This window comes from Lissotriton helveticus, chromosome 5_1 (assembly GCF_964261635.1).
Source record: "Lissotriton helveticus chromosome 5_1, aLisHel1.1, whole genome shotgun sequence".
NCBI lineage: Eukaryota > Metazoa > Chordata > Amphibia > Caudata > Salamandridae > Lissotriton > Lissotriton helveticus.
The window spans coordinates 1,345,372,199-1,345,444,287 of record NC_136065.1 but is presented as its reverse complement, the minus strand read 5'-3'; positions in this window follow the sequence as shown (position 1 = coordinate 1,345,444,287).

The window sequence follows — 72,089 nt, the reverse complement described above, 5'->3', positions numbered from 1 at the left end:
ATTAAGTTTTCCATTCACTTTTAATAGCTACAGGGAATGCAAAAGTATCCGCAGTACATAAATAGCATATAAAGTTGCATCATTTAGGCAGGAAAATATAGGAGGATCTTGCTGAACCTGATTCTAACAAGGCAAATGAAGATGAGGAAAATGTTTTTCAAGCTACGCTGAGGAAATTGGAAAGTCACTTCAAAGAGAAGATTAATGTGGTTCTTGAGAGACATACATTGTTTAACAGAGCCCAAGGCAAAGTGAAATAATACCAAGCTATATTTCAGTATTGATCCAACAGTAACTTTTTGTTTTACTCCAATCACTGCACTAGGCCCATAAAGGATCTCTTTCTAAATTTTTCTAATCTCAGGTATTATACTGTACCAACAGAGTCATTGGTTCTCTAATGGACCTTTCTTTGTTGTGGTGAGGGGTGAGAAATCAGGATGTCCAAAACCGTTGGCCACCCAACGAGCACCATTAATTGGTAGCCAACTCACAAGTTATAATAAACAATTTGTATTTGCAAAGTGCGAACTTATCACCCCTCAAGGTTTTCAAGGTGCTTTGGGCTGTCGGGGAGATTAAGTGAGCTATTGCCCAAATTCACATGATGCTGAGCTGAGCTGCCACTGGGGATCGAACCACGGGTCCGCTCTGGCCGCTGCACCACACCTCTCCCCAAGTTAGAGATGAGGTTCAAATACACTACTCTTAGACCATGCTATAAAAATAAAGTATTGCAATGGAAAATCCCAACCTCCTAAAGCAGTTTAGTCTAACCAGGATTATACAGGATTATACAAACTAAAAGGTCTGCAGTTGCATAACAGAATAAAAGCAACAGAACTTGATGTTACCAAAAAAAATCTACGATTCCCCCTGTCACACATTTAGAGCCAATGTCCAATAAACACAATTTATAAAGAAAGACCATTAAGACACAATAACAGACTCAGGCAACTTTAGATAATTTGGTGGGCATTGTATTAAAGATCCCAGATCAACACATATAAGTAACATTCTAAGTAGCTCATATAAGAATCTTACAGCACGTAGTATAAAACCACACATTTTGTCAAAGTATTCTAAAGAGGATGGTTAATATTACATATTCCTACTACCAAAGAAGGTAGAAGGATGTTTCCAAAGAATTCACTTGGAAAGGGACAAAGGCATCAAGTTTAAATCCATCAGGAAAAGTCCATGGGCATGGGCAAAAAGGGGAATGGAGCAAAATCAATAAATTCAAATGTGCTTTTTCATCAGACAGCCCAAAATATTTCAGCAGGCAAGGTCAATGCAAAGAGAGAAAGGCATAGTCAGGGAAAGATACAGAGTCTGTAAAGAAGGATTGCACATCGATCAGCTAGGAACCTCGGCATCAGCAGAAGTCCTAGAAAGGAAGAGTGCTCTTCTTCTTGTCCCTCTTTCGGGGAGCTACTTTTTATAGAAGAGATGACTCGTATATGACATCAGTTGGAATACCACAATGGTTTGATCATCATGTGATTATTCTTTCTTTCGTAAGGCACAATTTTGGTACTCCAGTATGCTGGACATGAGAAACTACTGTCCATTTCATCCTCATAGGTTAGTTTATAGAGAGCTATATACTTTGTTGCTCTTCGTGGATTTAGCCCAAAAGTCAGGTTTTCACCAATTCACTACACAATGAACACTAGAAAAATGCCCTATTGATAAGAGAATGTTGCATAAATAGAATAGTTAATGCAACATTTAAAGAAACATAGCAAACGTGATTTGTACCAAGCTGTGAAATAATGCACCTTAGGAAAGAAGGCAAATAAATACATTTAAAGTTAGCATTTATTATTTAGTAAAATAAACTAATAGCTAAGTTCAAACATAGTGAAATAAATCAAGTATTTCATATAATGAAATAATGGTAATACTGTCAGTGATTATTGCATAGAAACGACAATCTGACTATGGCCTCCTACTACGATTTTCAAAGTGCATATCTCTAAATTATTCATAAAAATTCATTTAGCTAAAATCATTTTTATATTTTCATGATCCTAATAATGTCAAGTATAAATACTGTAGATATAATATATGTAATATCTTGCAAACAGCTTTTGCACCACAGTCTTTTTCATGATGCATTACAATGAATACAATAGAGATGATGGGTCTCATCTAAGAATTACACTATTGTGTCAGTGAAAGCATTTTCAGCATTAATTTTCATAACTGTTTTGTTAGCATGTTAATCTTAATGCATTTAAATTCTTCTATTTCTACAAAACCAAGCATGCTTTTATGGTTCTGGTACTTAAACTTTTCTCAGGTTCAGTGTCATTTTTCTCAACGTGTGCAGAGTGCATATTGGAGTTTCAGGAGCATATCCTCAAGGAGCTATTGCCGAGTTATCGGCACTTTATCGCATCCAAAGTTGCGATAAAACCATAGCCCCATTCACCAGCTCGTGCTAACAGCCCATATCACCAGTTTACCTGCGATAGCAGCTGCAAAAAACATCGCTACAGATGACCCCGGCAACTATCACTAAAGAGATGCAGAGTAGGCGTTCATGTGCCAAAAGCCGCAACACCACTCCGCAACATTCTCAATGACCAGCCAGATCGGCGATAAGAACACAAAACAGGCGATAAGGCACGTTAGCAGGAGGAAAGTAACACCTGCTCTGACCTGGTGTAAAGTTGGACGACAGCCTGCACCAGAATTGAGAGCCCAGCCCAGAACCACACCTGAAGATCAACAGATTCCATGTAGCCACTGATCATGCAGCTCAGAGCCCCAACAGGGCCACAACCACCACTGCCACCACCCCAAGGCCCCCCCCGGGCCCACCCTACCCGGCAACCCCCCCAGGCAAAGACATGCCACATCAACTTCACAAAATCATGTACCAAAGAATCCACCTGATGTCGCACAATCACAACAGGGAAAATGCATGTGTCGTCACAAAAATGAGCATCACACATTCACCTTCGAATTACCAAATGAAAATGTATTCAAATAAACCCAGAAGAACAGAAATGAAGACACATGGCGGCTCTCCTTGGGACAATTTGTAGGTCACAGCCTGCAAGACAAAAAAACAGATGAGAAGGTGTGTCATGCGCTCATTAAAGGACAGAGAGAGAGAGAAGGAGAGAGAGAAATACAGAGAGAGAGAAAGAGATGGAGAGAAAGAGAGGGAGAGTGAGAAAGACGGAGAGAGGGAGGGAGAGGAACACAGAAAGAGAGGTAGGGAGAGGAAGACGGAAAGAGAGGGAGGGAGAGGAAGATGGAAAGAGAGGGAGGGAGAGAAAGACAGAAAGAGAGGGAGATAGAGAAAGACAGAGGAGAGGAAGAGAGAGAGACAGAGAAAAAAAGAGAGAGACAGGGAGAGAGAGTGCCAACACTGCGCACCCAGGCCTCACTGCTCACCTGCTGCCACCGGTGTGTCTTCAACCACGTGCCGGTATGTAGTGCAGTCCACCAGGTTACTCATCTGAAACAGATCCCTCATCTAAAACAGAGTCCATATACATGAATGGCAAAGTACATACAATTGCACATGCCATCATCACCTGCCCACCCCTGCGCACCCAGGCAGCTGCACCCCAGCCCCTCCTGCTGCCCAGTGGTGCATGCCCGCCCCTGCACACCCATGCCGCACTGCTCACCTTCTGCCACTGGAGTGTCGCAAAGAGGGCCCACCACGTACCGTTGCAAGCCCCAAGCCCGGGGCCTGGAAACATGGCACCCTCCACATCATGCAGCCCCACTCCGCGGGCCACCAGGTCTCAGATTTGATTCTGGGTCTTGATTTCGCTATGGCAGAGGACATACCAGTGCACAGGGCATCATTGCAGGCTGCACACTCACTCATCCCTTGAGGTGCCACTAACTCTGTGACCCACAAGGCAACGCCACGTGGCGGTAGGCACGCACTGCTCGCTGGCTCAGGACTACACTGCAGTATAGCAGGGCTCACATTGAGTGTCACCAGTCGGGACCGCCACGACGGGGCATCATCGCAGGCTGCACACCTGTTCAGAGCTTAAGGTGCCCTTACCTCAGTGTACCAAAAGTCACCGTTCCGTGGTGGTGTGGCGGTGTGCCTGTGCCGGATGCAGTGTATCAGGTGCCACCAAGTCTGTGCCTCGCAAGTCATGGACCCTTTATGATTGGGTCTCATGGTGCGGACGCCATCATGTCGCCTCCGGCCCTGGAGAATGTGATGTTGCAGGGCCCTAGGCCCTTATGCCTACATTAACACCATACGATGCAGCCAGACAGAGAGTGGAAATGGTGTCGAGCATGTGCGCCCGGCCCTTTTTATTGGCAGAGTCACATGTCCTGTGACGCATGTGCTGGATGGGTGTGGTGTGGGTGTAACCCAGCTGTGAGGGAGTGGCTGTGGCATGCCGACAACTAGACCTGTGATCCGCAGATCACTACAGGGAAGACCTACACATGTAACGTTGTCGTTCCCCCGTGAGCGTGAGCGGAGTGGGCTGGCCTGGCATATGCCAGTCCAGCGTATGGGTGTGTACAATGACCGTGGGTGTCTGGGCATGGTTCCGTACTGGACTGGACAAGGAAGTAACTAATGCATGTTTCCCTGTTGTTGTGTCGGCGCCACCCGGACCGCATTCGGCAATGTGTCACCCTATGACCCAAGTCCAACGACATGAGCAACATGGACGCAAGGGGGAATCACTGAACCTACATTCATTTTACTAATTTATTAACCCCACTGCCGGCACCAACAACATCACCCCCTCCCAAGACCTCTGCGACTCTCTATCCTCATTCTTCCACAACAAAATCGCTGAAATACACAACAGCTTTGTAAACCAGTCCGAAGACCAGTCCACTCCACACACCTCCGAACCAAAACCGCACTCTAACAACCTTTGCACCTGGAACCCAATCAACACCGAAGACACCATCCGCCTGATGAACTCCATCCACTCAGGATCGCCAACCGACCCATGTCCCCACCACATTTTCAACAAAGCAGACTCCATCATCGCTCCCCATCTCCGCGATGTCATCAACTGTTCCTTCAACTCCGCTACCTTACCGGAAAACTGGAAACATGCCAAACTCAGCGCCCTTTTGAAGAAACCCACAGCAGACCCCACCGAACTTAAGAACTACTGCCCCATCTCGCTCCTCCCATTCCCTGCCAAAGTCATTGAGAAAGCCGTCAACATTCAGCTCGCCGCCTTCCTCGAATCCAACAAATCCCTCGACCCTTCACAGTCCGGCTTCCGAGCCAAACACAGCACCGTAACCGCCCTCATCTCAGCAACAGACGACATCCGAACTCTACTGGACAACGGAGAAACAGTTGCTCTCATCTTACTTGACCTCTCCGCAGCCTTTGACACAGTCCGTCATAGCACCCTCATACAACGCCTCAGCAACGTCGGAATACAAGGAAAAGCATTGGACTGGATCATCTCGTTCCTCACCGGAAGATCCCAGAGAGTCCGCCTCCCCCCTTTCAAATCAGAGGCCACCGAAGTCATCTGCTGCGTACCACAAGGATCATCACTCAGTCCCACCCTCTTCAACGTATACATGAGTCCCCTGCCATCCATCGCACGACAACACAACCTCAACATCATCTCCTACGCAGACGACTCCCAGCTGATACTCTCCCTCACCAAAGACTCAAACACCGCCAAAACCAACTTACACGAAGGAATGAAAGAAGTAGCCGAGTGGATGAAGAACAGCTGATTAAAACTAAACTCGGACAAAACGGAAGTCCTCATCTTAGGATCATCCCCCTCTGCCTGGGACGACTCATGGTGGCCACCGGCCCTGGGTACCGCACCCATACCTACGGACCACGCACGTAACCTAGGCTTCATCCTGGACTCCTCCCTCTCGATGAATAGACAAGTCAACGCCGTCTCATCATCATGCTTCAACATCCTACGCATGCTCAAAAAAATCTTCAGTTGGATCCCCACCGAAACAAGAAAGACAGTCACCCACGCACTGGTCACAAGCCGACTAGACTACGGAAATACCCTTTACGCCGGAACCACAGTCAAACTACAGAAAAAACTCCAACGCATCCAAAACGCCTCTGCCAGACTCATATTGGACATTCCTCGGCAAACCCACCTCTCCGACCACCTGAAAGACCTCCATTGGTTCCCTGTCAACAAGAGAATAACATTCCGTCTCCTCACCCACGCACACAAAGCCCTCTACGACCTAGGACCCGAATGCCTCAACACGCGACTATCCTTCTACACCCCCCGCCAACTACGATCGTCCAATCAAGCCCTCGCCACAATTCCGCGCATCCACAGATCCACCATCGGGGGAAGATCCTTCTCCTACTTAGCGGCCAAAACCTGGAACTCTCTCCCCACCCACCTCCGCCTTACACAGAATCACCTCTCCTTCAGAAAGCAACTAAAAACTTGGATATTCGATAAGTAAAGCACTTCCCTCCCTCAAGCGCCTTGAGACCCTCTGGGTGAGTAGCGCGCTATACAAATTTTTGAACTTGATCTTCATCCATGCTTGAAAGATCATAGACATGACACATCTGTGTGATTATGAATGTTTAATGCACATTCAGTGGAGTGTTGCAGCTGGAGAAGTACAGGGCCATGCTAACCCCACTCTACAATGTTGGCCAGTGGAGGGACAGCCAGAGTGCTTCAGAGAATGACAAGTCCAAAGGAATAAGAAGAGTTCAGTCCGCAGTCTGATTGCTGTGTCATTGGCGAACAAACAGAATATGGCAGTCCATGTTCAGGTCCAAGGTGAGCGTCGCAGAGTGTATCGGGGGACAGGGGAAGGTGATGATGCAGAGGGCAGAACCAAGCAGAACAGGACCTATGGCGGAGAGGCATGCTACGGCGTCCTTCTCACCACGATGGCAGATTCATCTGCATCTTCGTCCTCTGCTGTTCCATGTGCTCACGTGTGGGTGGTGGTGTTCTGTCTCCTGCACTCTGTGGCACTGACGCTTCAGGGGGCGGAGGTGGAATGTCTGCCGCACTGTGTGGCACTGACACTTCAGAGGGCGGAGATGTAGATGTAGTGGTAGCAGCAGCATGCATCAGTGCCAGGCCTTGTGGCAGCAATGCCATGAGGATGGTCCTGAGGTCAATGAGGAACCCAGCTACCTCTCGCTGGTGTGCACCTGTGGCCTCCGCTCTTACCGCCTGCATCCGTTCCATGGTCTCATTGACCTCCACATGTGTTCCAACACCCGTGTGACATTGCTAGTGCCACTCTGACTGGACAGTTGTTCTAGTCTCTAGGTCAGGGCTCCAGCGATGTCAGCCATGGTCCTTTGGAGAGCATGGAGTGGACTGTGGGTGTCCGTTAGGGACTGTGAGTGGTATCTGATGGGACTGAGACACCCACGTATGGTATCTAGTTTGGCTGCCATGCGGTCGAACCCCACCCGCACCGGTACAGCCAGATTCTCCTGGCACCCCAACACACGGCATTGGAAGGCCATGTGTTCTTCACGGGGGCCTGGGAGACAGCAGTGGTGGTGAGTGCTGCCTGCTGTGTGGTATGTGCAGGGGGTGGGGTCTCCTTGTAGCAGCTGGGCTGCTCTGCTCCTGGAGGTGGGCTGCGGAGGCTCCCACGAGCTGTTGGAGGGCATCGAAGTCGAAGCTGTGGTGGTCCTCTTCGTCATCAGAGAAGAGAGGTTCGGCCTGCTCTGCAGGAGGTGTTGATTCTCCGTCTGCAATGTAAAGGGGAGATGCAGTTTAACAATGTGTTCACATGTATGTTGTCGCATTGTACATGCTTTCATTCAGACTGCGTGACTGTGTACATTGTGGCTATTTGGGAGGAGCTGCCTATTTGTTGGGGGACAGTGGACATTTCGACAACATCACAGATTTGTGTTTGCACTTGTACACTGTCAACTCACATTTCCCTGCAATGCCAAATATGATTTGCCAGTTTCTACACACAAGCGGCACCAGTTGTGTCCTGTGTTCTATTGTGGACGTGTTGCTGTTTGTACCACATCGTTGTCATTGTTGATGTGCTCTGCATGTTATGTGTGTGTTCAGCATTTTCGGGGGGGTTGCCCCTTCAGCTCTGATTTTGCTGCCCCTTCTCCCTTACATGTGGTGTGACTTTGACTTCTGTGCTTCTACAGTGCTGAGATGTTGCATACTTGGGTACATTGGTCTCTTGGTGGGGGTTGGAGGTCTGGGGCATGGTTTGTCTGCTGGTATGCTCTACTTCATTGTGCATGTGTGCCATTGTGCCTATCTCCCCGGTACCCCCAGTACCTGGTCGTTACTCACCCTGGTGCTGTTGAGTCCAGTCATGTTGAGCAGTGTCCGGACCCCCAACTCATGCCACCGTCTCCCCACTGATGATTGTGGACACCATTTCCTCAATCTCGTCCAGGTCCTCTGGCGCAGGACTCCCACCTCCAGTCTGCATTACTGCCTTCTGATTATTGGCGAGTTTCAGCTTGGTTTTGCGCTTGACATCGTTCCAGAACCTCTTGACCTCTTCCACTGTCCTCTTCAGCACTCCGACTGCATTCACCTTGTCCACGATGGACTGTCATAGGCCATTTTTAGTTGCCAATGACAAAGTGGAGGTGACGAACAGTTGTTGATGGTGTTCTACCACCTCCATTATTAGGATCCTGTTTTCCTGCCGATTGAACTGATTCTTCCTACTCTTCTTCTCCTTGCCCTTCCCTGACCCCGAGGTCCCTGGCTGGTCCTCTGGGGGGCTTGTGGGGTTCTGGTTGTCCTCCGTGCTTGCTCCGGCAACATCTATTGTGCTTCTCTGTTGTTTGGCATTTGTTTGTCTGGTTTTTTCCTTCTTTTATGGTGATTTGTCCCGCATGACGTGTGTGACTTGCAGGCTTGTCGGTGGTTTTCGCTGAATTTCGTATCGCGATTGGCCTCATCGCAACTTTGTTTGCGTTTTGCATTTTTGTGGCGTTGCATTGACTTTATCGCAGATATTTGATGCATTGTCGTGGGCCTATCGCATGGTGCCTCCGTGTTGTGAATACTTAGTTAACACCACGTTATTTTACCGCAATAGACTGTGTAGTGAAGATTTGCATTAAGCTGATTTTGCGGTACTTATCACACGTTCTTGAGAATATCCCCTTCAGTGTTTTAATCGTTTGTTCTATTGTCTAAAGACTTCAATATAAAGAGAGTTAGCTGCTGCTTGTGAATTTGGGCCACTTACTGACTCACTCATCAGAGCGCAATTAGTCAGATGTACTAATGACCCCAAGAGTCAGGGCAAACTATTAGCCCACAATCCTAATTTGGCAGAGGCTATCGACAGTGCCAAAAGTGGAGAGGACACTGGCAAATAGGTCAAGGATATGAAGATCTCTAATGAACCACGCAATGGGAATTGCGAAGTGGACAATCTTACTAATATTAATGAAGTATGCAAAATAAAAGAAGTATCTGTGTGAAATTGAAAGTACAATTGGAACAATTTGAGTGTTATAGATGTGGGAGCAACAATCATGTGGCCAACAGCCCCAAATGCTCTGCACATGGAGTGATCTGTAGAAAATGCAGTAGACTGACACATTGTGAAAAGGTATGTAAAGAACCAGAAAGAAATGTTCACATTATCAGGTCAGAATAAGAAGCAATAGAAGAAAGCATAAAATTATCTTCCAGGTAAATTCCCCAGAAAATGATAACAAAGTGTCATATCTACATGTGACCTCACTCTTGTTGGGGTCACGGTTAATGTTTATGCTGCTTCCTGCTGCGCTTTCACATTAATTGATTGCAAAACCTTTCATAACAACTTAAACTTTGAAGGAAGGGCATACAAACCACCAGACATTAACCCAAGTGGATACAAAAGGGGGCCCATCATTTAGAAAGAATGTTGAAAATGCATATATCTTTTAAGGACAGAAGTACTGGCGGAAAGATTTATGTGACCAAGCAAGGATAGAATTTGCTGGTTTGGGAACATCAAAAAGATCTAGGCATCACACTTGTTGAATGAAGAACATCAATCATGGAGGACACCACACACCAGTTAATAGAGAGGAAATAAGTGAAAAGATTACACATCATATAAGGCATGGTATGACAAGAAGTGGGGTGTGAAGCATCAAAACTGGAAAGTAGGACAATTGGTGTTGGTGAAGAATCCTGCTACGAGCCAGAACAAGCTTAAATCTTTTTCTAAACCTGTAAATATTAGGTAAGCAAAAAACTATTAGGTAACTTTAGAGCAGTGATACTCAAAGTACGGCCCAAGGGCCACATGCGACCCTCCTGGCCTTTACATGCGGACCCCTTATCAACAGCAGAACCTGGCACTGAACTCAGCACTAACATTAAAAAGACAATAAATTTACAGGCAAGCCTTTATTTAAAGGTTAATTGAAGTTTTAAAAAACGTAAGTAACTAGGTTGTCCTACATTACCTATTTATTTTAGGAACACCTTAATTTTCAAAGCTACCGTGCAGCAAAAGTGTAAAAATATTATAACATCTCTTCAAAATTCAAAAAGTATATTTCATTCCGCACAATTTGGTCAAGTGGAGAAGCTGGGATTAATCTCAGGCTTTCTGATTTTACATTGTGCAATACAGCCACTAAACGTATATACTTTGTTTCCCCTGTACCCACCCTTCACCCCCCCCCCCCCAAATCGCCATTCTGCTGGCATCAATGCAGCCCTCATCATATCACAGATCAAACTTTTTGGCCCTTGAGAAAAGGTATGCGAGTACCCATGCTTTAGAGGATGGGCATAATTGGAGCATGGACAGGTTGGTTCTTTATTCAGGTAATCTGATTCCTAACAATACTCCACTATGAAAAGACACTTCATTGGAAATTTGTTATGAAAGGGACAAGCACTAGAAGCTATTGTCCTCCAATTTAGTATGTCAACTACCAAATGTACTAATTTGCAACAGAATCCTTTTTTATTGCAACAAGTGTTTATTTTTCACTAAAACAATGAATAAGTACATATTGATTATTCCATCTTGCATACTTTGAGTGTACTGTATTACAATTGTGTTGAAGGGAGATGTATTAAGTGTTGTGTCCGCTTTCTCTGCTCGTTCCTTACCCTTTTCTCCCCCTTTTTTGCTTACCCGTAGGTACATTTCATTGGAGTGAAATTAGAATGTCATGTTCTGTTTGTGCCCTGTCAGGCTAGCCTGGAGACGCACTGAGATTTTCATCTTCAATAAACTTTTGATTTACCTTCTTTAACAGTGTTCACATAGTTTACATTATCTGCTTATTTCTCTGCAGATCCTTTACATACTTATTTTTTGACTTTCGAGACTTAAACCTATGTAATGTGCTGGTTATAGCAGATAAGATAACCTGTAAAGCTTGTGAGGGTCTGAGAAGAAGTCTGCATTCCAGTCATCCATGCAGTGCCGGATTAAACCAGGTGGACGCCCCTAGGCAGTCGAAATTACCAACCCAATGCACCAGATTTTTTACAAACTGTCAGCTGCCAGAAGAGGAGCTTTGCAGGGACAAACTGTTATGTGAATCTGTTGTCTCTGGTTTATGTACTTTAAGTTGTATTTTGATCTGTAGTCGCGGGGCTCCTAAAAGGATTGGGGCCCATTGGCTGGTGCCTAATCTGCCTATTTGGTAATCCGGAACTGCATCCCTGAGGCAAGTCATTGTAAGATTAGCATTCACAATGCTTTAAAGAGCAAAGACATGAAGCTATTTATGACTGAGAGAAGGACACATGTAGGGATAAATGAAGTTAAAGACACCCTGGATGCCAAATGATAATTTACAGAAAGATAGTACCCAATCCTCGTGACATGAGGAAGATCTCTTCATGCACTTGATGCACGCCTTTTTTTGGTATTGAGTGGACCAACCATGTGAGTTGATGATGTTTGCCTGAAAAGTAGGCATGTCCTATGGGTTTTCATGACTGCAGAAAGCAATAGAAGGAGGTACTAGAAAAAGATAGGGGTCTGAGATGGTCATAGTTATACCGAGAGACACGGGTACAACAGAAGAAAGGAGATGTAGAAGAAAGTAATATGCGAGCCTGAAAAAATGAGTAGGAGGGTTGGATGAAAGGGTTGGAGAGAGAGGAAAAAGGAGTAGAAAGAGAGGGAAAAGCTTAATGGGATATTGGAATGCATGGGGCATGTAAGGGACAGAGAAAAAGGAGGTGAGGGAAGATGGAGGGAGAGAAAACCTGGGTGATATGTACAGAAACAGAAACACTAGTGCCTCATTTACAAATGTTGCCAGAAGACAGCCCCACAAGCCTTCCTGCTGCACTGACCTACGGCAAAAGAAAAGGGCAGGAATGCCCTGTATCAATCAGATACAGCGCATTCCTGTCCTCTTTACCTGCAGTGACGCTCAATTGGCTGCCACGCGCCAACACAGGCACCCTTGCATGATGTTGCAATGGTGTCTGCGTTGTAGGGATGATTGTTTTTGTGCAGGGAGGGACAACTTCCTGCACAAAAAACAATCTATGGAGGCGGTTTCCTCCTTCTATGTGTGCTGCAGACTGCAGCACACATAGGAAGAGGAACAAGCATTTGCAATGCAATAGGTCTCGCAATTACGCGAGTTTGAGCTATTGACATTGCAAATAACCTTTTATTTTAGTTTTCGTTTAAAAAGAAATGCATTGTCATTTAAAATCACATTATTAATATGTCTGGGTTCCAATCAGTCTCCACTGATAACTGCAGTTTATTGATTATACTAGTTCCAGGATCCAGGTGGCCTCTCGGTTTTGTGCAAATGAAATTAAATGTGATCCCCAAATCTACTGGATCTGAATGGATAACTGAGGTGTATGAGTTAGAGTGGGGAGAGTAGAGCATGTGCTGAAGACCTAGGGAATCATGGTCTGCTACACTGACTTGGAACCAGAAGGGGAACAGCTGTTCACAACATTTGTGTTTTTCACACTTTTTGTTCATTTAACAAGAAATTCCTTCCCCTCGCCACAAATTCATGCAAGAATACATTTCACACTAATATATGGAGCTAAATGGCAGTTATGCATGTTGCACAATTATTTATGAGTAATTTCATGGTAATTTCCCAAATGTTTGCATAAGTATGACAACACAATGCAAATTTCACGAATTTTGCACCCCCATACCTGTTTGACTCCTGGTGAACTTTCGTTGATTGTTGTTGACATACAATGGCACTGCATACATATGTGTGCAATTGCCTTTACCTGCTACAATGTGCAGGGCTTCCCCCATTGACTTCTAGCTGCCCCCTTCCATTGCCCTCAAGGGCAATGGAAGGGGGCAATTGCCCTTGAGGGCAATGAGTTTGCATGTATCTCATTATCCCAAGGCTGAACTAAGTTGCAAGAACCTTGGGGCAAATTATCAAGGGCGGCGTTAAAATTATCGCCGGTTTAGCGTCAGAAAACTGCTGCTAAAGCGACGATAATGGGCTTGATAATATGCCGTGGAGAATTCCAATAGAAGCCCATGTTCACACCAGAACATGGACTTCTATTGGATTTCTCAAGGGCATATTATCAAGCCCATTATTGCCGCTTTAGCAGCAGTTATCTGCCGCTAAACCGGCGATCATTTTTAATGCCGTTCTTGATAATATGCCCCCTTGTTTCTATTATTTCTTGAAGCCGCTCACATCAACTTATGTATGAGATATATATAAAAACACCAACGTGAAAAGCAGTGCACAAGGCTGATGTTTAATAGTGGCAAGGTGCGGAGGGAAGGGGAAGGATGTCTAAGAAGAAAAGAGTGGGGGAGGAAATGGTACAGTAACATGAAAAACGGAGGATAGGGGGTGGGGTAATCCTCAATATTTCATCACACGGCCCCATTTTCACTGTTTTCATAATTGGCTGTATTTGTTGGTGTGTTTATTTTTTTCTTAAAAACTACTGATATTTACAGCAAACATATAGACATGGGTAGAAATGTGGGTTCCCCTCAAGGGGGATCTGTCAGCTTGGGAATGACTCTTGGACTGGTGTTGTTCGTCGAGCTGGGTCTTCAGCTCCTCTGGGGGTGGAGGAGGGAGGGCACTTCTCAGGTTTGGGTGTGGATGGAGCTCCAGACCCCTGTTGTGCAGCGAGAAAATGCTTTTTGTCTCATTTTCCTCATCCTGTATTTTCAGGTTTTGAATTTTGATGATGCCCGTGGGGTCAGTCTTCTGTGATCCACCTGAGATCGTGAATTTGCTGGTCAGGCAAGTGGGTAAGATGTCCTCTCAGCAGCCCTGGCTCAATCCCCCTCTAGCGCCCTGAACACAGTGAATGTCATCTGTGAAACCTCTGCTGGCCCTTTTCCTGCTCCTCTTCATTTCTCCACTAATACCTGCTTTCTCTCCCAGGCCTTGGTGCCTTAAGGTGTCAAATGTTTGCAAAGCTGATGCTAACTGGAGAACCAGGACCCTCGTTACTGTTCCTGTTTATTTTACCAATGGTCGAAAACCACTTTAAGCCACCGAGCTGCTAGCAACGCCCTCTGTCGCAGGAATGTTTAATGACATCAGGGTATTTTGAGTACCTTGCACGCAGCATGTGGGTCTCTTCCAGAAAAACTGGTAAGTTTAGGAGATGTGCATACACGGGGACCCTGCCAGGGGTGATTTCTGTAGCCCTGCTGGATTTTGTGCCAGACGCCCTCTAGCGTTGAGCTCCTGTCAGTCATCTGCACCTCCGGTATTGGAGCCCTAGCTTGTGGGAGATGACAACCGCTGCAGTCGTCTCTGGCACGTGCAACTATCGATCCATTTGTGAGCCTAATCGGCAGTATCGGTTTGTTTTGGCTGTTCAGGCTGATTAATCAAGAGACAACGCTTTTCCCTCACAACACTATCTCAGTGCTATGCCAATAAGGTTGGAGTTTGGCCTTCAACAACAAGTTTTAGCCAGTTATGGCGCTTACATCATCTGCTGACACAAGAAAAGAAGTGCCACTACAAACACGCTAAACTATCAGCTGTGGCACGATATACAGCATAGGGTGTTCTCTCAGGCAAGAAGCTACCTTCAGTTAGCCTTGGAAACTACCAAACTTTCTGGACTTTTGGGATACACAACTCGGCTATCTCAACTTTAAAAAACGAGTCTGGAAAAACATAAAACAAATTTCCTTAGTGGAGGACAAGGCGAGCTTCTCAAACAGATCTCATGCCTGGATGACCCTTAACTCCTACAAATTACTCGCCCCACAACCATACTTTAACCAGGGCTATCCAGAGCCATACAAATGAACTTCCTAAGGTACAGACTAAGGCACCTATCACCATGGCAGAGGACAAAAGGACAAGTTACTTGCAGGCTGTGTAACACCAATAATGGCGACATCCTACATTTAATTTGTCTATGCAAAGAACTGAATCAAGTGCGGCAACAGCTCCTAAAACAACCTCTGAAACAGATAGGCACCCGCACTAGGAGGCAAGCGGTGCTGGCCTGCTTAAATCCTGTAAACATGCAACTAAACTGCAGATTGGTACAATTCCTGATGTTGGCCAAACAAAAAATGCCCAGAATACCAAACAATGGTCCACAAAGCCTGTCGCCGCAAGCTGTCCAGCAGACGGGAAAAGGTCTTAGCGGAACCACTTTAGGGATGCTCGCCAGTATCAGAGGGATAAATCTTGCAAAAGTCGAGATAACTTGAATGATGTGACAAATGGGCAAGCATTACTGGAGTAAAGCAATCTAACTGTGATTTTAAACTGCAATGAATTTTCTACCTTTGGCTTTTAACTGGTTTTATCAAAGATGTTCTGTAGCAACTGTAAGAACTAAAAAGCAGTTAAGGCGGAGAAAAGTATACTGAATGTCTATTTTTTTTTTTACTCTTTTAAGTGTAATATTGCAATGGTTTTAGTTAGCTATGCAAAAATAAAATAAACTTAAACTACATGAGACAGAATAGCTCTGAACATTCACTGACAGCCAAAGGAATTTGCGAATCCGGTCTGCCAAATCACATTTAAACCACAACTACCACTCACGACCAGTTGTTAAACGTGAGTTGGTCATTTTAGAGCTTTTGAGGGACGTGTCTTGCTATTGGCTAATATTCCAAGCAACATAGTAACAGCATTGAGTGGCGCCACATGCTTGCTGGAGGCCACGGCCTCCCAGTCCCACTGAGCCTTAACCTGGAAGTACACTGGCTGCATCTCTCCTGTCGGACACCACGTGAGATTATCTTTGTTCGCCATTAACATTGACTAAGGGGGAAAAACAGTTATCGGTCTTGTGTCTAGAACTGATGTTGCGTGCTTATCTGGCTCACAAGGTCGTGGCACTGTCACATATGCAGCTTCGTGGCACTCTCCATGTGCCTTGAGATGGGACAGCGCTACTGCACAGAGAGCGGTGGCAATAGCCTGAGCAATCACCCACACTGACACTAATACACTGATTTCATAAAGAGTGAGGACAGGGCCGCAGAGTTACCAGCCTTGAGCTTCTAATCTGTAGTGGGAGGCAGGTCATTTGTCGGCTTGGATACACGACACATCAGACGTTCTCTGTATCACATAGGACTCATGAATATACCAATACTACGCATTACCTCTAGTTTCTAGCCCATCAGGTGGAATATCTATAGGACAGCACGACGGCAGCTGACGCACTGTGCACTCTAGGGCCACAATGATACCCCCGAATACGAGAGACACTTGAAAAGTTGCACAGGGGTGCACTTGATTATCTCATAAGCAATAGGTGAGCCTCGCACGGCTTCTGGTGTATCTCACTCCTTTATGTAGTCGCTAAATGCATATTTCGATGATGAATTCAATGACATATAAACAGAATCAAAAGTATTTCCAGTGCTGTACGCAGTGCACTATGTTGTGGAGACTTGTTAGAAAGTGGGATTGATTATAAAGGAACATATTGTGTAAGCAGTTATGTAATTCTGCTCACCAATGCAATAGGATTTTAGCTAAACTATACCAGATGATAAGTGTCTGTGTGCTGATGTGTATGTGCATGAGTCACGCTGTTCTCCCTCCTTCTCAAACAAGCCCGGGAGTTTTGTGCGCGCGCGCGCACACTAAAAGGAAGCTTAATGAGCTATGACAAGATAGAGGAGCAAGCCCGGGAATTGTGTGTGTGCGCGCGCGCTAAAAGGAAGCTTAATGAGCCATGACAAGAGAGAGGAGGAAAGCCAGATGGCGCCTCTGCGCATACCTGCGCGCATTACCGCAAGCTTTAGGCCACAAGCAAAAGCGTGTGGTCGGATTTTTAAAGGCCACTTACTTAATGTGTCGCCAGGCCATCGCATGCGCTGCCTCAGGCGAGACCTAAAAAACAAGGAGAAATAATGTTATTTCTCCTCTTTGCACCTCCCCTACACCACTTTTACGGGAGGCGACGGCTTTTAATGCATTACCAGGTTTACAGATTGGTGTAAATCTGGTATCGCAGGGTGACTTTACATGGCCTTGTAGATATGGCTAAGCCCTATGTGCCACTAGAATGTCACAAAAAGTGACGTTCCAGTGGCACACAGTGCTTCTAAATGAGCTCCCCAAGTGAGATAGAGAGTCCATCATTCATTCGGTAGGCATGACCATAAGCTCGTATGCTAACTCAGCTATACCCCTTGATTCTGTGGTTCTCATTTAGAGTTTCATTACTCCCAAATATTCATAGAGTTTGCTAGAGGGCCACAAAGACTCCAAAGGGAGTACTGAGACTGTCACATCCTCATGGAGACAGTTATGGGATAAAGGATACAGTAACAGTGACGGCGGATAGCCATTGTTATCTTGTATATGGGTACTGCACAGAGGTGGAGAAGTTTAGAATGACAATCCACCTATTGCTCCTCTATTCTCCTGTGTTTGTCATAATAGCACACATTTCACCTATCATGGGCGGTGGTACATTTCTAGCCAAAGAGCAGAAGAGCTCCATCAACATGAGGCAGAATAGCTCTGAACGTTCACTGACAGCTCAATGAACTGAGAACTGCTGTGTGCTGCTCCTCACACAGACCAGGTCTGAGTTGCAACATTTTACATACAACAGAGCACCTGATTGGTCACAAATGATAAGAACACTGACTGCACCATACCTGCTTGGGGAGAGAGAAGCCAGATGAATTAATGCAGCTTGTTCTTCAAAGGGAGGTTGTCAGGAATACCACAACAGGATACTCAACGAAACTCAACCTCACTTGTGAAATACTTGCCATGCAACCAGACTGACAAGAGGGGGCATATTTACGGGAAACTGTTGGAGTACTGCGCCAAATTTGGCAGCACAGCAATCTGATATTTTCAAAATGCAGGGATGGCGCACCCCTGTGTTTTCACTAGCACTAAAGTTAGCGGCCTAGCGCCAACACAGGGACCGTTACACCATAGTGCAAGGTTACCTGCATTGCAGGGAATGATTGTTTAGTGCAGCAAGGTGTCCTTTCCTGCACATAAACAATCACTAATGGTGATTTGCTACTTCTATGTGTGCTGCAATGTGGAGCACACAGAAGTAGCAAATAGTCATTATTAAATGATTGTTTATGGGCAGGAAGGGTTACCTTCCTGCACATAAACAATCAGTAATGGATTTTTGCTCTTTCTATGTTTGCTGTTGAATGCAGCACACATAGAAAAAGCAAAACGAGGAGGAATAAAAGTATCCTCATTTTGCAATTCTAACGCTTACTCATGCATGGGGTTCATTTTTGGTGCTATCACAGATTTACACCTCCTTGTACATCTATGGCATCATCAAAAGGAATGGGTGTTGTGGTAGAATGATCACAGCAACACCCATTACACGCCCCTTTCACTGTAAGTGATGCGTGTAAAGGAGCCTTATTTACAAGACAGCGTTAAGCCCCAAAAAGTGGCTTAGCACCGTTGTGTAAATAAGGAAAAGGGCATATTTCCTCTAGAGCATCGCTAAAAGTGATGTTCTGAAGGTGATATCGACTTGTAAATATGCCCGAGGTGTCACTGGCGGGGAAATGGAGTGTAAGGATGAGACCCATGAAGATTTGAGTGTGGCCTCACTTTCGCAGAAAGGATTATGGCAAGATTTTCTGAATGGTTGCCAAGCAACCTGAATGACAGCCACTAATCCAGAATATGTGGTAGAACTGTAATGAAACTGCACAGAGAATCAGGCTATAAAGCCAAAAGAAGGAGCCAAAGTGGGGAAAATCAGGTACTAATGAATTACTAAGAATCCAAGTAAAACTAAAGAAACCCTAAGGAAAATCGTCCCTCCAGAAGGAAAAAAAAAGAAGGTGAAGGACACGAATGGGTGTGAACTTTATGTGAATAGAAGAAACCAGAATAACTAATGTTGCTAAGCAAATCTGCACTGTTTGTGCTCTCAATCAATCAATCAATCAATCAAGGGTTTATAAAGCGCACTACGCACCCGTGAGGGTCTCAAGGTACTGGAGGGTGGAGGGGCGCTCCAGATCAGTCGAAGAGCCAGGTCTTGAGGCTCTTCCAGAAGGTGTGCATGGAGGGGGAGCATCTAATGCTGACTGGGAGCTCGTTCCAGGTCTTTGCTCAGGTTCTGCGGAGGCGTGGGGTCTCCGCCAGGGTGAAGTTGGCGGAGCGGAGGTTCCTTTTGAGTACGTGGAAGGAGACTCTTTCGTTGAGGTATTTGGGTCCGATGTTGTGGAGGCATGTGTAGGCGTGGGTGAGTAGCTTGAAGGTTACTCTCTTCTCGATGGGTAGCCAGTGGAGGTCTTGTAGGTGCTGGGTCATGTGCTCATGTTGTGGGGTTCCTAGGACGAGTCTGACTGTGGTGTTCTGGATGGTCTGGAGCTTGTGCAGCAGGGTCTTGTTGATTCTGGCATAGAGGGCGTTGCCGCAGTCCAATCTGCTGGTCATGAGTGCATGGGTGGCGGTCTTTCTGCATTCAGGGGGATCCACTTGAAGGTCTTACGGAGTATGCGGAGGGAGTTGAAACAGGTGGTGGCGAAGGCATTGATCTGGTGAGTCAGGGTGATGGAGGAGTCTAGAATGATGCCTAGGTTCCGGGCGTGGTCCGTCGGGGTGGGTGGGTTTCCAAGGGCAGGGGGCCATCAGGAGCTGTCCCACGCAGTGGGGGAGGGTCCAAGTACAAGGACTTCTGTCTTCCCCGAGTTCAGTTTTAGGCAGCTGTCCCTCATCCAAGCTGCAAAGTCTTTCACTCTTTCTTGGAAGCTGAGCCTGGTATCTTCGGGGTTCTTCATGAGAGAGATGATGAGCTGGCTGTCTTCGGCATAAGATACTATGGTGAGCCCATGCTGGGGGATGGGGATGGCGAGAGGGGCCATGTAGATGTTGAAGAGCGTGGGGCTGAGTGAGGATCCTTGGGGTGCTTCGCAATTGATCTCAGTAGGTTCGGAGAGGAAGGTAGGGAGTCTGGTCCGTTGGGTCCTGCCGGTGAGAAAAGAGCCGATCCAATCAAGGGTGATCCCGGTATACCGGCGTTGTGTAGTCTGGCTGCAAGGGTGCGATGGGAGACGGTGTCGAATTGCTCTCCTTATATTAACCAGGAAATCCCATCATTGGCAAGTATCATTCACCGCCTGACGTTGAATGATACTTGTGTACACCCTAACTTTCTATCATCAGTGGCAATGCCAGGGACCTAGACCTCTGCTGCTGCCGCCTGCATCTGCTGGTAATACATAACAGGGTTTGGAAAACAGTATTGTTTCTAGCCACACCCCTGCTGCTTCCATCTGCGTTTTGATACTTTCACTTTTTATACAACTCGCTTAGAATGTGGTATTTCCGTAGCTCTGCAAATTACTTAGCCCCTGCTCTCACTTCATTGGGCCGTTTCGTGAAGTGACTGAAGACCATTGAACCCCTGGCTATGATGGGGTTTGTTTCTGCTGTTCGACAATTACTAAGGCCTGCCCGGGTCTCATATAAATCGGTAAGACAGTAGGCTTGAAGATGGTAATGCTGCAGGAAAAGCAGTAGGAAACGGCCTAAAGTAGTTGGCAAGTATATTATTGAGAAACCCAGCGCGCTCTTAAAAATAAATTCTGCTCCTGTCACTTCATTAGGGAGTTGAAGGATACCCCTCTTTTGTATAAGATGGTTTAGTCGTCTAACATTGGATCTACCTAAATCCCAGGGTCACATGTCCAAATTATAGGAAGGGGACAAAACAGATTTTTATCCTTTGAGGCTATTAAAATGAATACAATTGTTTTTGGTATAACCAATACTTACGTTAATCACTGGCTCAAAGGGAAAATGTGATGCACGAATATTCTTTATTCATTAGTCTAGCCTGAACACTTATATCCATAACTCGCTACAGGAGCAGTGATGCAATTACGGGAGAAGATTTTTATTCCAGCAACATCTCAAATGCATGGTGCTCTTCCCAGACAGCATTGTGCACGTCGGGTGAAGCTTCAATCAGAGTCTAAATTCCAGAACGTGACGAGAAAAGAAGGGTATTTAGGGGTAGGCACAATTGTCTCTAAAAATGGGGTACATTGGAATCTGTCATTATTTAGCCACTTGGAGGCAGATTAAAATGAAGCAGATTCCATTTCCAAATTCGGAAAATATCTCGTGTTTGGGAAGCCCACAAGCCCAGGAACTGAAAACTAGAAAAGCAGCCAATAGGAATGGTGTAAACAAAGGGTCATAATCTGTTTGATTAAGGAGTGGGCAATCTGAATTAGAAAAAGAGGAGGTTGTTTTTGAAATTGTGATTGGCTGCCTTTTATTCAATCAGAATAGATCTGTGTTTAGACCATTCTGATTGGCTGCTGGACAGCTGGTCAAAATGTCTCTCTAATCCCATTCATGGACTGTTCATGATATGGAGGACAAGCTGGGAATAACACTGTGGTTCATAGCCTGCTGAAGAATATTGCCATGCCACTGAATGTGTCTCAGAGTAGCTTTCCAGCATGCTATCAGGGTCTTTGTGATTGGCAGTAAAGTATGGGAGAGCAATGCTTCATATAGCATGGAATACAAGTCTAAAAGATCAAGGAGATCCAACTCAAGCCTCTCCACTGTGCCATTTCTGTTGCAGAAGAGCCAGGTATTAAGTGGAATTAATTGAGGCTTCCAATAATACATTCAGATGGCTGATATCCTCAAACCACCATCAAATGGGACCTGCATACACTTGAAAAATAAGACCCTTGAAACACTGCCTGTCCAATGAATATGGAGTGCAAGCACTGGAAGACATTAGGTGGAAAAGGATACAGTATTTGTTGCAATTCAACTAATTTGACAGGCATAGCTACTGTTCAGCATGGCTAAACATTAGTGGTGTAAAGGAGAATGGAGGTGAATATCATGAAGTAGAGTAGAGTGGAATGTTATGGAGTGGCGTAGAGAGTAGTAGAGTGGTGTAGGGTAGAGTTGAGTGGAGTGGTGTAGATTACAGTTGATTGGAGTGGGATGGAGTGAAGTGGACTGCCATGGAGTAGCATAGATTGGAGTGGTGTAGAGTGTTGTGGAGGGAGTAGAGTGTCACAGAGTCGAAGGGCATAGAATGGAGTACAGTAGAGTGACACACAGTGGAATAGATTGTTTAATCAACCAATCAATGAGAGATTTGTAAAGCCCAGCTACTCCCCTGTGAGGGTCTCGAGGGGCTGAGGGGGGTCCTGATGATCTGTCTGGGCGTGGTGGCTCAGTCAAGGAGCCAGGTCTTGAGATCCTTCCTGAATTGGGTCAGCGATGAGGAATGCCTGAAGTGGAGCAGCAGGGTGTTCGAAGTCTTGGCAGCGAGGTAAGAGAAGGATATTCCACCAGTTCTGGTCTTCTAAATCTGTGGGACGGTGGCCAGGGCAGAGTGAAATTGTCTGGTGGGTACGTGGAATGAGAGGCGGTGGTTCAGATATACTGGTCCTGCGTCGTGGGGAGCTTTGTAGGCATGTGTGAGGAGCTTGAAGGTGATTCTCTTGTTGACTGGGAGCCAGTGGAGTTGTTGGAGGTGTTGAGTGATGTGGCTGCAGCAGGGGATGTCAAGGACCAGTCTGTCTGCGGCATTTTGGACGTTCTGTAGTTTCCTGAGCTGTTTCTGGGTGATGCCGGCATAGAGTGTGTTGCCATATGTAAGTCTGCTGGTGATGAGTATGTGGGTGATCGTCTTTCTGGATTCTGTGGGGATCCATCTGAATGTCTTTCGGAGCAGGCAGAGCATGTGGAAACAGAATGAGGATACAGCATTGATCTGGCGGTTCATTGTGAGAGAGGAGTCCACTATGATGTCAAGGTTCTGTGTGTGGTCCGTAGGGGTGGGAGGGGTCCCTAGTGCGGCAGTCCACCAGGAGTCATCCCAAGCTGAAGGGATGGGTCCCAGGATAAGTACTTCAGTCTTGTTGAGTAGAGCTTGAGGCAGGTGTCTTGCATCCAGGTAGCAACTGCCTTTCTTTCATTGTGAAAGTATGTTGGTGTAGGAGATGATTAGTTGGGTGTCGTGGGCGTAGGAGCCAATGTTGAGTCTGTGGCTTCTGACGATGGCCACGAGTAGAGACATATAGACGCTGAAGAGGGTGGAGCTCAGGGAGGAGCTCTGGTGCACTCCGCAGCTGATTTTTGTAGGTTCAGAGGGGAATGGGGATAGTCTGACTTGCTGTGTTCGACTGGTCAGGAAGGAGTGGATCCAGTTAAGTGCCTTGTCGCGGATGCCGGAGTCGTGGCTATTTCTTTGTGCCCTCCCTTTCGCATCTTCAACCCTTTCTTCTATGAGCTTCAAGGTTCGAGGAGGTGTGACAACAACATATGTGTGGTTTTTGCCTAATCTTTTAAAGGTGATATGTGAGTTTCTGGTTCTGGCAAATGCTTTACTGTGTTGCTAAGGCCCTGTCTCAGCAGAGATATGTCCACCCAGATTTTTTCCATCTTCTCCACCAAGACGGATCTCGGTGGCTTTGATAGCCATTAGAATTGTGTCTGTGATGGACGTAATCTTGTCCTCATGCAGCAATTGTGGCACTTCTAAAGTGACCATTTCAATCCCTCTGAAGCATTTAGTATATCTCTCCATCTTGGCCCAAGACTGGTGGCCTCTTTATTTCACCAAAAGTACCCCATGCAGTGCTTCTCAAGCTGTGTCTCTGGTAGGCTAGACTTTAGTTTCCAAAATAGTGCCACATGGAGTCCCACTCCATGCTTCAGTGTCCAGGAATTTGCCAGGATATCGGGCTCCTTCTTTTTCAAAACATACACACCATGCATGAAGCCTACCATCATAGGTCACCAGAAGGTTTGGGCTGTAGTCAGAGTAGTCACTGGCAGGGTGCCCCCATACCCCTCTAGAGCCTGTCTGCACTCGTTCTCGCAAATAGAGCCGCTAAGGTCCACTGCATATGACATTAAAATAATCTGAGTGTGCTGCTCCATGGAAGCCCAACATCTGTAGCCCAAACGGGCTCATATTTCCGCTGCCATCCGCGAGCAGGAATCCCACTCATAACCATTATCATGTTAATACTGGATCAGTATTTACCCTGAATCTGGTGCCACTCCTTGGTATTCTTTAGCTGTGTTTGTTGTCACGCACGGCAAGAGAAGTCTCTTCCTCTGCAACATTCCCGCAGCAGATCCACAGTCACATGGGTCTCTGACCTTGCTTATGGTTAGGTGCAGGCTAGTGTCACCATTGTCTCTATTCCTGCAGCCGTTCTTGGTCCACGGCAGCCTGGCATAGCTGCTAGGGCCACTATCTCAAGGCACCAGGAGCACTCATGTTTCACTGCTCACTTCATTGTCTTCCTTTTGCCTGCTGATCTCATCAGGGGCATTTGCTTCCCCCTGAAACGCCATCTTGTGCACAGCCCAGCTTGCCTCTACTTTCTTCTTGCTCATGGGATCACTGTCCCCGCTGACGGTATGACACCCACCTCAGCTTGCTGAGCAACGATATGCTGAAATGGCAGCACAACAGTTTCATATAATGCTGTTGGATGGGAGAATATAGGAGAGGCTAGCAATTACGCAACCGCCATCTTGGTTGTCATGACACTCATTTAATTATCATTTTTTAAAGAAATGTATGATTATTTTTTCCATAATTTACCACTATTTAATTCAGAATTACTTCCTGTTTCGCTGGCAAATTATATTGAGATAACATAGTGCTCTCTGATTTTCAGGATTCTAATTGTTACTCTCAGTTGTACCTACTCAATTTCCTCAAAAACGAAAGTTTTACTGGTACATGCATCAACAATGCCATTTGTGATTCCTTATTAGCGAAAGATAAGGATTCGCTAATAAGGAATAGCAAAAGGCTATGCATGTAGAAATCGCTAAATAAATTGCTATTTCTAAACATTCCTTATTTGCGATTCGCAGTTAAGGAATACCTCACCATTCATTCCTATGGGCCTAGAGGCCCATGGGAAGACATTCTCAATTTGCGATTCTCAATTAGAGAATCGCAAATTGAGAATGCAATTTCAAGGGTGCCAGGGTGTCAAAAGGACACCCTGTTGCACCCCTGAAATCTACATATGAGTACATCTTGCACACACACATGCCCCAAGGGCATGTGTCTGTGTAAAATGGAACTTTGAAAAATGCACTTTAGTGCATTTTTCTAAGTTTTTGCAAATTACCATGAAGTTCAACTTCATGGTAATTTGCTCCCCCTATTAGCGAAATTGCTAGTTTTTTTACTTTAATCCATTGCATTTAAGGAATCTCAATTTGCGATTCCTTAAATGCAATAGCAATTTAAGTAATCGCAATTTAGAGATTACTTAAATTGCGATTTTTGTTTTTGGGATGATGCATCCCAAATGCAAAAATACCGGTCGCAAAGGGGCAGATTCTGAGAATCTGCCCGTTTGCGACCGTTTTTTGCTTTGATGCATGTGGGCCTTAGTGAATGTCTCTGAACAGTCTGTGTAAACATACTTTCGCTTCAGAGTGATTTCCATTGTATGTCATTGCATACAATAACTATTTCTTAAAAACCTATAAGTTGTTGTTAGAAATGTATTTAGATCACATTTTAAACTGTAAAAGCCCCAGTTAAACAGTAACAGGTGACCCAACAGCCAGGATTTTGGGAGGAGACTGGCCACTGCCCACGTGCCAGAAGACAAACTGCTCCTACTAGACATTCATTTTATGTTTACTGAAACAAACTTCCAAGCTTTGTTTCTTCAGAACAAAAAAGGCCCTGACACACAGGGACTTTAAGAATGATCACTTCCATATCTAATTCTCACACTTCTTTGGAAAGTTTCTCTCTGGTCAAAATATTTAGATTACAGCTGCATTACCCTTCCATACATAGGGGCATATTATATTCATGAGCCCCTTGTGCTGCCGGCCCTTCACTTTTTGTGATGCTCCAGTGGCGCAAACTACAAAGTCATATTTGTGAGGTCAGGCAAAGCTACTTTGCATGGCTTTGAATGGCCTCAGATATGGAGTAAGGCAAGGCAGTGCAAATCTCTGCGTTGTCTCACTGTGCACTAGGGAGCCGTCTCGCTTCCCATTTTTACAAAACCATGTAAACCTGGAGATGTGCTAAAACCATACGCCTCAACAGGGAAGGCGCAACTAGGAGAAATAACTTTATTTCTCCTTGTTTTTCCTCTTTTGATGTGTGCTGAATTTTGTAGCACACATAAGGTTTGGAAATTGGGCTATTAGTAGTGCCAAATATGAAATATAAATTAAATTAAATGAAAATCAGTATTTCTAGAGCACTGACTGTCATTCCGAAGGGAGCATCCTGGTGCTGATACTGAGGTGAGATGAATGGTCCTAAATGAGAGAGAAGCAGAGTTCGTCTGTTGCTCCGAAGATCCAAGTTTTTAGAGCCTTTCTGTACTGGGTCTCGGTTTTTTGCATTCTTAGTTGCAAAGGCAGCAGGTTCCAGGATTTAGAACCTAATACTGCTATTGTTTTACCTCCTTTAGTTTTGCATCTAAAATTGGGAGGTTTGAGCAGGTTAGCTGATGAGGACCTGAGAGTTCTGTATGTGATATAGGGGGTGAATCTAGATGAGAGATATTTTGGTCCTGTCTTATGGGACGCTCTGAAGGTGATTAGAAGGATTTTGAAAAGGATTCTTTTCTGTAATGGGAGCCAATGAAGTGTTTTGAGGGGTGCAGATCCCGAAGACCTTCGGGGAAGTCTTAAAACAAGCTGTGCTGATGCGTGTTGGACCACTTGGAGTCTTTTTACAATTTTTTCGCTGGCTCTTGCCAAGTGGCTGTTGCAGTAGTCCAGTCGCGAAAGAATTAAGGCAACTGCTACTGATTTCCTTGCTGCGAGAGGGAGTAAGTCGAAACATTTTCTCAAGGATCTTATACTCCTAAAGCAGGTCCCTGCTATCTTCACGTTAAACAAAAACAGTGGTTCTGTCGGGTGTATAACAATCTCTTTGTAGTACTTTAAATATAAAACCGTTTTGGAGTATTTCAGATAATCAACATTGAATGTACAATACGTAAGAACACACATCAAAACTCTCAATTTGAAAGATTTTTCTTATGAATATTTTGAATATTCAGATATAGAGTGAAATGTTTTGGTGACTGGTAGTGACAAGTGATAACCGTGCTATATACAAATAAGAGTGAAGGACATTTTAACATTCATAATAAGAAAAATCTTTCAAATTGAGAGTTTTGATCTGTGTTCTTGCGTATCGTACATTCATTGTTGATTATGTGAAATACTCAAAACTTTTTAGATGTAAAGTACTACAAAGAGATTGTTATACACCTGACAAAACCACTGTTTTTTGTTTAACGTTAGATCCCAGGTTCTGAGGGTTACTGCAATACCCCATTAGAATTAATGGCCTGCTATCTTCACAGCGTGTGTTTGGAAGCTGAGGGCGGAGTCAAATTGCACTCCCGGGTTTCTTGCTACTTTCACAGTCTCTGGTGGGGGTGAGGGACCCTCTGGCCACCAGTCGCTTGGTAGACATGAGACTTCTTTCCCTAAAGGTAGGATCTCAGTCTTGTTGGTGTTGCACCTAAGGTGGTTGTCTTTCATCCACTAAAGGACCTTGGTTAAACATCTTTTAAAATTGAGTTCTGCATCTTTAGAGTTCTGATCCAGAGATAGTATCATTTGGGTATCATCTGCGTAGGAGGTTACTTCGATCACGGATGATGTGATCAGTGAGATAAGTGGAGTCATATAAACATTGAACGACAATGGGCTCAATGTGGACCCCTGAGGCACCCCAGTTGTGATGTTCCGTTGGACAGATAAGAAAGTTCCCAGTGACACAACTTGTCTGCGCTTGGAAAGGAAGGATTTTATCCATTCTAAAGCGGTATTCGAGATCCCACTGGATTTGAGTCTTGATAGGAGGATGCTGTGTGATATGGTATCAAACGCCGCCAATAGGTCGAGTGAGATCAACACAGTTTTCCTACCTCTGTCTGCTATCATTTTTAAAATGTCGGTTATTTCCAAAAGTGCAGACTCAGTGGAGTGTTTGGGCCAGAAACCAGATTGTTGGGGGTAGAGGATGTTGGCCGTCTCTATAAAGTTGGATAATTCTTTATGAACACATTTTTCTGTGATTTTGCCTAAAGTGGGCAGTAGTGATATGGGGCGAAGGTTAGAGAGTATCGCTGAATCAATATTTGGCTTCTTTTTTAGTGGTTTCACAATCGCTATTTTTCTGTCATTAGGTACGGTCCCTCCGCTTAAGGATGAGTTAACAATCTGGTTTATGACTAGGTTAATTGTGTTTACAATTCAGTGGAGAATTGTAGGGGGACAGGCATCGAGGGGAGAGCCTGATTTGCATGCTAGGATTGCTTCTCGAGTTTGATCCAGTGACACTGGTTTAAATGAACACATGGAGTATTTAGTGGTTTCCGGTTCGAGTTCAGGGACGGCGTATCGAGACTGGGTCTGTAGTGAAGTCCTTTTTAATATTCATAATTGTTTCTTCAAAATAGAGTGATATTTTATCACATAACTTCTGGGACGGGGGTATTTCTTTTTGAAGTGCGTTAGGATTGGTATAGGACTGTTCAACCGAAAAAATTGTTTTTGGGTCTAGATTGGCTTCTAGTATTCTATTTGTATAGTATTCTTTTTTAGCTAGTTTGATCTGAATATGGTAAAGTTTTCTGCTTACTTTATACGCTTGTTTTTCTACTACGTTATAACATCTTCTCCATTTGCGCTCTTGTTGTTTACATTGGAGGTGTGCTTGGTTCAGTGTTGGTGTAAACCAGGGGGTTTGCTGGGTTGTTTTTTTTCTATCATTTTTTTCCAAATTTTTGCCTGTGTGATAAGGTCATCACTGACAGTAGTCATCCAATTATGGAAGAGATGTGAGTCTGCTGCAGTGTTCCCTATCAGGTTAGGCACCAGGGTCTGTGCAGTATTAGCCAGCTTAGGATTGTTTGCTAATTGTTTCCCGTTACAACTGGGCCGCAGGCTAATTGGTTGTATGTCCCAATGATTTCTCAAAGGGATATTCAACGTAAGGGGCACAAAGTTGTGATCTGACCAAATTAGAGGGATGGGTGGGTGGGTGGGTCGGGAGGAGGGTGAAATTAGAGCAGACCCCATCCAGTGTGTGGCCAGTTCAATGTGTAGAGGTGTCTGCCATCTGGGTTAGCCTGTGTTGGACGTAACCAGAGACATCAACTCAGCGATCTGTGCCCACAATGTTTGAATCTGGAAGCCTGTGCATAAAATATGGAAAATGTAGCTTTCTGGCCATATCTGCCTAAACAATGCAGGGACATTGCCTTTCTGGCCCTAAAGAGGATCGTCCTGGAATAATTGGATCTACATAAGATCCTCAATTGTACCAGACGAAATCTGGTCCTGATAGCAATTTCCCTTTGTCTTTGTATGGCCTTGGTCCATTCCTCATCATCAATGTCATCCAAGTTTTCCGAACATTTTTCACGTATGTGTACCAGTATATTTGGGGAAATATTAAGTAACTTCCTATAGAACAGTGAGATACCTTTGTTTTGCCTGGGATCTGTCAATAGCCGGTCTTCCTGAGGAGACAATTCTGGCAAGGCTTCCCCTTCTTGTAATTGATGCCTTACCACGTGTCCCAGCTGCAAATATTGGTAGCTCTCCATTTTGGTCATGCTAAATTCCTGACAGAGGTCTATAAAAGGTATTAGAGCCTGTACCCTCCATGCATCCCCAAGGTATTCTATCTCAATCAACTCCCACCTTGAGAAGCACTTTATGCCCCCACTTATTTTAGTAGGTCGCTATGCCATAGTGTGGGCCGGTTTGTTAACTTACCATGCCATCCGAAGTATTGTGTCGCTTCCCTCCAGGTGCTGACTACAGACTGTGTGTGAGGTCGCAAAGTTTTCTCTCCCCTGGCCCTTTACGTGCTTTTCTACATTATAGGCAGGCTCCCTTTGATCTAAAAAGACCCATTTGTTGACTACTAATAATTGCGTTGCCCAGTAGTAGAGCCGGGCATCTGGGGCCCCCAGCCCACCTTCATACACTCCCATTTGCAGTTTATGAAGTGTAGTCCTAGGGGTTGAGCCCTGCCAGAGTAGCATAACGATTTCCTGATCTATTTTCTGAAATATCGTCATCGGGATACAGAATGAAGTATTCTGCCAAATGTACAATAATAGCGGATGGGTCATCATTTTGTAAAGGAACCCATCAGCATGAGAGGTAGGTGTCACCAGTGTGCCACGTCACCCCGCAGTCTCTCCAACTGGGGTAGCACATTAAGGTGTGTACATTATTGCTATTGATGTTGATGCCCAAGTACTTCAACCCATTGTGCACAACTGGGGCCTCACAATCTGATGGGCGTGGGGCATTCCCCCTGCCATACGGAGGATCACTGATTTGGACCAGGTTATATGATACTCTGAATATTTGCTGAACTTCTTAAATATTTGGCTGACGGATCGATACGGTTGTGTCACATAGAGGAGAATATCATCTGCATAGAGCAATATGCGCTCTTCCCAGCCACAGACCGTCGACAACCCTCTTATCAGTGGGTTTTTGTGCACCCATGCCACCAACGGTTCAAGGGCCAGTGCAAAAATCCTTGGTGACAGGGGGCAACCCAGATTGCTACCCTTGTGAAGAGGAAACACCCGGGAGTCGACACCTCTAAATATGGTGTGCAGAGTAAAGGCAGGGTGGCAGACACAAGGCGCTCCGCCACCCTGTCTGTCTTTACTCCAGCTTCCAAACACTAAATCAGGCCCTCTGTTTACAGTGGCACAGTGGGCAATAAACAATGGTTTGGAATGCTAACTTGAGAGATTGCCAGTGGTTAGACTATTTGCAAGCATTTGTCCAATCACTTTTTTGGTGCTTGATTGACAGTAGTGTGCCTGGAAACCTGAGACTGGCACAATTTTCCATGCCTTCTATTGCCAATGTATGTGAGTTTTAAAATGTAGTAAATTTGCATCCATCCAAGAAGTACTTCTATGAGTGCTACTTTTCTTTGGTAAATTGGTCACTATATATATTTGAATGCTGATCTATACGTTGAAAAATGTAAGACTGTTAGTGACATCAGGATGATTAGAAAAAACGAAAGAGACATAAAAGGTCTAACTCAGGGCCCCCAGGCCCACCTACTAAGCCAATAAAAGATTTATTTAGCAGATGTCACACCAACAAATAAAGACACATATACAATGACGTAGTGTTCTACAGTGGATTATGTAATAAAGGTCATGTGTGTTTAAGGATATTTATGAGATCATATGAAACAAGCATTTACAATGCAATGGTTTCGCCTTTGGAAAAGTTAGAGCTATTGGCATTGTAAATGACAAAATTTGTATTTATGTGTTGGTTTTGAAAACAGATAAATAAATGGCATTGTCATTTACATTGCCATTAGCTTAATCTCTGCAGTCACTCTGCAGTCCCTAGCACTCCATAGCACTCCCTAGTCACTCTGCACTCCCTAGCACACCCTAGTCACTCTGCACTCCCTAGCCCTCCCTAGTCACTCTGCACTCCCTAGCACTCTGCACTCCCTAGCACTCCCTAGTACTCCCTAGTCACTCTGCACTCCCTAGCACTCTGCAGTCACTCTGCACTCCCTGGCACTCCCTAGCACTCTGCAGTCACTCTGCAGTCCCTGGCACTCCCTAGCACTCCCTAGTCACTCTGCACTCCCTAGCACTCCCTAGTCACTCTGCACTCCCTAGCACTCCCTAGTCACTCTGCACTCCCTCGCACTCCCTCACCAGCTACTGCTAGAATTTGTGCCAGTGCCTCTAAAAGTACCTAACAAAAATGTAATTTCCAAAGTCGCTAAACAAATAGAGCTTATAATGATACGCCCAGAAACCGTAAAACACAAGACAATATTCAAAGCCTACGTGGCAATGCCGATGAGTCATCCGACTCGTGACTTTGTGGAAGCCGAAACAAACTTTGAACCAGCATTTTCACTTTCAGTATGAGAGAAACAGGAGCTTCACACTTGCCCAGACTTGTCCAAACGGAGGGACTGTCTGCCTGATGACACAGTGGAGTTGGGTTGGTTGGGAGTCCAGAGTCAGTACCAATGCATCAAGAGAACTGTAGATGTATCTCAGACATACTTGGCAAAACCTGAAGAACCACAGATCTAAAAAGTACCCTAAGGTGATTTGAGCTGTAGCACCAGCCAGCACTGCTCTTGCAGCACCCCCTTTTGGCTTGGTACTGGAAACATCCATTCATAAAACGTGACAGCCTAGTTCCGAGCCAAGGACCGGAGCATGCATCTGTGCAAAGCATTTACCAAATGTTCAGCTTCAGTCTCCGCTCCCCTCTCAGAAACAGATCCAGCACAGGTAGAAAATCGCACTCTGAGCCCTGCAACCTCCGCTCGAAAGAAAAGTACATCGCGCGCAGGTGGGCAAATGTTTTTGCCACAGAATAGGCATGAGCAATGCAAATGCACACACACGGTAATGTGTGTGCATTTGCGAAATGCAGGGCCGGCAGCAGGGGCGTCTGTATGACTAGGGGGTGAGCTTCAGCTTTCCCAATAATCATGGTGGCCAACTTGTTACATCACACGAGAAGTAGGACTAGAGGGGGCCTTAAGGGACAGTGGAAAGAGAGGAGTGCGGATTGTTAGGGGCACACTATGTACTCAGACATACAAGAGTGTGTTTGTGTCACTTTGAGCATGCAAAAGTTCCAGGTGAAATCCAACAGACCGCACGATACCCGACAGAAAACATTTGTACTCAAGTTATTTACTACATAGTAAATGTTTTAGCAAGGGTGTAACACCACCCCTTTGGAGCTACGACTTTGGCCCCAGTACATTCTGAGATGGACTAATATATCGCGGTCTCAGCGAGAATATTCGAGAAGAGAAGGAACTAAAACAAACTTGCTTCAGTTTCTGACTCACTTCATACATAGGTGGAAGCGGTTTCCAGTTAAAGCACCGCTGAGCCGCGGCCGTGCCCTTGCATCGCACCTTCTCTTTCGTTTCGAGGGTGCAGTGCGCTCGCCCAGGCTTGTCCTCGTGTCTCCGTGGAGACCTTCAGTCAGCTGGATGGCCGGGACTTGGGCAAACACTGCCGGGAGGTGTCGGCAGGACCCGGAAATAAGGATGCCGCCGGCCCCTTTGTCCCCGGCTCACCCGTGTTCAGTTCCGCAGCAGGCCGTGCCCAGCCACCGGGTCTTCCCATTCAGGCTTGCGGTGGAAATAAGGTCTGGGGCCTGGGCCACTGGTCGGGCTGTGAGAAGAGCCCAGGGCGCACTACCGCCAAAGTAAGATAAAAAGCCGGCAGCACTGGAGGCAATGCAAGCCGCCCTGGGAAAGACCTGGTTACAAAATCCACGTGTGCCGAGACGCGGGGCTGAGGGCCACTCAGTGCGCGCTGGTCTGGCAGACATGAGACCCCACACCTATACCCCTTTAAACCGCACACCTCCCTTTCTCGCCGGCTCCATCACAGCCCACCCCTACACGGATAGCCTTTAACATCACTTCTGGCCAACAATGGGAATAGCGGTTGTACCTCGTTAGACAATGAAGTAGAAGCCGTTCCAATATGGCGGTGCACGCTCTCTGTTTTGCAATTTTGCCTTTCCACATCCGGCTGGAATGGATCACTGCATTTCCGAGAAGGCTGCCACCTGTTAGAGACTGCCTGTCTTTCTTTGGTGTCGGAGACACGGACAGCGGGATGGGGGGGGGTGGGAACGGGCACACATGGACAGCGGGAGGGGGGTGCGGGAACGGGCACACATTGACAGCGGGAGGGGGGGCGGGAACGGGCACACATGGACAGCGGGAGGGGGGGTGGGGGAAGACAGGACAGCAAGCACTCACCTGGACATCTTCTGGCAGCAAATGATCAAAACATGGGGTCCAAAAAAAAATTAGGAACCGCCCACCACCGCAATGACGTTGTCAAAGGGGCAGGATGAGAAAAAATCGCCGGGAACGCCCACCAATCGCCTCACACAATGACGGACGCCTCTCTCTTCCAATGGCTAGCCTCCATTTTTGGAGCTAGCCAATGGAAGACAGAGGCGGAACAAAGCCCACATATTATTCTCATAAGATTTCGCCTGCGCGAAAGGCTCCGCAATGCGCAGCTTTCGACAGGCGAAACCTAAAAAGCTGAGTCTGAATGTGAGCACATACAAGCAACAATGGTGTTATCTCCACGCCCATTTTAGATGGTTGCAGCAAGAGTGTAGAAAGGGAAAAAGAAATATGACACAATATATGAAAGTCTTCCAAATTCACTTACTTCACCCAATAGGGTCAAGATTAAGTAGATTAAATCAACTTCTTAAAGACATAAAAAACAAGAGTATTAGAACATCTTTTTTTTAAACTGTATGAACAATGAGTGAATAGATTAAAAAACTTTTGAATTTGGATGGTAAAGGGGTAAGTAATTCTTTATTGTACAACAATCGTCTCATACCAGTGAGACAAAGATATCAGTCTAAAACTTACTTATACTATTCATCTGTTTCTGGCAGAGCAGTAACATGTATTGAGGAGATGAACTGATTTGAAGCCTGATACCATATAGGATCTTGTAATGCTACATGCATTTATATGCCTTGTGAGATTGTGGTGACCTTTAACTCTATGTGTTTTAATTGACTCCATTTTGAATGTACACCATCATTTATGTGCTCTTGCATGATTTCATTTCGTGCCTTCTTGCAGCTTCAGAGTTGGATGTTTTTCTTTCTGCACAGCACAGAGCAAAACAGTCTTGCTGGAACAGAATGTGTGGGATGTGCATTTGAAGGCGTGAGAGAGGAATGTACTTCTCTGTCTCGGAGTCAAACACGGAGGGCTGGCCAGTTTCCGTCTTGACCTCAAAACAGATCGGTACGGTCACCCTTGGTTTTGCAATAGATGAAGGGTGGGGGAATTTCTAGAAGTCTCTCTCTTGGCGCTAGTAAAAGGTATTAAAAACTGAAAGTCTTCTTCACATTTTTGCCTGATATCAAAAGTACTCTGGATACACCATAAATTGGGACAAATCATTGATATATGTCCTATATGGCCCACAATCAAAGCTCCCCAAAACGTGTACAGCAAAAGTTGAGACAGAAGGATTCAGATACTGGGGTATCTACGTTACTGGAGACCCGGCGGTCTTTTACAAACACAACCTGATCCCACCACTGAGTTGTCTTCGGGAGGACGTTCAGCACTGGAGGACTTTGCCCCAGTTGTTGCTGGGCAGAGCCCCGCTATACAAAATGACTTTACCCCGCTTCTTATACATCTTGCAGAATACACCCTATCTGGTCCCTCCCACATACTTCCGGGTGGTAGAGGCAGAGGTACTGATGCTTCTCTGGGACGGGAGAGTGCCTCGCATACCGTTAACTAAATTAACAAAAATGAGGTATGATGGAGGGATAGCTTTGCCGGCACTCCAATATTATTACTGGGCGGCGCAGCTTATAGTCATTATTTAATGAGTACACATAACACAAGAAAACCTGGCCTACAAAATTGACATCATGGGATTTGGGGGATATCTCAAAGCCCTCTACGGCGGTACACGTGGAATGCCTGTAGCCACACCAACATCCACTACAGTCAAGATATGGCATATGGCATTGTCGGCTCTTGGGTGGAGAAAAAAATCACCCAGGCCTCTCCATTATGGGTCACGGCGCGGCTGGGATCTCTGGTGAGGCACCCAGGTCTCGATAAGTGGGATCTTATTGGCCTTTCAAAAGTTGGAGATGTGTGGTTAAATGGGAGGGTCCGACCATTTGTTGACCTGCAGAGAGATTACGAGTTAGCGTCATCTGAAATCTTCCGTTATATTCAGGTCAGGCATGCTTTACAGAGGGCCATCCCAAGGGGCACCGATCTCCCGGTCTCCTCGCTACTGGAAGACAGGCTATTGGATGATTACTTGAAGGAGAAAGCTATATATTTAACTTATTGTAAACTATTAAATAATTCCCCTGATATCTTGGAAAAAGTGTGGGCCAAATGGGTAGACGACTTAGGGGACCTGACCGATGAGGAGTGGCTGGAGGTGCTTGCGTCCCCCAGGGGGTGGCAATACGTTCTTGATTTAAATTGTTCAGCTAAAGCTCCTATACAGGGCATACTTTACATGCACAACATTAGAAAAAATGGGCAAGCTTGAGTCTCCATATTGTCCTAAGAGGTGTGGACAGGAGGCCACATTTCTGCACTTGTGGTGGGACTGCCCACAACTCCAGGTGTACTGGAACGCGAGTGTTATGCGCATGACGACTGTGTGAGGGATGCTTGTAGAGGCCTCACCTCAACAGTGTTTATTAAACAATTGGGAGACAACTACTCAAAAGGTTGGGCAAAGATATGGGTCACACTGGGCCTAATGGTGGCCAAGCGCAATAAAGCCAGAAACTGGAGAGCGGAATCGGGCCCGCATTCCAAGATTGGGAAGTCGATATGGACTGGTGCATGCAGGTGGTGTATGAAGGGAGGGGATGCCCAGATACATGGACCAAAGTCTGGGGTGGGTGGTATGAAAGCTGAGGGATGCTCTGTCGACAGATTGGAGGTTCTCCCAGGTCGAAAGAGTCCGACAAAATAGAGTAGAATTGATGCAAGCAAGAAGGGTTCATAATGTGGTACATTTGGAGATGGTCGCCTGATAATGTCAGATGTGTAACTGTGTGCTGAGTTTAACTGTGATATTCAACGCTGTTAAATTTCCTTGTTTTCTCATTTTTACTTTTGAAAAAATAAAAAATAAAAATATTTTTTTTTTAACTGAAAGTTTTGGTGCTCATATAGAAGCTCTCTCGTGGGGTGGACGCACCGTCACAGGGAAATACATTTTTGTTGTCGCATTGAGACTTCTGGATGACTGAAAAGGCTTCCCAGTCAAGCTAACCAGAATGATGTGTCCTTCTCAATTGATACTGTATTTGTTTCATGTATATATATATATGCTATAAGTTTCATTGCTCTGTGATGTTTCATGTTATGTATATATGCTCTTTATATTTGATTCTTGCATTTGACAGTGCTTGTTTCTTGCATTGGATATTCATTATTATCTGCTTATGTTTTACTTTCTTTCATTTGATTTGTGAATGTTCCATTATTATTATTTGCTTGTGTTTTATCTCATGCATTTGATTATGTGTGAGTGTTGTATTATTACTTGCTTGTGCACATATATCTATATGTATTTGCGTGCTGTTTTGCCAGTTTCATTTGACATCTGGGAAAGTCTTTTAGAGAGTGTTGTATTAATAAAACATTGCACTTTATTTTGGAACTGCCTTTTGATTTGCCTCATTTTGTGAGTGCTGAGTCTCCTTTCCAAGTGTTTATTCTTGCTTTGTCGAGTGACTCATCTTGGGAGTGCTGATTTTTTTTTATTTGGGAGTGTAAAGCAAGACAGATCTCTATCCCTGAAATGAAGACAGCCCTACCTAGTGAATGGAGAAATGCACACGCTTCCAAACTGGTTACTGCAAACAACTATAACTGCTTCTTATTGTTAGTCATATTTTGAAGCAAGTAATAAGAGGGAACTCCTTTATAACACTACCTATCTTGCAGTGGTATTCTACACTATAGTGAAGTTTGAGTGTGAGAGTAGCAATTGTCTTTTCTTATGCAAACAAGTGTCATAAAGGAGGCTTTTATAATGTATTAAAGCTATGCTTTTACTGACGTTGTCCTCAGGGCTTCAAGTGGGATGAAAAAACTGGAGGGTCTCTCAAAGGGGCGTGGCCAATGTAATTAAGGGTATGGCTTAAAAACACATAAGCTAAAAAATCTATGCTTAGCATAGTGTGCGCTCGACTTGTATTTCGCTGTTTCTGATACATCATACAACAAGTCAGGACTATTGGCTTTGTCAATGGCAGTTCATTGCATAAGATTAATAGGCAGCACCTTTGGCTTGTATAAAATCTTGAAAAAGCTTCCACTTAAATCCCTGATGACACCACGACAATGTTGCTGCTCCTGAATTTCAAAAGGAGAAGGGAAATCCAGAGAGAAAATGACTTTCTTAAAAGGGTTTCCCTTCCCCTACATGCTCACCTCGCATGACATCATGCTGTAACTTCTGCACTAGTGAGAAGTGAGCAGTGTGAGCAGGGCACATCAATGTGCCTGCTGTCACTGCAGTCTGTAAAAGAACGGACCGCTTGTGCCAGGGCACAAAGCGGAACCCGATGGAGACCCCCTTTAAAAAACTGCCTGTGCTCAGACCCGGTGAGACCTGACCCACTTAAAGCCCTGGTTGTCTTATTATATTTTACTGGAAAAAAAGCAAATGTGTTGGTTGGGTTTATTGATTGAAGAGTTTAATCTGGTCAGGCAGATAGGAATTCGTTGTGGGGTTAGTTAATACCTGGATATCACCGTTATTAGATCCCAGTGGTGTCCTTGACTCCAGGGTTTAGGATTTATGATAGTTGAATTCAATTATAAATTCTTTACTACGTTTTTTAGGACACCGCCATCTGTGATGGTAGGCTCAGGTCAAACCTCACAGGAACCAAATGCCTCCTTGTGGCTTACACATATGTGGCGATGATGACCACATCATAAACAAATAAAAGTAGAGCAAGAAGGAGTGTACTGGAACATATGTATGTTCAAGGGGGATTAGGTATTCAATAAAGGGCTCAGGATTGCCAATTGTCCTACAGCCTCAGAACTATCACCTGTTATCTTTGGGCTGGTATTAAGAGGTGGAATTATTGTGCCTGGTATTACCTTTGAAGTGCAGGAAGAAACATCCAACCAGAAAATGGCCCATATCTATAGAAAGTTAAATGACCGCTTTACTGCTTGTGTGTTGAGGAAGTCTACTTGTGACACCTGAGTTGACTGCCATCTGCAACTTGGCTTCATCACATCTGTGATACACCATTCTAAAGAATGTCTATTAGTAGCAGCCATCTTGAGTAATACAATCCAGTGCCAACCTACCTACCTGGCCATCATCTGGAAAAGGAAACATTTTTTGGTACATCATAGCTGCTAAATAAGTGAGAGAAGTTAAAATAATTGAAGGTTAACTGCAGGTTCCTGTAAAGGAAGTCTTATAGGAAGAGCCAGGCTCTTAGGCCATCTACTACAAAACACTAGTGCCAAAGTGAGAGGGAGGCCATCATTTACAAAGAAAATACTGTCTATTTTCACCCTTGCACAGTTGAGAACTACAAGAAGAGGTTCCACCACCTCAGATGTTGAGCTCCACAAATTGAAATGCAGAGTGAGGGAGCTCCTAACAAGCCATTAGGATGAAAGCCTTACACCTCTGGAGCAGGGGTAGCCTGAACACAAGTGAGGAGCAGAGTGACCAAATGCTTTCACTAAACATGCAACTGCATCCATGCAACACACACAGTGAGGACCAACATCAGGTGCATTTAGGGCTCATAGGAGTTGTGTAAGCACATTTAGCTACCAATATAATATAAAGGTATGCAGTTGGTACTATTGCCACTAATGATAAGTAATGGCAGTGCGATTGTAAGTGTAGTGGGCACATACAATAATCATGTAAGAGACATGTATTCTGCATTAGCAAGCTTGGGAAACCTCGTGCACAACTTACAGTCAAAGTAGGAGGGATGGTACTCGATATCTAGAATGTAGTGCTTGGATAGAAATTGCCCATGACAGCAGGTATATAGGTCCCATAGGCGAGAGCCCATTACAATATTGGTAATTTCAAGGACGTTTGTTGCATTAAACACATAGCTCAGATGCATCCTCATAGCGAGGCATCGCTTACACAATAAGGTCATGGATGTTGTATATCATCCAAGGCTACTTTCATGGTCCTTTCATGACAAGGTCAGAAACAGACAGAAGCTAGAAGGTAATAAGTGTGATGCTTGGGTGGGATGTTGGTTACCTGTGAGGATTATAGTCTGAAGGCCCATGTTAGCCTTTCATGCATCTGCATTGGTAGGATATTGGTGCAGGTTGAAGTCCACATGTGTTCCAAATGCAGCCTTCATGGGATTACGTGAAGTTCTTATGACACTGTCCATTCCCCTCTGTCTGGGGAATGGAGTGGACATGATTCATCCGCTTTGATCTGCCTTTAGATCAGCAGATTGGATATCATGGCTAGTAGTCAAGGGCATTGTGTGGTCGCTTCGGGCTAGATTACAGCGGCCACATACTTGGGACCATGCCATGCTCCCGGATTGGTATATACCGGTGGTTCACTGTATTATCCAGAACCGAAGGAGTGCTCTAGACTTTGTTACTGCAATGAGCCTGTTAAACCAGATAGTAACTAGCTACCCTGCGACTACAGTGCACATTGTGCTTTTCATGAGGGAGCTAACCTATGGCTTGTGAGGTGCTATAATAGTTGTAATGGTGTAGCATTGATTTATTATGATTTAGTGCTGCAAATGTATTTGCCCTGTAGTGATACTGACTTCATATAGTACATGCTGTTGGTGTTTGGAGTTCTGTTTACCATGGTTGTCACCTACTCTGGGTAGTAGGGAGAGTTAGGTGTTATTCACACATAACATTTTTTTACCCAGCATCATCTAACTGCAAAACATCATTGTTTCAGCATTTGATCTTACTGCATGCAGAACTTTTGAAAGATACCTCGTACAAGTTAATGCCGGTTACAATATCTCGTGCACTAACTTCGCACGAGGATCAACTTATGATTGGGCTGGGAGGAATAAACACATAAAATCATGCAGTCATTCCCCTCCACACTACTTACAAACGGGGCCTTAGTGGAATATCCCTAGCACCTCAATGCTTTGAATCTTCCCTTATTTGATTATTACTGTTGCCAATGTCATCCTAATTTGCATCATTACCCCTCAGTCTGTATGCAAAGGATCCCAGCTCAGTCACATCACGAGAGCTGCAGAAATTAACTGTGCCCACCCTACTCATTAACTAGCAAAGCAGGTTCTAATCCTTTAAAGAAAGGTAATCAGATGTGGCAAATAGGTGACTCAAACGAGTCTCTGCCTTCTTTTCCCGTGGGCTCCTTTCAAGCAGTCCCTGGGTACAGGATAAAGGAGGTTAGTTCAGCCAGCAAAGTAAGGAGCGGGAGACAGACAGCTAGAGACCTCAGGACATCATCCACAGATGCCAAGACCTGCTGGAGGTGAGCCACTGAGAACTCTTCACTAACTTCACAGCTTAAAGACTTACTAGCTATAAAGACATATATATGTTTGTGTGTATGTATATATATATATATATATATATATATATATATATATATATATATATATATATATATATATTTATTTATTCAGCAAACCCCCTTGACACCTGTGTTTGATTGCGTGACGAAGGGAGCCTTTTCAAGCTGACCTCAAAATTGTGAGGCGAACTATTTATGCAAACGTTGCGCTTGTAGATAGCGAGTTTAAAGAATGGGTGAAATTTGCCAAATGTGTTCTGCACGCAGAGACCGTGGTCTTCGTTGTGTTTTTGCAGGTGCGATGCAATTCTGTGTGCTTTTGCTGTGATCGTAACAAATACGCGGGTGACTGGGAGAACACGGCAAAGAGACTGGCGATATTGGAGGACTCTGTTTTATTATGAAACCTGATTGGGACTGAATAATGTCGTCCTCTTTTTGCAAGCTCGAAAACCTTTTAGAAATCCGCCACCGTATGTTCTGAAAAAAAGAACAGAGTCCAACTTGGGGTTATGCTCGGATAATAAACAACACCGTGAGCATCAGGTCATTCAAGAGGACTGGAAATGCCCCGACTTGCATCAAAATATGTGCTTTACCGTCTGAAGTTTGAGGACTGCAAAGCAAACTCCTCGAACTTCTGAGACTTCAGCTGAAAGTTGGTAGTCTAGCATTTTACAGCAATTACATACTCAGCGGAGTATTACGTACTTCAAATGAAACTGCACGTTGCTTGCCAGTACATATTATTACAAGACCCCTGAAATTAAGTGACAACTCCTGCATAAAAGAACATTAATAGTAAAGCTAAGGATTTTTTTTTAAGTGTGGAACTGGACAGTTATTGTTACCCTGAAAGTAAAAAAACATACACAGATGAACTAAAATGCAAAGAAAGTATATGTTTTTTTTATTTCAAGTTGTTTTTTATTATTTTTCCACAATACAGGTACATTCGCTTTGTCATTAAGTGCTCCAGGTGAGCTTTACATGGCGTTGTAAAAATTACATGAAAGCTTAATCGGTGTGCTGTTTTGAGCTCGTCCATCTGGAGCCCTCTGTATTGTCCATCAGGGGTAAATTAGAGATAGGACAGTGTAGGAAGAAAATAGAAGAAGAGAGAGATAAGGTACAAGAAGTGATGCTTCGCTCTGAGCATAGTCTGGGTTGGTGTCAGCGTTTGGTTGTGCTGCTCCACCGGGGGTTCAGGGTGTGAATATGATTCAAGGAAAATGTCCAGTGATTTCCACATCCCCCCTAGATGGTGATTTCCAGGGTGAATTTTGCAGGGCAGTGATATCTGCTCCTCTGAGGTATGTCACCCAGTTAAACCAGCATCTATATGATGTCTTAGCGGTATCCTTCCAGTTGGCCAGGACCAGTTTGACGGCTGGGGTCAGAAGGAGGTCTAGGAGGTCTCTGTTTTGTTGTATGGGGAGATGTGCGGTTATGAAAGCTGTGGTGAGGGTGGAGAAAACCGGGGTTAGTGTGCATCCCAGTGCATTTTTTATGAAGTCAAAGATTTCTTCCCAGAACTTTTTGGTTTTTGGGGCAGTGATATATAAGGTGAGCTAGATCCCCTTTCTCCTTGGTGCAGTTCTACCGTAGGTTGTCGTCTCTGAGTCCTAGTGAGCCCAACCGGGCGGGGGTTCAGAAGGTTTTGTGGAGGAGCCAAAATTTTGTTTGTGACAGTGCTGGTGTAATTTTGTTACGTGATTGCGAAGACCAAAGGAGAGATAGCTCCTGCTCGGTGAGTGGGGTCTCAGTCTGCTTTACCCAGTAGTTAGTAGTTTTGAGGTTGAGTTTGGGGGTCTTAGGGCGTAGTAGTTTATAGAGGTGTGACACCTGATGACCTATTTTATTGAAATTACCGATGTATTATAGCACGATCGAGGGGATGTCCGGCAAGAGTTTGGCTTTTGATAGGGCTGTATTGGTTTTAAGAAAGTTGTAGAACTCTATTGTCGGGAGGTTGTGTTTACCTCTAAGGGGTTCAAATGTATAGGGTTGGCCTTCCTCCTCTAGCTGCGCTGGGTGCAAGATGCCTCTCTCAGTCCATGCTTGTAAGTGAAGGCACTGACCTTTGTATTTGAACTAGCTGTTGGCCCATAGGGATTCCCATTTCGAGTTCCTTACCCTATTCTCCATTTTGTTGTCTATTTTTAGCAAGGCGGTTTTCGTATTCTTGAAGATAGGGCTTGAGGCATGCGTGAGCTTATTCGCTGTCATGAGCACCAGTGGGTTGAGGTTGTTTAGTATGGCTCGTTCTACTAGTAGCCATGCGGGGTTGTAGGATTGTGGAGGTTATAGCAATGCAGATTCTTGCTTTGCTAAGAATGCCGTTTGGTAGGATCTAAAGTCTGCTAAGTTTACCCCTCCCAGTTTCTTGTCTAGTCTTAGTTTTTTAATGCTTATGCGTGCCTTTTTCCCACGCCATAGGAAGTTAGTGATTAATTTATTCACTCTGCGTGAGTATTTGGGGAACATGCTCACCAGGTAGTTGATCATTGGGGTGATCATCATCCTGATTGTCTCTATTCTGCCCCACCATGTTATACATTTGGGGGACCAGGACTCTAGGAGTGCCTTTATTTTTCCTAGTAGTATTTTTTCATTTTCGTTAAGTGTGATCATAAGGTCGTTACCGAAGTGGATCCCCAGGTATTTAATGAATCTTTTTTGCCAGGTGAGGCCCGACCCTCCCAACGACTCTCTTGTGGTGCCCTTGCACCTTGGTGCAAGGCTCCCTGAGTTGGCACTAGGCAGCACATTGTGCGCCAACCCTGGGAAAAGACAGAAATGCACCAGATTCTGTTAAATACGTCAAATTCCTGCCAGTTCCCTGTCAGGTGGCTTGCTGTGCTGCGTGACTTCTTAATAAATATGTCACATTATACCAACCTTTTGCTGGCGGCTCTACAGAATTTCCTAAAGATTAACTGCCCTTGTGACACCACCAATAAGCAATATGACAGAATCTTCCTATTAGCAAAAGACTATAGATACTGATCCTCTTGTAAAGCGCTCTGATACCTCCGGGTCTAGCCAGCGCTATATAAAACTTTGCAAATAACTAAATATGGGGTTGGGGATACTTAGGCCTGTCAAGATTTTTTTCTTATGGTAGTGTTTATCTTGTCACTCCTTCCATACGTTGATTGCTTTTCTCCACAAATATATTGAAAGGCCAGTTGTTTGCAGTAAATATCACAATTTTCCCTTCTTTTCATTCCACATTACATTATGTTATATGTATTGGTATAGTAGTAAGCACCATTATTACAGCATTGTAGCATATTCTCTGCCTGGTTCCTCCTTTCTTGTGGCTCGTGTATGGCCATCCAACAGGACTGGACGAACTGTTGTTGGATGCGTAGTGCCAGATTTACTAACCTTTCATGCAACGCAGTGCAGCGAGGCAACTTGCTGTGCTGTGTTGCGTGAAAGAGAGAGAGCAGAATGCGTCATGTCTACAATGATAGGATGCACTTCTGCTCTCTCATAGCACGGGTGCACTTCAGGCAGCCTAGTGCCAACGCAGGCACCCACGCAACATGGTTCAAGGGTGCCTGAGTTACAAGGAGAATTGCAGTGGCGGTTTCTTTATGAGGGTGGTCGAGCCTTGCCACCCCCGTGCTGCGCTAAAACAATGTAAAAAAAAAAAAAGCTTTTATACATTATTTTTCACATGGCGAGCTGCAGCCTTCAGCCTGCCCCGGAGTCAGCTAAATGAAGGTTGTGTCCTCTGCTGCATGGAGGACTAGAGCAGTGGCTGGCCAGACACTTGCAAAGTGTGCAAGTCAGTTTGGCCGGTTGTCTTGCGCCGGCTCTCCACCCAGCTGTCCTAGACAGCTGGGTGGAGACCAAGCACAAGCCAACAGAGCCTGAAGGAGTGTCTAGCCAGCCTGCTCTGTCCATCTCTAGTGCTGCTTTCATGCTGGTTAACAGCATGAGAGCCGTGTCTGGATTGCTTAGGGAAGTTATTTCTTCCACTCGTGCCTGTCGGAGCCACAGATTGCAAAGGACAAAGAGGGCGCAGCCTGGGTCAGTACATTTATTTTATGTTAATGTTATTATAATGCATGCAAGTGTTTTTATTTTGCATGCTTGTTTTATGTATGTGTGTTTTGGGATGTGGTGGAGGACTTTGCTCGCCTCACCACTTTTATATGTTACCAGCTGCCCCATGAGAATTGTTATTGTGCTGGAAGGAGTGAGGCACATATAGAAAGAGGAAATAACAAGGAGAAAGAAAGATTTTTCTCCCCGGTACTCTATCCTCTGGGAGTTGTTGAGATTTCCTGTAATCCCAGATTTATAACCTTTGTAAACACAGGATTGCGTGAAATCCATGGGTGGATGCCCGGGAACGCCAATGTTCCACCTATGAAACACCTCCCAGAATGAAACGCAACTCAATGCAGCGCAAGCCGCTGGATTGCGCTACATTTCTTCTCCACGTCACACAAGGCAACGCAAATCACCCCTTGAGTGGCTTTGTGAAGATCTACTAGCATTTTGTATCGTGGCTGGGTCACACAAGACAGCCAAAATGTTAGTAAATATGGCTCTCAGTGTTCGTTGTTTTGCTGATGATTGGGTCTGTGTGTTTAGTAGAGATTTTATACAGTGTTACGTTTTGAATAGTCATGTGAGTTAGTGTGAAAGTAAATTGTGTGTGCATGGTTGTGCCAAAGGAATTTCTGCTTTCTTTTGATTGGACGGGAGGGGTGTTTAGTTCTTTTTAAATATGCCTCTCAAACAGATTGTCTCAAGACAACATACACAGTCTAAGTGAATATGGCATTGGTTCTTCCATGTTTGACCATTGTGTATTCCTGGTGAGAATATATATATATATATATATATATATATATATATATATATATATATATATATATATATATATCCGGAGAGGTTTCTTAATCTGGGTGTCCCTAATGTATGGAAACATATATACTAGTGTTTACCGAGAGGGAGAGAGAGAAAGAAAGAGAAAGCGGGTGTATGCGTTTATTCACATATTATATGTAGCATTAAAATACCTAATTTTGGCTCCTTCGTAGTTCTTCAAAACTGGTACACTCTAAGCATGTTGGACAATTCAATACATTACACTTTCACACACAAAAAAACATACAGTGGCTAGAAAAGTGAACTCATTGAGCAGCAATGTGTTTTACACATCATGAAAAAGTCTTCCACCAGCACATGCTCAGTCTGATTTAGTCTACAGTACCCAGTTGTCCACTTGTCACAGTAACTAGAGCTCTACAACAGCTTTCGGCTTTCTCCTTGATGTTCTCCCTCTACCTCTTTGTGAGTCGTTCGCTTTCAACCAATGCTTAATTTGTGAAATAATGAGGGCAGGGGTCCAATCTTTATTCTCAGAAGCACAATACTTATGAATGTTGGGGTTACCAAATACCAAGTTTGTACGGTTGTATGACGTTACAATGCATTCCATTACAACGCATGCCTTTACCACACATGCGTTATAACGCGAATGCCATCACCACGCATAACCTTTACCATGAAAATGCCTTCACCACGCATATTTTTACAACAATTTTCATTGTAAAACCATGCATGTTAATGGCATATTCTTGGCAAAGGTTATCTCCGCATCCTTTTTTCAAATTCCCCTCTCCTGAACCCTATAAATTTACCCCTTCGCTACACATCCCCCTCATCTCTTAAATTTTTAATTTCTTAAACTAAAATCCCCCTTACCTCTCTACGTCCTTTCCTCTCTAATCTCTTCCGATCTGCGTCGCACGTCGTAAAGAGGAAGCGGAAGCGTCTTTCCGTTTCCTCTAATGATGCCGATTGCCTCCACATCGTAATGGAAACAGGTGCGTTTTTTGGCGGGGAGACCCCCCCAACCCCCCTTTTTGAATTTGACCTTTAGCACACATGCCTTTACTAAGTATCTCGTAGTAAAGGTATGCGTGGTAAAGGCTATTTGTGGTAACCACGCATGCGTTGTAATGCATGCATGGTTATGGTTATGCGTGGAAACGATCGCATTGTAGTGGCTGTTTGCACGATCTTTATTCCACTTCATGCTTCTTTCTCCCACCACCACACACTCTCTGCCCTTCGATCCCATTCTTGCAGGCTCTTTTTCATCCCTGATTTCACCCTTTGTCACTGTTTGCATCTTTCTTTTCTGTCTTCTTTCCCACTTCAGTATTTTAACCTCCCCTGCTCCTAATCAAAGTCTAAGGATGCAAAAATAATTCCCTATCCCCAAAGAAGAGTGCCAGTGTTCCTAACCTGCAACCACATCCTCAAAGTAAGCACTATTTTCAACATTTATATTATGGGTCATTTTGCATGTTCGTAAAGAGTCGAGCCTGTACCAGGTTAATGAAGTGAACAAACATGATTGGGAACAAACACCCATCTACTAAAATTAGGGAAACGCTAAAAGCACTTGGGCATATTTACTAATCTTTCACGCAGGTTAGGAAGCAAAGTTGCTGCCCTGCATTGTGTGAAAGAGAGAGAGCAGAAATGCTCCATATTTACAAAGAGATGAAGTACTTCTGCTCTCCCCTTGCGCAGGCGCAGTGTTTGTTGCATAGCTCCAACGCAGGCACCCTGGCACAATAGCATCAGGGTGCCTACATTATTGGTATGATTTTGTTGGTGCAGAAAGGCACACCTTCCTGCACAAAAACAATCCTTAGAGGCTTTGTCATCTTTCAATGAGCGATACAGAACGCATAGAAAGAGGAAAAAATAAGTAGAAATACAGATATTTCTCCTTTTTACGCCTCACTGGAGAAGGTGTAGCTTTTGAAACATTCCCAGGTTTACTAACTTTAGTATATCGTGGAATGCACCAAAATACATTGGTTGATGCAAGGGGAAAATGTCATTAGCTACTAGTTTTTTAAACTCAAGTTTCACCTCTTCTCTTACACTGAATTGAATGTTCCTTGCCTTCTGTGACACGGGTGTGACTTGGTCCTTTTGAACTATTTTATGACGAAAACTGTTTAAGGTTCCCCTTTCACCTGAGAAGACATTTGGAAACTGCTCTGACAATGATTGAGTAAAGGTAAGGGATTGAGAACACAAAAGTGGGCAATTTGATATTTAAACCTGTTCAGGAATGTTAGGGTTCAATGTAATTCCTAACTTCCCCTGATCCCTCATCCTGATACTCAGGGACCTTTTTCTGCCACTTAGAGTTTGCTCTCCGTTTTCCTCTCTGTAAATTCAAAACTAAGGGCCTTATTATGAGTCAGGCGGACCAAGGATCACCAGACTCACAGTGACGGTCTCCTGACTGGCCTGTTACGACTAGGGCGGACGGGCCGCCCTGAGACCACTGTGACAGCCGTTCCCTGGTGGTTGCGCGGCGGTCCTGAGGCCGCAATATGCTTGGCGGGGTCCCTGCGGCCCCGCCACGCATATTATGGGTTTCTTCACTGTCACACATTTCATGGTAGTGTGGCTCTGATAAAAAGTGTGGTGGTGAGGAAACAAAGGGGGCCCTACACGTCCCACTGATGCCTCACGCCATGTGGATGCATACAGGGGGGCACATCAGATATCTCCAGTGTGCACGCACAACAGTACCTGCACAGCATGGTCTGCAGCAGTCCATGTCATGCAGGCACTGATTTTGATGTTCTCATTGGGTGCCTATTTCATGGGAACGTAAAAAAACAGCCTGCCAGACAGGAGAAAACTCCTAATCTGGCAGCCGGTTCAGACGTGGGTTTGACGGTACTGGAGTGGGGTGGTCTCTGCCAAACTCCCAATAAGTCCCTTAGATCACAATATCCTACCATGGGTATGGGTTCACCTGGTCAGGTAACGGGATGTACGTCAGATGGTAACAAAATATCACTGAGGATGTTTCGAACATTTTCTTCCCATACTGTGCAGTTTACAATAGTAAAAGCTGAGCCTGAACCAGCTACCAACTCAATAGAGATTTCACCTAAAATAATAGAACAAAAGATTTTTTTGTGTATTATTATTCAGGCCTAGCACATCATATTCAATACAAAGTACACAATTTGTGTCTATTTCATCCCTGGCTGACAAGAATTCATCACACATTTAACAGAGATAAATGTTGCTGGACATTGTAATTATTAGCGTGCATGGCAAACTGATCCCTAATTCCTTTGTCATGTAATATTCCAGATTTGGAGGAAATTGCCAATCTTTTCAAGTCTGCAACAAAATCATCAATAGATTCCTGACTTCCTTCCACGTTAAATACATTGTTGCCTAAATCCTACAGTGCATGCGTAAACACATCGGTGCCATCCACAGACCTTGGGCCCGATTCACAAAAGTAATCTGAGACAAAATCCTAACTTTATGACTTTCGGAATTCACAAAAGGCATTTAGGAGTAGTAAAGTTAGGATTTGGTCTTAAGTTTTGGTCTCAAGACAAAATCCTAACTTAAATTAAACTTAAGTTAAACTTAAGTTAGGATTTTGTCTTAAGTTTCTCTTAAGTTTTGGTATTAAGACAAAATCCTAACTTAAGACAGAATCCTAACTTTACTACTCCTAAATACCTTTTGTGAATACTGAAAGTTCTATAGTTAGGATTTTGTCTCAGATTACTTTTGTGAATCGGGTCCCTTGTCTTTTTTCCATTGGTTCATAAATCCTCAAGCCTTCTGGCCCCAACGTATAAAGTAGAATCTTCTTTTTTCGTCCTAGGAGAGAATTCCTCCTCCACATCATTCTCAATTGTTGAAATAAAATTAAATTGAGTTAATAAGCTTTCCATAGGGGTAAATTCATTGGTGGTTACCCAGGAGACACTAAAAACTGGAGGTGCTAAAGAAAATGTTTGCGCAAACTTTGTGGTTATAGTTAAGGATAACAATCGACCCATAATTATTTCACCCGTGAATAGTGTAGTATACTTTGAAGGCAGACCAGAATTGGCCTTTGATGTTCTTTACTTTTGTAAATATTTCCTTTTGTTGTTTTTTTTGCTTTATCTTTTCACAATTTCCTTTTTATTATTTCTTGAAGCAAGGGGTGCCTGTCCCCGCAGTACATTGCAGGAACAAGCAGTAGTTAATTCAACTCAGTACCACTTGCGTTTTCCAATATTTGCAATAGCTTTGTGCACAAACATTCATAATGGCCGCTTCAGCATGCGTAATCGATTTTCTACTGTGAGCAGGCTTTTTTTTTCCTTTTTGGCCGATGTGCGCTTTATTTCTAACATGAAAGCATGGCATGAGCTCGCACTGAAATTAATTCTTCCCAATGCCCAACCTGTAAGTTCTCTATGGAATGGGGCCCATCTCAGGACTACCTGAGCGAATCGTTGCCATCAGCCTGATTATGTACGGAAGGTCTGCTGGGAGTCCGAAGCCCTCCATCAGTAACTCTGGCAACCATTCCACTGCAATTCTACCAGACAGTAGATGTTTTTTCCCAATTATTGCCCGGATCCAGCCAGCGGGCTGCATACTGAATGTGTGCAGCATAGTAATACAAATCAAGACACAGGACCTCCAGCCTCCCATCTTCGTATTGTCTAGTCATTGTCGACAAGGTCACTATAATGCACCGCCCCGCCCATAATAGCGAGATAAGGGTGGAGTCTAGTTGCTCAAAAATCCTTAAGGGGAGGGGGTACAATGTGTACTGCAGCACATACAGGTAGTGAGGAGGGAGAACCATTTTTGCAATGGCCATCCTCCCCATCAGGGAGAGCGGTAGTGTATTCCAGAAGGTCACGGATGACCTCAATGGATCCAAAACCCAGTCCACGTTTAGTTGTAGCTGTAGCTTACGTGTGTGCTACCTGAATCCCAAGATACCTGAACTGTGTCCGTTCCAACAACGTAAGCGGTCTATCGGGGAACTGACTAGTGAGGAGATAGTGAACAACAGGGATTTGTCATGGTTAAGCTGGAGACCTGAAGTCTTCCGTAAGTCATCCAACATCCGCAACAGTCTAGGCCAGAGGTCTTCAAACTTTTTGATGCCGAGACCCCTTGTAAAACCTTTTTAGGCCTAAGGACCCCATTCCGACAAACGTTTCTAGAAACTGGTACTCTTCATCATCAACAACTATCGACAACCATAAATGCGCCTGTTAGACCTCATCACATCATCCATCCTTCATCCACCCACACTTTCACACATCCATCCATTCTTCATCCATCCACCCTTTCATCCTTCCATCCATACATTCATCCTTCATCCATCCACCCTTTCATCCTTCCATCCATACATCCATCCTTTACCCATCCACCCTTCCATCCATCCATCCACCCATCATTCATCCACCCACCTTTTCACACATCCATCCATCCTTCATCCATCCACCTATTTAGCCTTCCATCCATACATCCATCCTTCATCCATCCACCCTTTCATCCTTCCATCCATACATCCATCATTTAGCCATCCACCCTTCCATCCATCCACCATTCATCCACCCACCTTTTCACACATCCATCCATCATTCATCCTTGCAACCTTTTATCCATCCATCCTTCATCCATCCACCCTTTCATCCTTCCATCCATACATACATCCTTCCATACATCCTTCATCCATCCACCCTTTCATACATCCTCCATCCTCCATCCATCCATCCTTCAACCATCCACCCTTTCATCCATCCACCCTTTCATCCTTCCATACATACATACATCCTTCATCCATCCATCCATACATCCATCCTTTACCCATCCACCCTTCCATCCATCCATCCACCCATCATTCAACTACCCACATTTTCACACATCCATCCATCATTTATCCATGCAACCTTTTATCCATCCATACATCCATCCTTTATCCATCCTCCCTTTCATCCTTCCATCCATACATACATCCTTCATCCATCCCCCCTTTCATCCATCCATCCTTCATCCATCCACACTTTCATCCATCCATCCACTTTTCATTCATCCACCCAGCTTTTCACACATCCATCCTTCATTCATCCGCCCTTTCATCCTTACATCCATCCATATATCCATCCATACATCCGTCCACCCTTTCATCCTTCCATCCATCTACCCATCATTCTTCCACCCACCTTTTCTGTGCCTCTCTCATTGGGGGGGGGGGGGTCAGTATCTCTGCTCTTCTTCCTTCTTCTTCCTCTCTCATGGGAAGGCATCTCTGTGCCTCCCTGCTGGGGGCGGGGGGCAGACAGGGTGTAACAATATCTCACCATGAAGAACAGCACCAGGTATGAGGGCTCATGGGACTTGGACCAATGATTTATGGGACGTGTCGGAGGGGGGGGAGAGGACCTTTCACGTGCAATTACTGGCGGGACCCACAGCGCAATGTCCATTGAACTCAAAGGGCTACAGCATCCTCCCCAAGCAACCCCACCCGACCCACCTCCCGTATGTGAGCCCGGCTAAAACAGCTTCAGGGACACAAACAAAGCCACACCGAGGACTTCACAGGTCTTTAAAAGACCTTTTACTTGTTAATGAAGCTTTGATGTTTTTCCCCCCTCGGTGTGAATTAGGCCTCAATTATGCCTCAATTAGCACCCTCAATCAGCCTGACGCCACTAAGGCAAACCACGCGTTTCAAGGAACTGCTCTGACAGAATTTGCGACCCCCTTCCCAGGACCCCACGACCCCCATGGGGATCGCGCCCCACAGATTGAAGACCTCTGGTCTAGGCACAGAGACTCAGGCAGAGGGGAGATAGAAAAGAGCATCATTGGTATACATTGAAATGGCATGAGGACCGTCCCCTATTACTAATCCATAGTTGTGGAGTTCCCTGCACACCCAAATCACCAAGGGCTCTATTGCGAGGGCAAATAAAAGCAGCAACAATGGGCAGCCCTGCCATGAACAGTGGCCTATCCTCCATGGCTCCTAGTGGCATCTCTCCACACGCACCCTTGCAGTAGGTTCCTTGTGAAGCAACTGGTTCCAGCCAGAGAACCGTGGGCCAAAGCCCATAAACCTCAGCACATTGAGCAGGTAGCCCCAGTCCACCATATCGAAGGCGTTGTCCAGGTCCATCAAGACCAGAACTAGCTCCTCGCCCTGGTGTTCAACCTCGTGCAGGATATGAGTCAGTCATTGAAGGTTCATACTGGTGCTTCGACCAGGGATGAAGCAGCACTGGTGCTCATGGATCAACTGCGCTATATGGGGCGTAAAACGGTAGGCCAGTGATTTGCAAAGCACCTTCACATCAGAAATAATCATCGTGGGAGGCCTATAAGCAGTAGGGTTGTCTGCTTCTCCCCGGGTTTAAGTCGCATGCATATTTCAACCTTGTGCATTGTTGGGGCAGTATTCCTGTCTCGATGGTCTCTAAGAAAATCTCCATGAGATCCTGCCTTAAAGGGGGTGAGTATGCCTAATAGAATTTCACCTGAAACCCATCACTCACAGGTGTCTTAGACTGCAGAGGTTATGTCAATGCCATTCTGACCTCTTCCAGAGCTAGTTGCACATCTAAAGCCTCAATTGCAACCAGCCCAAACATAGGGAGGTCTAAACCTTCCAGGAATGGAGAGTGTGTATGTGGGACTATAGTGGGATCTGCAGTGTAGACTTTTTGTAGGTGTGTGCAACATGTCTACAATACCCGCCCTGTAGGTGACGATGTCACCTCACAGAGTGGACAGATGTGTCGTGAGTGGCGGTGTATGCTCTCTATGGAGGATCCAGACTAGAAGCCGTTCAGACTTGTCATCATCACGGAGGTGGTAGTTGCCGATATTATTTCAAGGTGTACTTATTGAGACGGTCCAGATATCCATTATGCGCCCATGAACTGTATGCTCCTCCCTGAGTGTTCCCACTGTAAATGAGTGCGCTGTCTGTACCCTGGCCAGGGCTGACTCCTCGCTAGTCAGTTCAGCCTGCAGTTGTCTCTGTACAACGCATGTCAATCCATGCAAGCACCCCGCAAGACTGCCTTAGAATCTCACATTCCGTGCATCTACTCCCGGTGGAGCCCCTGTGTTTCAAAGTAGCCTGTACAGTCAACAACAAGGAGGGACAAAAGGGGGGACAATATTTATAGGGGTCCAGTGTGCGTGTCCCAACAGATTATGCAACAATAGATTGCACACAGTTCCCCTGGGGTTAGTGACGGCGTAGTGCAGTGTGCTGTCTTCCTCTCTTCCTAGGGTGTGAGGCGTAGGTATGCCTCAGTACAACAGGGAAGGGTATCCCTTGTCGGAACTAGGGATGCCTCACACAACAGGCTGGTTTAACGGTTGTTGTCATGTCACCAGCTAGTCGTCTCGATTCATCATCGGCTCCCTGCTCCAACGTCAAGCCGGCGCTGCAATGCCTGACGGGTAGCACAGGGTGCTACACTCTTGTGGAGATCTTTTGTTCCTTGCCGGTAGGTGTAAGGGTGTGAGGGCCCTAGTGAATGAAGTAGTGAGCGTGAGTGGGGTGGATTAAAAAAGGTAGGTGTGATCTACTGCTATGGCTTTAATCGTGTAGTACACCTCCTTAGTAAAAAAGTGTGAGGGGCAATGGGACTACAGTAGCTACGAAGAGTCAGTCCCGTTCAACCCTCAATCGTGAATAGGTCGACATGTTTCATGCCTGTATTGGCAATTCTTCAGGACCAAAATTAGTGCTCATAAACTTAGTGATTTGGTGAGATGCTTCGCAATAGGCTGAGGCATCTGAAGTATACAACCTGTGTGGTTGCCGAGTCCAGCCGAAGAGGGGTTCCTGCATCAGAGGGATACCCCTCATTGGCGGTCGTAAGTACCCCAAGGCTGCTCCCGTGGGGTCTGCGAGGATGGGGCAGTAATCTCGTCGCAGCGGGCGGGTGACCTCTTCACCTAGCCCCACGTCCCGGCGCGCAATGTCGCCAGCTTCAGGCGACATTGCGCGCCGGGACGTGGGGCTAGGTGAAGAGGTCACCCGCCCGCTGCGACGAGATTACTGCCCCATCCTCGCAGACCCCACGGGAGCAGCCTTGGGGTACTTACGACCGCCAATGAGGGGTATCCCTCTGATGCAGGAACCCCTCTTCGGCTGGACTCGGCAACCACACAGGTTGTATACTTCAGATGCCTCAGCCTATTGCGAAGCATCTCACCAAATCACTAAGTTTATGAGCACTAATTTTGGTCCTGAAGAATTGCCAATACAGGCATGAAACATGTCGACCTATTCACGATTGAGGGTTGAACGGGACTGACTCTTCGTAGCTACTGTAGTCCCATTGCCCCTCACACTTTTTTACTAAGGAGGTGTACTACACGATTAAAGCCATAGCAGTAGATCACACCTACCTTTTTTAATCCACCCCACTCACGCTCACTACTTCATTCACTAGGGCCCTCACACCCTTACACCTACCGGGAAGGAACAAAAGATCTCCGCAAGAGTGTAGCACCCTGTGCTACCCGTCAGGCATTGCAGCGCCGGCTTGACGTTGGAGCAGGGAGCCGATGATGAATCGAGACGACTAGCTGGTGACATGACAACAGCCGTTAAACCAGCCTGTTGTGTGAGGCATCCCTAGTTCCGACAAGGGATACCCTTCCCTGTTGTACTGAGGCATACCTACGCCTCACACCCTAGGAAGAGAGGAAGACAGCACACTGCACTACGCCGTCACTAACCCCAGGGGAACTGTGTGCAATCTATTGTTGCATAATTTCAAAGTAGCCTGTCAAGGACTGCGAGAGTGCTTTGTGTCCCACTGGATCTTCAAGGAGGTCCAAGGGCAGCCACAAGGACCTCAGTCCCTGTTACTTGCCTCCTATCGCCACAGTACAGCTTAGGGGAGGTTGATCAGACAAAAAACACACCAGATGAGTTATCCCGATGTCCTCCAGTCTAGAATGTCAGTATTCTTTAGAGTTTAAAACATTACGTTGTTACTGAACATTTAACCGAACTATAACGTTACTTTAAACGTTGGTTCTTTCAGTGATTTTCTATTGAGATTTTCTAGTTTTTTTAAACATAAAGTAAAATGTAATTACCATATGATAATCCAACCCCTCACAGCGCATGGCCAGACAAGGTGTAGGCTGCTGGGCCTGGTCTGCTGCCAATCCCACACATTAGGCCAACCCCACACTGCTCTCAGCCAGTGGCCGTGCAGGGTGGGGTGCATGTATTTTGGCATGTGCTGTGGGGGGCCGGCTTGCGGCCAGGTCCTGAGGCCAACTCCTAAAAGGCAGCCACCCACACTGCCTTTGGCCGTGTGCGATGTGGGGTTGGCCACAGTGCCTCGCCCTGGGAATTCCGGGGCCCTGTTTTCTAAAAATGAGGGAGACCCTGTGGCCCCCCTTCCTGAACATATCATGGCCAATGGGGAACCCATCCCTCAGAAACATTTATATTTTATAGGGGTGTAAGACCAAGTGGCCCCCCTCCCTGGACTTACCTGGCGCTGGGGACCCCATTCCGCAGGGACATATTTTTTTAAAGGGGAGGGGGGGAACGTGGCCTCCCTTTTTAGGCCTTATAAGGCCCCTGGGACCGCATCCCCAGGGCTTCTTTTTTCATTAAGGGGTATTGGGGCCATGTGGCCACCTCCCTGAGCTTTTTTAGGTCCTAGGACCCCATCTCCCAGCTCCCAGCAGGCAGGAGCAATATTTAGATCTGTGTCCCTGCCCACATCACTGTGGGCAGTTAAACAGATCTAAAGTCCACTCCCAGAGTGCTGGAGCCTTTTTTAAGCTCCCGCCCCCTGGGAGTGTACTTGGTGTTTGCTCCCACTTGGCAGAAGATATAAAAATACTCCTGCCAAGAGGGAGCAAACACAGATTTCACTGCCTGCTCCCGTGCCGGCAAAGAAAACACTGTGGGGCAGATTTATGTTAACTGGCGCATCCCCAGGGATGCGCCAGTTAATGTGCGCCACAGTGCGCCACAGCTCCGCCACCCATGGTGCGCCGCATTTACAATGCGGCGCACCATGGGGCAAAAACGGCACAGATGCGTGACGCATCTGTGCCGTAAAGGCGGCGCATTGCTGGAGTTGCGTCGCAAGCGCGACGCAGCTCCAGCAAGGCTCGGGGGTGCCCTATCTGACCAATGCTGCATCAAGACCTACGCCTGCTTCAAGCAGGCGCAGGCTTTTGACGCAGCATTGGCCTGAAAGTGACTGAGTGAAATCTTATAGATTTCACTCAGCCACTTTTGCGAGGCGCACCTGCCCCGGAACGCCCACCCTGCGCCGGAACGCCCACAAGCGGCGCAGGGCTTTACAACGTGACGCATCTGCCTAGATGCGTCACGTTGTAAATCGTTCGTAGGGATGCGCCACGTTTACGCCGCCTTGCGTGACGCAACAGCGGCGTAAACGTGGCGCAAGGGCCTCATAAATCTGCCCCTATGTCCTGGGGATGGGTTCCCACCCCTTAAAAAACGTGGCTGGTCCCAGGGGATGGGGTCCGTGGAATGGGCCTGGAGACAGGAGAAATTTTTATATTTTCAGGGAGTGGGGCTGCACACCCCCTCCCCATTAAAATTGTGGTAGGCCCCAGGGGTTGGGGGTGCCCCCTCCTTTAGAAATGTGCAGTGCCCCGGGGGAAGAGGTCTCGGGGCAAAATAGGTCTGGAAAGGGTCCACATGCTGCCCCTTCCCTAAAAACATAAACATCTCTTCCCTCCAGGCCCAACTGAGTGGGCTTTAAAAAAGAAGCACAGGAAACTGCACTTGTTTTTATTTTCTCATTTTGCCATGGATTTGCAGATCCTCCATGAATTTGTGGCAAAATGAAAAAAAGTTATTGGTCCCAGAAAGCGCCCCTACCACTAGGCCTAGGGGGTCAGGGTATCCCTACCCTGCACCTTGTGTCATTTTTTGGGGTTTGTTTTTTAGGACTCAGGATCGAGTCCTGAATCCTAAGATGGCTGCCATAACTTTCTGGTTGAGGTGGTGGCAGTCAATCATATCTGTTTGAGATCTGTCAGAATCTGCAGAGCTTCCAAGCCCATAGATGTATAAAGTTTTTGAGCATTAATTGCTAAAGAAACCAGGCCCGGACTGGCCATAGCGGGCACCGGGCAATCCCCCGGTGCGCCGCACGGGTGGGGGCCGGTTTTGGGCCCCTGGGGGCCGTTTTTGTTACAGTGCCGTTTTTGCAGCGTAGCTGCAAAATCGGCCCTGCAACAAATTCGGCCGAAAACCGGCCGAGCAAAGAGCTCAGCGGCACCTCCAACCCCCCTGAGCGGGGAGGGGGGCCGGCCGAGCACTTTGCCAGGGCCAGTTGTGGCTCCCAGTCCGGCCCTGAAAGAAACTACTGAACGGATTTACACCATAGCACAAAAAGCACTCTTTCTGGACCTCGATCGAGCTTTCTGACAACTTTGGTGTACATCCATTCAGTGGTTTAGGCTGTTGCTGTATCTAATAATAATATAATAGTATTAGGATTTGTATAGTGCGGCTAATCACCTGTGAGGGTTTCTAGGAGCTGTCAATAGGCACAGGGAGATTAAGTGATTTGTCCAGAATCACAGGATGTTGAGCCATCGCTAAGACACAAACCTGAATCCCCAGCTCCAAACTTGCCAGCTCTGGCCACAAACATACACCGAAAAACCAAAGGTGGTGATGGACGGAACGTTGACAATACAAACACTCACCCCCAGTCAACTGATTTGGGTTTAATCCATCACCGTTCTTTAGCTCACTCCGCCACCCCAGTTCAGACATGGCCATATGCAAATCAGTCTGACCCTGTGCCTCATGGAAACAGTCCAGCCCGAACTGCCAAGCAATGTCTTCCCTGGTCCGGAATCAAGCTTCCCAGGACCGGTTTCTGGCATTACAGCCGTCTTCAGCCGGGCTTGCTTGACTCCAGTGGCAAAGTGAGCAAGGGACTCACGTCTGAGCATACCCTGCCAACTTAGGGCGAACAAAGAAAAACCAAAGGTGGTGATGGACGGAGCGTTGACAATACAAACACTCACCCACAGTCAACTGATCTGGGTTTAATCCATCACCGTTCTTTAGCTCACTCCGCCACCCCAGTTCAGACATGGCCATATGCAAATCAGTCTGACCCTGTGCCTCATGGGAAAAGTCCAGCCCGAACTGCCAAGCAATGTCTTCCCTGGACCGGAATCAAGCTTCCCAGGACCGGTTTCTGGCATTACAGCCGTCTTCAGCCGGGCTTGCTTGACTCCAGTGGCAAAGTGAGCAAGGGACTCACGTCTGAGCATACCCTGCCAACTTAGGGCGAACAAAGAAAAACCAAAGGTGGTGATGAACGGAGCGTTGACAATACAAACACTCACCCCCAGTCAACTGATCTGGGTTTAATCCATCACCGTTCTTTAGCTCACTCCGCCACCCCAGTTCAGACATGGCCATATGCAAATCAGTCTGACCCTGTGCCTCATGGGAACAGTCCAGCCCGAACTGCCAAGCAATGTCTTCCCTGGACCGGAATCAAGCTTCCCAGGACCGGTTTCTGGCATTACAGCCGTCTTCAGCCGGGCTTGCTTGACTCCAGTGGCAAAGTGAGCAAGGGACTCACGTCTGAGCATACCCTGCCAACTTAGGGCGAACAAAGAAAAACCAAAGGTGGTGTTGGACGGAGCGTTGACAATACAAACACTCACCCCCAGTCAACTGATCTGGGTTTAATCCATCACCGTTCTTTAGCTCACTCCGCCACCCCAGTTCAGACATGGCCATATGCAAATCAGTCTGACCCTGTGCCTCATGGGAACAGTCCAGCCCGAACTGCCAAGCAATGTCTTCCCTGGACCGGAATCAAGCTTCCCAGGACCGGTTTCTGGCATTACAGCCGTCTTCAGCCGGGCTTGCTTGACTCCAGTGGCAAAGTGAGCAAGGGACTCACGTCTGAGCATACCCTGCCAACTTAGGGCGAACAAAGAAAAACCAAAGGTGGTGATGGACGGAGCGTTGACAATACAAACACTCACCCCCAGTCAACTGATCTGGGTTTAATCCATCACAGTTCTTTAGCTCACTCCGCCACCCCAGTTCAGACTTGGCCATATGCAAATCAGTCTGACCCTGTGCCTCATGGGAACAGTCCAGCCCGAACTGCCAAGCAATGTCTTCCCTGGACCGGAATGAAGCTTCCCAGGACCGGTTTCTGGCATTACAGCCGTCTTCAGCCGGGCTTGCTTGACTCCAGTGGCAAAGTGAGCAAGGGACTCACGTCTGAGCATACCCTGCCAACTACACCCTCTCCTAAAACATGTTTTGCGACCCCTCTTTTTTCTCGGTCCCTTCTAGATAGATCTCCCCAAAACTTAGTAGCCATACACTAGGCCAAAAAGAGCAATTTTTTGGAAAGTTTCATGGAGACTCGTCAAACGATGCCAAAGTTATTAGCAACACAAAAAAATGCATATCCTTTGGGAACATTATTCGAACTATAACTACCACTGGGCAATATATATATATATATATATATATATATATATATATATATATATATATATATATATATATATATATATATATATATATATATATATATATATATATATATATATATATATATATATTTAATATTAGTATTTAAAACATTTATTTTTAATTTCATTTCTTAACTAATGTAGCATTTTATTTATCAAAATGTGTTATAAATCAATATTTATTCAAAGAAGTGTAGTCTTACCTTTCTTTTGCCAACTTTTTCTTCCACTATGTTTTTGACACAATAGTTTTGTACTTTATATTGTAAGTGTATCAACACAATATTTTTGTAAACTAAATTTTTGTCATGATATTCATGCCATTTGGTATTGTTGTGCTCAATGTTCTGTCATACAACCTTTCATAATAAAGTTATTTCACTTGCAGACTCTTCTTTTCCGCCAAGCACAAAGTACCAGACGACTTCAGACCAGTGTCAATTTCAACTCAATTCTCTGCCTCACTTCGTTTCTGCTTTCCTGCTCCGATGTACATTCATCAGTCTTCTTTCTTTCTGTTATCCTAACATTTTCCCATTCATTGAACATTGTCGGGTTGCGGTGGCTTGTGAGCCAATAATGGAGGATGCATGGGCCTGTGGCTCCAGGCCGTTCTTTTCCTCCACTAGCGGACCAGGGCCGATGCTCAATCCCCCTACTACACCATAATTTTGGAAGCAACATCACTGGGGTGTTTCCTAATGCAAAGAGTGCCCCATTTTGATGTGGCGATAGCTGTCCCAGCCGTGTTCTGCGTTCGGCCCTGGCCCCCAAGATGGTGTCCAAGGTCCAGAAAGGATGCACCTGCGGGATGGCCTTAGATGGCGCAGTCCCCGTGAACACTGGGGGTCTACATTGTCCCCTGCAGAACTCCGACACAGGGCTGTGAGGTGCTGGAGTGCAGAGTGCGACGCCCCGGCTGGCGGGCTCTTCTTTCTGTGGCCAGTGTACTTCGAGGTCTATATTAGGGCCTGGCACTAGGACCCTCGACCGGAGTGCAACTGAGGACTGGCTAGGAACTGAAGGGCATCGGGGTTGTCCTTACTGATGTTGCACTGCCCAATTTGGCCACGACCCGCTGGAAGCTCCGGCAGATAAGGATTGCAAATGCGGCCCGTCGAGACTGCACACTCCGGACCGGCTGGCCTACATTCGAGAGTAGTGTGGCCTCCGTGAGTACTGGGGCTCTTGAGGCATGCTTATGCCGCGCCGAAGCGTCTAATTGTGGACATGTGTGGAGGCTCTGCGCAGCTGAGCAGTGAGTGACTCCTGGCTGCCGAACTTGACATATTACAGTGAGGAGTGACGCAGGGCTTATATTGGAGCCCGACACCTGGGTCTCTGGCGGGAGCGATGACCAGGGCTTCCCCTATGTTGGAAACGTCAGGAAGGCCTAGCTGGGGAATGCTTAGGAGCCATGGGTCACTACTGATCACGGAGTATGCCCGCGTGGAAGAGCGCAAAGGGCATGCCATGTTTGTGTGCCCCAGTGGAACATGCCACTCACGGCAGTGTCTCCTGCGCCTGGGCCCCTCCTGACTATGTGCACCAATGTTTGGCCCCAGGCAGAGGTCATAAGCGATGTGGGACCGCCTAATTGTGCCGCCTAGTGCACAGAGCTGTGTGACCTGGTTGGCTCCCTGCTTTCCCTATGCCTACAGTATCAGGGTGAGGAGTGGTGACTGGAAGCCCCGCATTTTCATCTAGGGTGTGGTTTTAGGCCTGTTGATGGAGGCGTCCCCCATGGGAGTGCCCTGCTTTCACCTGCAGTCCGGGAGGCTGTCTGACCTGTTTTGTGTGCTGGGCCCTACCCACTAAGCAGAGTGATTTGTGGCATGCTCTGGTGCCTTGCATGAATCAGGAGGGCTTCACCAAACTGGCCCCCTTTTTGGCGAGGCAACAGGGTGCCTTGGACAGTGAAGTGGCTGCTTTTCCCCTGGTGAAACAAATGCTCAAAGTAGCTCAGGGTGTCTTACCTGAGCTTATCTCGACAGCACTTGGGGCTGGTAGTCTCGAACTTTGTTAAGGACTTGGCCATATTGCTGTCTCCATTGGTAAACCGAGGGCCAAGACTGCGGGTGCCCAGCTCGGCACAGAGGAGGTTTCCCAACTCCCGCTTGGACTGAGAGGACAGACACCTTATGGACTTTTATACAACTCCACCGTGATAAAATACTTGCTGCCATAGCAGACACCAAAGATACCCTCCAGCAAGACATTATTGTGGTGTCTGGTCTTTGATCGTCTGCAGGCTTAACACTGCAAATTGGCTGACCGGGTTAAGGAAGTGGAGCCCTCCTTGGGTGTGTTCAGCCTGAGCACCGGACACTGTCTAGCTGCATGATGGATCTGACTGACGGGGTGTGCATCTTGGAAGATTGGGTGGAGAATGCGGAGGGACGCAACCAGTGAAACAATATCCGAGGGGTTGGACTTCCTGAAGGTACAGAGGGGGATAATATGGTGACATATCTTGAACATTCAATGAGAGAATGCCCTGAATCATCTTACTCCCTCTTCTTTGCCCTGAAACATGCCCACGGTGTACTACCCCACCCACTAGTGCCCGTTTGTCCGCGCAGCCCTGTGGTGGCTAGGTTACTCCATTATAAAGACAGAGATATTATACTACAGAAGGTGCATACAGGGCCCATTTACAGTGGATAATAGTAAAGTATTGGTGTTCCCCGACTTCACGGCTGCAGTGCATGCTAAAGGGCTTACTTCCTGAAAGTAAAGAAGGCCCTCAGGGAAGAAGGCTTGCAATATTCTTTCATGTTCCCTTACAAACAGAACTATACTGATTGGGACTACCCACTTCTGTGATGATCCAGGTATGGCATGGGATTGGTTGGAGGCCTATAGGGCGGGGCCACTCTGTCGGTGGCACAACCCAAATCGGGAGTACTTAAACGTAGACCTCAGAATCTCTCACAAAGAGCCCCAGGGGCCGGTCACTGAGGAAATCACCCCCTTCACAGACTGAGCAGAAGTGGGCAGCTGCACTCCAGGTTGTGGCTGAGATTGTGGCACTGAGGGCATCTAGATCAGAAACAGGCTGCCTGTCGGACAGGAGATCAGTAGTCACTAGTGGATGGGGCTGCCTTGCCTTTAGTGACTCCACAGTTGGTGGATGACCTGATCTGAAATGCTTGGTTGCTGGTGAAATGGCTGACTGGAGGCTGTGGGCCAACTGTGGCACTTTTGCATTATTTGAAGGGGTTGGTGTATGTCCAATTTTGGGGGTGTTGCCTCTGTGTCTTTCTTCTGTTTCGTCTATGGCCCGAGATCGTGGGTGCTCTGAATGCTGGGTGTGAGTGGGGGCATGTGCAAGGATGATGAGTAAGTGTGGGGCTTTGTATAACTGGCTTAAACTATACAGCATGGCCTATCCTTCCCAGATTGGCAACTACCATGTGACTGGAGGTGGTGTTCTGCTGACAATGATTTCACTTTACATGTTTAGTGGCTGGCTGTTGCTGGGCTGCTCTTGCGTGAGGGAGTTCACAGTTGATGTTCTTATGGTTTGTCTCTGGGTTTGCCCTGTGTGGTGAAGGGGGAGGTTTGGCACAGGGGAGACTTGCGGGACACACACACATAGTTGACCAGATGCAGAACCAATGTCATACACTAAACGTTTTGTCCTGGAATATCCAGGGGATCGGCTCAGTCTCTAAACGCCACAATATTCACAGATATTTGCGGTGGCGGGGAGTATAGGTGGCTAAGCTACAGGAAGCTCACCTTGCAGGGGGTAAGGTGAAGCACTTGGGACGTAGCTTGCAAGGTCAGCTGTATGCTATCTCCTATTCTCCTTATGCTCAGGAGCACTAATTTGGATTAGAGCTTATCCACTCCACCATTAACCAAGAGGGGCATTATGACCTAGTTAAGAGTAGGTTGCTGGGTAGAGAGATCACTTTAGGGAGTATTTATGGCCCGAATGTGAACCAGATGGCTTTTCTACACTCACTCTTAGTTCTTCTGGTGCTGTTGGTGACTGATGACCTCTTGTTGGGTGGGTATTTAAACTGCGTAGATGATGTCCTGCGGGATCATTCCACCCCCTGGTTGCCCAGGGCGATGGTGCACAAGTTGGAGACGGGCCTTAGGAACTGGCTGGATCACTGGGAGCTGTTGGATCCCAGGAGAACCCAGCAATGAGCCACACAGGATTACTCCATTTATTCCTGCATCTACCAGCTCCACACTTGGTTAGATAAGTTTGTTCAAACAGGCTAGGCCAGTATGTAACGCATACTGAGTACCTGGGGGTCCCCTCTCAGACCACAGTCCTTTGTTATTAGGCTTCTGGCTGGTTGAGGAGTGCCTATAGATTTAGACACCATGACTTAACCCACTGTCCTTAGAGGATGCTTGTTTTTGGAACTCGTTTGGGGAAGACAGTTACCGGGTATTTCAAACTTAATGAGGGTTCTGCATCCTCTGGCCAGTTTGAGTGGGAGGACTTTAAGGTGGCGGTCGGGGTCATTCTTTAGAGTCACTCAGTCGTAGTTAGGAGGGAGCTGCATGGGGAACTGTGGACGCTGGATTATAGGTTGCATGAGCTGGACAATGGTCTGGGAATAGACGAGGTTGTGGTCTCAGACTCCAGGAGGCTCGGGAACAATATAATGCCATTTTAGAACACCTGCTCTGTCAGGATTATAAGACTTATATTGCTAAAGCACATGACAAGGAAGGACAGCCAGGTAGGCTTCTGGCTTGGTTTATTCAACCTGAGTCCAGTGAAGTGCCTATCACACACATTCTAACAGAAGATAGATTGACTTCTGGCTACTCCTCCATATACCACTATTGATACACGATGGCCAAAACTGTTTAATCCCAGTCCAAAGTACTTCCCTTAATCAGCGGCTATTTCATGTCCTTTACCATCCGGAGGTGCAGTGTCAGTCGGGGGCCACGCTTATGTCTGTAGAACCTTAAATGACCTTGATTCAGTGGGGTGGGATTTCTTATTCAAGGTTGTGAGTCGGATGGGACTCGGGGAGGGTTGGATTAATTGGGGTATTTTGCTTTATTCTGTGCCAACCTCGTGGGTCAGAAAGGGCACTACCATCTACCCACAATACTACGTATATTGACACACAAGACATGGGTGCCCCCATTCCCACTTCTTTTCACGTTGGCCATTAAGCCACTGTCAGAGCTCTTTCGAAGAGAGCAGTTGGGCACAGGTGTGGTGGCGGAGGACCAGAAACATATTATTTCTCTATATGCAGATGACCTCCTGCTTTATTTGGCTGATGGCCCAACGTGTGCTGAGGTCGCTTTGAGCCTTCGGACAATTTCCAACATTTATTGGCCTTCGGGTCAATAAGGTCAAGACTTGTTTGTTGCCCATGTCACCGGGTTTCCAGCGGTCGCTAGTTATTCCGCAGGAGTTAACTTGGTCTCCTACATTTTTTTAGCACCTGGGAATTCAGATATTCCACTCATTGGAGAACTATCCGGGATGGCAATTTGAGGATGGCCCTTCGGTCACTCAAAACATGCATCCCCCGCTCAGAGTTCTTTAAACCGCCCATTATGGCCTGAATTTTGTTGTCCAAATTGTTTATGCTGCAAAGATTATTGTACTCTCTTATTAATCTCCCGGTTGGGGTGCCTACTTCTTAGTTTCAGCAGTTGAACTCTTTACTTCATTAACTGATATGGGATGGAGGCCGCCATAGAGTGTCCCTGGAGGTTCTTTGACTGCACCTGAAGAGGGGACCTAGGCTTGACAGATTTTGAGTTGTATTTTTTAATGGCTTAACTTCAGTGGGTCACCCAGTGGATTGACAGGTCTAAACTGGAGGAACTGGACTTGGTGTGTCTGGCTCACTATCAGTGCATGGTGCTTGCAAAGTTGCTTTGCCCAGCTGTGGTATATAAATAAATAATACCGGATCTAGGTTTGACTGGACATAGCAATAACAGATAGCTCAATAAATAAGAGTCAAGATTCGAGGTAGTAGGAGTTTGCAGGTTTAATACAGCATAAAGGACAGGAACAGGACAACCTGCACAGGAATAGGATGGCAGCGCTGCCGGGGGCAGGATCAAGGAAAAGGATAACTTTTAATAACAATGCACAAGCATATATACTAAAATAGTTGCATTACAATGAATACAGTAGGCGGAGCAGTGGGTGTGGTCAATAGCAGTCGCGAAAGATAAGGGTGAAAGTAGGTGTAACAGGAGGCGTATACATAGACATGTGATGTAAACGTAACAGAATATGTCATAAATGGGGCGGAAACATGGAGGGGGCTACCTAAGGAGCCGGGACCTCTAACCTAATGGTGCGCGCAAACTGACAATGACGTGTTACTAGGAGAAGCTGGGGGCTATGACTTCTGCGCTAGGAGCAGAGACTGAAGTCTGGAGAGTCAGGGCGACATGTACCTAACCCACTATCTAGTATCTGATGTTTAGAGAACATGTTGATATAAACTAAAAGTTATCGGGGTAAAGGCTAACAGACTCTAAGACTGGAGCATGCATTATTCTACATGTAGTGCGTGATGAAGAATATTAAATGACCATAAATGCAGTATTTCTCTTACATGGAGACGTAAAGGCTAGACTGTGACGGAAACTATTGATGCGATTCAGTAGTTTAGGAATGCAGAGAAGGAGGGCTGGACTGATAACTAGAATCATAACATACTCTTGGCAGACTCGTAGGCAGAGCCAGGCCGAGCCGGGCACTGTGAGGCAGGAAGTAAGTGAAGGGTCGAGGATACAGGTGGGGGCTGTATCGCTCCTCAGCGAGGGTTCAGGAGACAGGAGCTGAATCTGGTGTCCGGGCCCTTTTGAGGCCTAGAAACGGGGACTTTACAATGAAATAACGTGCACACTGAGAAACGTGGCAACGTAACTTTACATAGGCCTGATATTCATAGTGTTCACGAGAACTGGAAACTGGCATACTAGAGATGGACACAACTGTAATTGCGTCTTTAATCGATCATGGGGAATACATATGCATATTAATCATGCACATATAACATAAGATGGGGGACACGTAGGGACACAGAACATGGCAAAATTTACTTTTCCACATTCCCTCCTTGTCACTACGTTTCCATCAGGAAACATCAATATTCATGATACCATCTATCATTTCATACAGTATCATTTGCTCGTCTCGAATTTTCTTGGAACTGGATTTAGAACGGGACTTGGGACTAGGAATACAAGAGGTAGCACAAATGCCGCAAATCGCAGGGCCACATTGTATACAGAGGCAGCAACTGAATATGATCGCTACTGCAATACCTAGAAAGGACAATACTTTCCATCCCCAGGCGGAAATTATATTCCAGAACCAACCGGACCATGTCCAGGTGCCTGGATCTTGGTGTAACATATGGGCAATTTTATGGAGTCTGGTTATAGCTGAATAAACAGACGGCGCGTTATTAGGAATGAAAATGCAGCAACTAGATCCGATGACTCTACAAGCCCCGCCCCTATCGGCCAGTATGACGTCAAGGACGAGACGATTCTGGAGCACGACAATTCTCATAAAGGATTGCTCTTCGGTTAAGTTACCTAGAGCAGAGGTAGTCTCAATCACTACTGCCTCGAGTGTTCTGGTTAATCTACGTATCAGTTTACTATTCACAACAGTACCTAAATAGGGGAAGACACCTTTATTGATATCTATGTATTGTTCTAGAGCAGTTTCAGTATAATCGACAATCGGGAGGTCTCTTTTGTGTCTAGTATGTACTAGGTGGGAATTCCTATGATAGTCAGGTGGGGCTAGGAAAACTGGTGGCAGTAGGAAGGCAATGTAACAGGTTCCCTCCCAATCGAGGGGCAGACGAACATATGCGGTCTGACCACAAACAAAATAAGAATGACGTGAAGTTTTGAAAATAGATTTCCCACTGTCACTATACTTGACAATAGTAGTACAATCACTATGTCCTACATGTACGGAACCATTCTTTCGGACACATAATTCGCCTTTAACTGGTAGTACTGACATAGCAGGGAAGTCTGGAGTAGTATCAGACTGAACATTCAGGACCATGAAATTCGAAGAATAATTACCTAAATTATAAACTTCATTTTCTAGATCTAACCCTGTTCTGTGGGGGAGACCTTGCTTGTCTGGAAAACATGTACTGTTAAGAAAAGACATATCTGTTGAGGATGACGTTAACATGGACCATGCTCCACATGAACCGTTATGTGAAAATGGATAAGGAAAGAGTGGCAGAACTCCCTTCGGTGTCTGGAAAGGGGGGAGTCGACCACACACCCAACAATTAGTGGCATTGCTGGTCTGGTGTGAATAATGTAACATGCGGATAAAGGAATTATTACGCATAGCAAGACGATAAGATAGTTCATGAGGAGGTAGATCACTAAACGTGTGCTCTACCGTAGCATTAGCAGACTTATTTACATGAGAAACTGGAAAACACAAATAAAAAGCATAACTTGTGCAGGTAGTCATAAGGCTGAAAAACAATATGAAACTTAGAAAAACGATACATCGGATTGAGTTTTGACTAACTCTCTCACTATGGGGGTCTATTTTATACATGTCAGAAACCGGTCTAACCGTTTCACCTAGGGGAGGACTTAGACAATCAAACTGGCTGACTTATTTTACTAGACCTTAATTTTAGCTTGTACTCCTGCTGCAGAGTTTTCTCTAACAGGGAGGGTTTAGTATCATTGTCTTTTGCGGGACAGTCCAAGAATAGTACTTTGGCAGTCTTTCAAATCCTGGGAAATGTTCTTTAAAACAGGCTTCAATCCATAAAACTTCTTCACATGTGACAGGTGGACCCAGCCCTTCCTGCCTTCCAGCTTGACGGCAGTACGGGTGGCCAGGAGGACCTGCTTGGGCTCCTTCCAGCGGGGCTCCAGCGGACTTGAACGATCAAAATTCCGGACAAGAACCATGCATCCGGGAACGATTTCATGCGGTGCCACCTCGGTATTGTCTGGAAATGCGGCGGCAACCTGTGAACGACAAGAGTGTAGGGCAGACATCAAGGAAGCTAGGTAATCTGTCAGCATATTACTTGAAACATCGGTAATACTTCGGGGTCTAGGTGTACCCCACATGTTAGGGGGACGGCCGAATACGACCTCATACGGGGACAGACCTGATCTGGAATGTGCGACCATGCGCATATAAAACAAAGCGACTGGCAGAGCTACTAGCCAGTCCACACCTTTCTCTTTACATATTTTGGCAATGCGGATTTTCAGGGTCTGATTATGTCTCTCTACGAGACCGGCTGCTTCAGGATGGCGTACACAATGGAACTTCCACTGGTACCCTAACAAAAGGGAAACATGTTTCATGAGCTCAGATGAGAATGGCTGGCCGTTGTCAGAATATACGACTCTAGGGAGTCCGTAGCGGGGGAAGAATTCACGAACCAACTGCTTGGCAGTGGTCGCGGCTGTGTAATCTGGGACCGGATATGCTTCTGTCCACCTGGACAAAGCGCATACAACTACAAGGACATACTTGAAACCTCGACATCGCTCCATCTGAATATAATCCATTTGGAGGACTTCAAAAGGGTGGTCAGGGGGCTGGAATCCACCTTGTTCCACCGGGACACTTTTACCTGGATTAAACTGGCAACATATCATACAGGTACGGACTTTCTGCTTGGCTGCAGCTCGTAAATGCTTGTTGAACCAAATGTTCTGGATACTGTCTAACATAGCTTTTTCTCCTAAATGTGCTGGACTATGTGCGGTATTGATAATGACTTGAACCATTGAGTCGGGGAGAAACCATGTGGCTCTACCCTTCGTTACCCATCCCTGATCTGTCTGGACCCCTCCTTGTTCGGACCATTTCTTGATTTCATCGGGAGTAGCATGTAACTGGATATCTATGACATCTTGAGTAGGGTCCTTAACTGTCATACAGGTAGTCGGATCTGGAGTATGTGTCTGTGTCGGATTAACTGAAATGTCTGGAGTCTGTGCTGTAAGTTTGGCTGTGCGATCTGCCAGATCGTTACCTTGAGAAATAATGTCAGTAACTTTCGTATGTGCTTTGCACTTCATGATAGCAATAGATGTCGGTAAATGTATGGCATCTAACAGAGCTTGAATAAGGAGACCATGCTGAATCTTGGTTCCATGAGAAGTCATGAAACCTCTCTCCTGCCAGAGCACTCCAAAGTCGTGTACAACTCCGAATGCGTAGCGTGAATCTGTATAAACATTAACTTTCAGGTTCTTGGCGTGTATGCAGGCTTGTGTCAGAGCAACTAGCTCTGCTGCTTGGGCAGACAGGGTGTCAATACGGTGTGTTTCTATAACTTCAGTGTCAGTAGTCACTGCATACGCGGCTACTAGTTCTCCTGTACTTGTTCTCATACATGAACCATCCACATAAAGTGTCAGGTCGGGATCTGGTAATGGAATATCTGTCAGATCTTGTCTTGGCTTTGTCATAGTATTAACTACTTCCACACAGTCGTGTGTGGCAGGATTCGAATTAACTGACGGTAACAGTGTAGCAGGATTTAGAACGTTGCAGCGTCTGATTTCTATGTGTGGCTGGAACAGTGTCAATTCATAACCTGTTAAACGTGCAATTGTCAAGTGCTGAGTCTGTGTACGGTTTAAAAGAACTTCCACGGAGTGTGGAACTTGTACTGTCAAGGAATGTCCTAATACTATGGAATCACTTTGTCTGATAGCTAGTGCTGTGGCTGCAACTGACTTGAGGCACGCAGGCAGAGCCTGGGCTACAGGATCTAATGTGCTCGAAAAATAAGCACAGGGCTTGTATTGTCCTGCTTGATCTTGTGTGAGAACAGATAATGCTGTACCTTCGCGTTCAGTGACGAAAAGTGTAAAAGGCTTACTGTAGTTCGGTGTAGCTAGAACAGGAGCCTGACATAAAGCTTTCTTTAACTCATTGAAACTAAGTGTATGTTCAGATGTCCAAGGGAGGACAGTCGATGCGGCTGCCTCCTGTGTCGTTAACTGTATCAGTGGCTTAGCTAGAAATGCATACTGAGGAATCCATTGTCTGCAATAAGAAGTAAGGCCGATAAAAGCACGTACCTCCTTCTGGGTCTTGGGCTGAGGAAGACTTGCTATTAACTGGA